Source organism: Saccostrea cucullata, unplaced genomic scaffold (genome assembly GCF_032062105.1).
Source record: "Saccostrea cucullata isolate Sc308-1 unplaced genomic scaffold, CSIRO_AGI_Scuc_v1 ctg1111, whole genome shotgun sequence".
Classification (NCBI taxonomy): domain Eukaryota; kingdom Metazoa; phylum Mollusca; class Bivalvia; order Ostreida; family Ostreidae; genus Saccostrea; species Saccostrea cuccullata.
The window spans coordinates 1849-73932 of NW_026922636.1; the positions used below are offsets into that span (position 1 = coordinate 1849).

At 33.9% G+C, this 72084-nt stretch overlaps 4 protein-coding genes across 10 annotated transcripts; 1 reads left to right on the plus strand and 3 right to left on the minus strand.

Annotated features, from left to right (window-relative positions):
* Nucleotides 1–4967: 4967 nt before the first annotated feature.
* LOC134262117 (CBP80/20-dependent translation initiation factor-like) lies at nt 4968–11888 on the minus strand. Its single transcript, XM_062744506.1, has 5 exons — nt 11763–11888; nt 10410–10701; nt 8924–9120; nt 8188–8279; nt 4968–5424 (listed from the first exon to the last, which is right to left on the minus strand). Exons 1-5 carry the CDS (start codon nt 11865–11867, stop codon nt 5289–5291), a joined length of 822 nt encoding a protein of 273 aa, XP_062600490.1. The 5' UTR covers nt 11868–11888; the 3' UTR covers nt 4968–5288.
* Nucleotides 11889–14612: 2724 nt separating this feature from the next.
* Nucleotides 14613–20716, minus strand: LOC134262111 (LHFPL tetraspan subfamily member 2 protein-like). Of its 2 annotated transcripts, none has more exons than XM_062744500.1 (4): nt 20526–20716; nt 16371–16864; nt 15772–15885; nt 14613–15197 (listed from the first exon to the last, which is right to left on the minus strand). In XM_062744500.1, exons 2-4 carry the CDS (start codon nt 16813–16815, stop codon nt 15055–15057), a joined length of 702 nt encoding a protein of 233 aa, XP_062600484.1. In that variant the 5' UTR covers nt 16816–16864; nt 20526–20716; the 3' UTR covers nt 14613–15054. The 2 variants fall into 2 exon arrangements, with proteins under 2 accessions (XP_062600484.1, XP_062600485.1); XM_062744501.1 differs by lacking the exon at nt 20526–20716 and adding an exon at nt 19719–19741.
* Nucleotides 20717–22260: 1544 nt separating this feature from the next.
* LOC134262118 (probable nuclear hormone receptor HR3) lies at nt 22261–42510 on the minus strand. Of its 5 annotated transcripts, XR_009990947.1 has the most exons (13): nt 42366–42510; nt 36575–36727; nt 35538–35636; nt 34806–34891; nt 34094–34235; nt 32835–32973; nt 30920–31101; nt 30166–30287; nt 29061–29193; nt 28503–28610; nt 27937–28053; nt 23357–27320; nt 22261–23300 (listed from the first exon to the last, which is right to left on the minus strand). XR_009990947.1 is itself a non-coding variant. In XM_062744508.1 (12 exons), the coding sequence occupies exons 1-12, from the start codon at nt 42382–42384 to the stop codon at nt 27064–27066; spliced, it is 1503 nt and encodes a 500-aa protein (XP_062600492.1). In that variant the 5' UTR covers nt 42385–42510; the 3' UTR covers nt 22261–27063. The 5 variants fall into 5 exon arrangements, 4 of the variants coding, with proteins under 4 accessions (XP_062600492.1, XP_062600491.1, XP_062600493.1 ...); XM_062744508.1 differs by having other exon boundaries at nt 22261–27320; nt 32889–32973; XM_062744507.1 differs by having other exon boundaries at nt 22261–27320.
* A 262-nt stretch (nt 42511–42772) lies between these two features.
* On the plus strand, nt 42773–49167 carry LOC134262119 (uncharacterized). Of its 2 annotated transcripts, none has more exons than XM_062744512.1 (4): nt 42773–42791; nt 47446–47700; nt 47893–48047; nt 48145–49167. In XM_062744512.1, exons 2-4 carry the CDS (start codon nt 47471–47473, stop codon nt 48204–48206), a joined length of 447 nt encoding a protein of 148 aa, XP_062600496.1. In that variant the 5' UTR covers nt 42773–42791; nt 47446–47470; the 3' UTR covers nt 48207–49167. The 2 variants fall into 2 exon arrangements, with proteins under 2 accessions (XP_062600496.1, XP_062600495.1); XM_062744511.1 differs by lacking the exon at nt 42773–42791 and adding an exon at nt 43218–43322.
* The last annotated feature ends 22917 nt before the right edge of the window (nt 49168–72084 follow it).

Genomic DNA, 72084 nt, shown 5'->3' on the forward strand with positions numbered 1-72084 from the left:
TATGGTTCAAAAGTTATGGCGAAGGTTAAAGTTTGCAGACAGAAAAGCTATTTTTAGCATATGTCACATTCAAGGTCACAAGGTCATTAATATTAGTGTCAATTGAAAGCACCTCATTAGTGAAGTATGAATACCAAATATGAAGTTTTTACCTTTCATGGTTCAAAAGTTATGGGGAAGGTTAAAGTTTGGGGACAAACAAACAAACAGACGGACAGACAGACAGACAGGACAAAAACAATATACGCCTCGGATCTATCGATCCGGGCGCATAAAAATTTGGTGAAGTAAAAGTACACAGTCTATTGAATTAGTAATAAAAACCTATAAGCAGTATATTGCCTATTGTTGCCCCCCCCCCCCCCCCCCCCAAAAAAGTCATGTTTTAAAATTTTGTTGAAATGTGCTAAATTGTTTATAATTTATGAGAAAATATAAATTAACAAACATTATCATATAGGTTATTGACAATTTTTGCTTTTATGAGGTCACAAGCTTTTCGGAATTTTTATTATTTTTAGGAAAGAAGAAAAAATAGACAAAATTTGCTCAATTTTTCCTGTAGAATTTTTGCAGCGTACGTCTGCTCCAGAACAATATCTACATATTTCATTGATACATGTATTATCAATCTACATATTAAAACAAAATATTGAGCTGGAGTAGACCTGCGCTCAGTGGCTTTTGCTCAAAATATCTACATACTAGTAATATAAACCTTTTCTGTAAAATTCCTGGAAAATTGAAATTTACGTCATTTTCCTGAAACATACGACATCTTGGCTTATGAAAATATTCAGTACTTTGAAGTCTGCAGATATCCCCCTTTTTAAAAGCATAATTATATATTTCAAAGTCAAAGTTTGATTTTGTTGGCAAATATTGGCCATTAACGCATATAGTGGATACATGAATAAAAATCATTAATATTGATAATTTTTTTTGCTTATTAGCTACTGTAGGTGTCACTGAAAGAGGATAATCTAAGTTATGAATGTAGTCTTGCAAAATACTGTTACCCTGAGATTACCAATTTGATTACTGGTAAGTAAAATCTTTGATCTTTGCAAAATTTAATTTGGTAATACATTATTAAAATGTGAAAAAAAAATAATTATCAAATATATATATATATTATCATTAAAAAATATCATTGTTACTTTTATAAATAATGTAGTAGATAAACTTATCTAATCTGCATTATCCAAAAATATCTTCGAAGTTATGATTGCTTTCTGTTTGTTTTACAGTGATATCATATCAGTGTTTTTTTCTTTCATGAATGTAATTAAAAAATGAAACTTCATAAAGCATTAATTTAGTAGATAGATTGACTAATAATTGCTTAATACCAAGTCTGGAATATCTCTGCCATATTTCAGAGGTATAGTGAAACCTGTCTTATCCTACATGCTGCAGGAGACAAAATTTTTGTTGGAATTGACAGTTTACCTGATTGAAAAGTGTAAAATAACATTAGGATTTGTAAAATGAGAAAGAAATTTTCAGTCGGAATCAACAGTGTGAAGGATTACACAGGTGTTAAGACTTTACTGTACCATTAGTAGACTAGAAATACTTGTATTATAGTCAAATATCATGCACTTGTGTCCAACAATAGATGAACAATCTTAATTCAGCAATAATGACAAAACAAAAAGGGGGATCTTTTGAATCCACTAATGAAAAAACTATAACTGTAGATCAACCCACATAATCAACAAAGTTTTCTTTACAATGTTGATGCATGTCTATAGATCAAATTATCATAATGCCCTTTAAAAATCATTAACAGAGAAAGGATTATCATAAAATAAATATTTCAAGTAGAAAACAAATTTTATCAAATAGTATTGACAAAAGTAAACTGAACACAAATAAATTAATATTGCAGAAAGTATTATTTGATAACAAAAAATATAATTTTATTATTAATTAATTAATGAATCTATTTTCCTTTCAGACAATTCTATACAGTAAATCATTTCATATTTAAGAAAAAAATAACAAGAATTTATTATATGTTCATCTATAACATGGAGGGTATTTTCTCTGGTTGTCAATTTAAAAAAAAAAATTAGGTTCTGTCAAATTTGCTTAAGAAAAACTTTTTAAAAATATATAAACTTTAACTTCTAAAAGTATTTAACTTTGCACATCAAACAAAACAATTAAATTACAGAATTAGAAATAAGAATTTCCAAAAAATAACTTTAAATAGTTAAAAAAAGAAGAAAAAGATTGAATAAATCTCATAACAAGCATATCTTTAATTTAACTTTTAACTTCATTTTAACCTAAAAGAGGATTTTGTGTTCTAAAATACTTCCAAATCTTTTTTTAATCACATTTTTAAAACAAGAGGCCCATGGGCCACATCGCTCACCTGAGTAACTTAGGTGAGGCAGATCTTTACCAGATTCCCCCTCTTGCTATACCTATCATGCCCAACAACGCCCTTCCCTTTTTTATTTTAAAACTTTAGAATCTACACTACCCAAGGATGCTTCCACATTAGTTTCAGCTTTCCTGGCTCAGTGGTTCTTGAGAAGAAGATTTTTAATGATTTTTCCTATCTATTTCTATGTAAAACTTTTCTATTGTGGCCCCGCCCTACCCCCAGGGGTCATGATTTTTGCAATTTAGATTCTTCACTATCCAAAGATACTTATTAATTTCAGCTTTTCTAGCCCACTTGTTCTTGGGAAGAAGATTTTTAAAGATTTTACCTTTATATTTCTATGTAAAACTTGGATTTCCTATTGTGGCCCCACCCTACCCCCGGGGGTCAATATTTTAACAATTTAATATCTACACTACCCAAGGATGCTCCCACATAAGTTTCAGCTTTCCTGGCTCAGTGGTTCTTGAGAAGAAGATTTTTAAAGATTTGTTCTATATATTTCTATGTAAAACTTGGATTCCCTATTGTGGCCCCGCCCCAACCCCAGGGGTCATGATTTTAACAATTTAATATCTACACTACCCAAAGATGCTTCCACATAAGTTTCAGCTTTCCTGGCCCAGTGGTTCTTGAGAAGAAGATTTTTAAAGATTTGTTCTATATATTTCTATGTAAAACTTGGATTCCCTATTGTGGCCCCACCCTACCCCCGGGGGTCACTATTTTAACAATTTAATATCTACACTACCCAAGGATGCTCCCACATAAGTTTCAGCTTTCCTGGCTCAGTGGTTCTTGAGAAGAAGATTTTTAAAGATTTGTTCTATATATTTCTATGTAAAACTTGGATTCCCTATTGTGGCCCCGCCCTACCCCCGGGGGTCATGATTTTAACAATTTAATATCTACACTACCCAAGAATGCTAACACATAAGTTTCAGCTTTTCTGGCCCAGTGGTTCTTGAGAAGAAGATTTTTTAAAGATTTGTTCTATATATTTCTATGTAAAACTTGGATTCCCTATTGTGGCCCCGCCCTACCCCCGGGGGTCATGATTTTAACAATTTAATATCTACACTACCCAAGGATGCTTCCACATAAGTTTCAGCTTTCCTGGCTCAGTGGTTTTTGAGAAGAAGATTTTTAAAGATTTGTTCTATATATTTCTATGTAAAACTTGGATTCCCTATTGTGGCCCCACCCTACCCCCGGGGGTCACTATTTTAACAATTTAATATCTACACTACCCAAGAATGCTAACACATAAGTTTTAGCTTTTCTGGCCCAGTGGTTCTTGAGAAGAAGATTTTTAAAGATTTGTTCTATATATTTCTATGTAAAACTTGGATTTCCTATTGTGGCCCCGCCCTACCCCCGAGGGTCATGATTTTAACAATTTAATATCTACACTACCCAAGGATGCTCCCACATAAGTTTCAGCTTTCCTGGCTCAGTGGTTCTTGAGAAGAAGATTTTTAAAGATTTGTTCTATATATTTCTATGTAAAACTTGGATTCCCTATTGTGGCCCCGCCCTACCCCCGGGGGTCATGATTTTAACAATTTAATATCTACACTACCCAAGAATGCTAACATATAAGTTTTAGCTTTTCTGGCCCAGTGGTTCTTGAGAAGAAGATTTTTTAAAGATTTGTTCTATATATTTCTATGTAAAACTTGGATTCCCTATTGTGGCCCCACCCTACCCCCGGGGGTCATGATTTTAACAATTTAATATCTACACTACCCAAGGATGCTTCCAAATAAGTTTCAGCTTTCCTGGCTCAGTGGTTCTTGAGAAGATTTTTAAAGATTTTACCAAAATATTTCAAAGTAAAACTTGGATTCCAAATTGTGGCCCGTCCTACCCCCGGGGGTCATGATTTTAACAATTTAGTATCTACACTACCCAAGGATGCTTCCACATAAGTTTCAGCTTTCCTGGCTCAGTGGTTCTTGAGAAGAAGATTTTTTAGTGACCCCACCCTATTTTTGTCTTTTCTTGATTATCTCCCCTTGTAAGGGGACTTGGCCCTTCATTTTAACAATTTAAACTCCCCTTCACCCAAGGATGCTTTGTACCAAGTTTGGTTAAAATTGGCCCATTGGTTCTTGAGAAGAAGTCGAAAATGTGAAAAGTTTACAGACGGACGGACGGACGGACAGACGGACAAAATGTGATCAGAAAAGCTCACTTGAGCCTTCGGCTCAGGTGAGCTAAAAATGTAGAAAAATACTGTTTATTAAACGGCTGGTAAACTCCAGATATCTAACAATATTTTATTAAATTTTTGCTACATTTATTCTATAACTTTGATTATAACAGAGCTCAAATTAAACAAATTTAACTGGAAGAAAATGCTAATGTTCAAAACTTGCCCCACATGTGCAAAATTAGCCCACATGTGCCAAAAAATGTTTAGACCTGGAAAAAAACATAAAGACCAAAGCTGATATAATACAAATTGGTGCCTTCCTGTTTCATCAAAACCAAACATATTGATATGTCATTTCTAAAAATAAAATGTCACGGTTCAGCAGGCAGGACAGTGACACTCCAGTGAACACATAACCGTAAATTGACGAGAAGAATGTTCTCATGAATTCATGGAAATATAACCCACCTCTCCAAAATTTGACATCTGTGCAAAATGTGAACACATGAACAAAAATTAGGCCCAACTCTGAAATCATACCAGTTGGTGCTTTCCCATTTACATCTAAACAGAACTCATTGATATGTCATCTATATGAATAATATATAATGCCACAATTCATCAGGCAGGACACGGTCATGCTCCATTGAATTCCAAACAGCCATGTGACTTAACGGCAGCTCTTCCTGTTGTACTTGTAACAAGGTGTTTACAGTTCTAAAATGGTGGTCACTCAATACTTGTGGCAAAAATCTCAACCATGGTGTCGCAGTAGAATCGCGTCAGGTCGTTAGATAATGGCTTCCACCCCCGCGATCCACACTCCAGCAGTTCTAGAAGAGTACAGCGCCCCCTAGCTGTCAGTCTGTAACAGTCAGAATTACTAATAAAATATCAAGTTAATATTTAACAAGAGATGTTTGTAAAAAACACTTATGCCCCCCTCCCCCATATAATTGGAATTTTTCAAAGCCCAAGGGGCATAACTCCATCCAAAATGGCTCAATCGTACTCAAAACAGAACATGACCTAAATATCCTTATGATAAATCTGTATACCAAATTTCATTTCAGTATGTGCAACATCTGCAGAGAAAAAGAATGGAAACTGATTGTGGACCAACAGACAGTAGCAAAGCAATATGCCCTCCCTTTTTCGAAGGGGGCCATAATTATTATTTTTTTAATAATCCACTGCTGTAAATTCACAATTCAATTTGTGTGAGTGTGAGTGTAAAATAAAGTGGATTCAAATAAAAAACAGTGGAAAACGTTGATAGTGAAATACAGTCCCTGAAACGTTCTACTTTCCCACCTGAACGGTGAACGAACGGTGAACGAACGCAGAGCGAATGGTGAGTGAACGATGTGCGAACGCTGAACGCAACTTGGTGAACGATATGTGAACGGTAAACAGTGAGTGAACGCAGAACGCAAACCGAGCGCGAACGCGAGCGCAAAGTGAACGGTGAACGAACGGTGAACGCAAGATGAAGGATTTATTCGGAATGCCTCCGATCTTTTCCTTGCATTGAAATTATTCTATTATTCTTTAATTCTAATTTTAGGTGCTTTAATATAAAAATTAACAATAGATTAATATAAAAAAAAAAAATAAATAAATACCGGTAATAAAAACATTTTTACTGTACATATATGTACCTATGTTTCATTTTATAACACGATTTTAATTGCCGTAAAACATGTGTATTTGTTACCGAACGCGTGTAGTTTGAATATAAAATTAATTTATTTATATAGTAAATATGCTTATTCTTTTAACTAATAAAATAATGTGGACTTCAGAAGATAAAACTACTACTTATAGAATGAATTAATTACATTGTACACGGTACATACATGAACGAACTAATTATCGCTTGTATACAAACAATATAGTAAGTCGTACAGTTTTATGTTCTCGTCAAATAGTGTGCCCTATTGTGATAAAACGTACAGTTTAGATGTTTAACGTTTTTTTTCTCTGATGTTCATTCTTGTTTACTGGTTATTGTGGTCAAGATACTTTGAAAATTTTTAAATACACCAAAAATAAATATTTTTTTTTTTTACAAATAAACATTTCTTAAAGCTTCACATAAATATTTCGTCGGCGAATATACATGCACACGACATAATTTTCGGGAATTTGTAGCTCTGAAGCTTAATTTTTAAAATTTCTGCAAATGAAAAATTGATAAATAATTGGTAAAATCATTTTTTAGAGATTTGTAAGCATTGAATCAATGGAAACATAGATATAACTTGTAATTTAAGTCATTTCATGCTGTGTTTTTTTTTCCAATCGTATTCCACTTTCTGCATATTATGAAATCCAATTCAATCAAATTTTACGGTCCAACTATATGTACACCTTCTGATAGAACAAACAAATCTGTTTTCTTAAGTCTGAGAATTACCTAAATAATTATTTATATTCTAAAATATTAAAATAAGTCTTACATGTATTTAGTTCCAGAAAAAGTCAATGAATAATATTTCTTTGAAATCTTAAATCAGTATTACATGTAAGCCGTATTTCGTTTTGAAAATACTACTGTTGGCAAAAATTTATTCTAAAATAATATTGTTTAATGACTGTTTGATGTTGGTTTTAAGACTGATTTTCTTGAGCTACAATACACATTTGATATTAAATAAAATGTACTGAAAATACGAAGAATTTTATTTCGGGAGAAAAGGCACCGGGGGTGGGGGAGGGGGGGGGGGCTTAATTATACTGAATGGCAAACATATATTTTGGTATGGTGAAGGAAGGAATTTTCCCTTTCTAATAAAAGATTATTTTAAAAAGTTGATGTTTTCTAAAATTTAAAACCACACTATCAATTAAATTAGCTCTAAAAATATTTGATTAACTGAATATTTGCAGTACTGTTCATAATTCTAAGACCTACGTGTAGTTTGAAACACATGCTACGGTAGCAATAATTTTTTGTGTATTCATGTCTTGTAAAAGACTTGCATTAATTATAATACATCCATTGGTGATTTGTCATCTTTAACATTACAACAAATTCTTGCCGTGCGTAAAGCATTTGTACATTGCCTTTTTTTAAATTTAATATTTTAGCATCATTCTACATATTACATGAACAGTAGGTACTTAATGTATTATTTTCCAGAGAAATTTCATGAATAAAGTAACAGCTGAGTTACGACAATAAAAATATAAATACCATAGATAATTTTTGCAATGAAATAATTATTCTTCAAACACGATATCTAAGTTATTTAATTAAAAAACGTGTAAATCCTTACCATCAAAAAGATAAGTCCTTTCACTTCAGTGTTCCGAATGACAATAAAGACTGAACGATAAGTGAACGGTGAACGCAAAGTAAACGGAACGAAGAGCAAACGGTGAACGTTTTGTGAATGGTGAACGCAATACTGTGAACAGAGAGCGAACGGTGAACGCACGCTGAACGAACGGTGAACGCACGCTGAACGAACGGTGAACGAACGGTGAGCGAAAGGAAAAATGGGAAAGTAGAACGTTTCAGGGACTGTATAAAACATTGATTAAAAAGAATATATGATGATTCGTGTTGAATATGATAACTCCTTAGATAAAAATCTGGGTTATTAAATTCTGTGTGACCTACCCATCTTTTATGATGCGTGTTCGCACTTGATCAAGCAAAGCAGACATGCGTGGCTGGTCCTGAAGTTCAAGGTCTTTACCAATGCACTGCAGCTACATACAAATAACATGAATAATGCTTCAGTAATTAATCATCAAGTACATGTACATCATTATTAATCAACCTCATCAATAAAGATGTGGTTCTTCTTTTCTTTCAAAATCAATTTTTCTGTAAAATGCACTGAACACAAAATTGCATTAGAAAAGAAAGCAGCTAAACTGAAACTTGACTTTTCAGACTTGTAATGACAGAAAATACTGATAAATGATGAGATTGATGTATTTTCCTGCAATAATATGAGATATTAACCTGTAATAGATAGTTTTCGATGGGCCTAAATTTAGCAAAAGTTACCTCCAGTTGGCCGCCATATTGGAGGTTGACTCGGCGAGTTTTCCTCTTTGTCTTACCAAGTTTAAGAAAATATAGCAGAAACATTTGGTGGAAAATTGTTATCAAATATTTTTTTTAAAATAAAGGAGGCTTCCAAAAATTTATATAAATAATGATTCCTGATTCAAAATCGCAAATATAAAAATTTAAAATTGGTTGAACAATGAAGGAATATGAGCATTTGGACCTCCAGTATGGCGGCCAATGGGAAGTAACTCTTGGTCAATCGAAAACTATCTATAATTAGAGAAAATTATCTGACATGAGATATTAACCTGTTAAAATGACCTGAAATACTGACCTGTAATGACAAACATTCGTACTCATCCTCGGTTGAGGCTTGGTCCTGTAAGATTTGTTCTAAACACTCAAACACGGGAGCCACTAAGGGCTTCATGGTGTCCCCCGTCGTAAGGCGAACATTTCCAAAGACCTGACAGAGAAACGTGACGAATCCTAGGTAACGCTTGTTGTCTGAAGATCTCATCTCCTCCTTTCCTGAAAAAGAAAGTCAACTTAAGTCTATTTTTTTCTGTACAAAATTACATGAATTAAGTGTTGTTATCGGAAATAAATATCACGCACTGTGTTGCTAGTGCAAGTATTTTATTGAATTAATTGGCACTTAGGAGTTTGTTTTTAATACCGTATAAGTAGAATTTTTAGCGAGGATTTAATTTTGGCATTATTAGCGAGGGTCCACATAAAAGAATATCGCTAAAAATACAAGTATGACCCTCTGATATGACAGATAACTCTCAGAGACAGTCAGAGTACAAAACAATTAATCAACTGCTTTTAACATGAAAAATAATTTATGAATTAAGTAGACAATTCGATGAAATCTGACATGCGATGGAAACATTACTTTCTATTTCTTTTGCCAATCTCAGACTAATTGTTTTATTATATCTAACAATAAAACATTTAAATCCTACTTCAAAAGCATTTTAAATTGAATAAGTTGTATTTTTAAAAAGACTATTTTTATAATGGTTTAATGTTTCTAGTACTTACATGTAATACAGAATTTTTAACATTTGACATTTTTTTCATAAAGAAATCTTTAGAAGAAATTAACTCCTCCTCACAGATGTATTTTTTTCATACAACCACATACAACATTGTAATTTTCACGTAGAAAGCATCGCTTCATGATGTTTTCTTACATGATTTTAATAGGTATTATACTAAGTATTATTTTCATATACAACTCATATTTCAAATTAAATGTTATGATAATAAATCGTTACTGTTTCTGTCCTCTATGTTGAAATTTCTTCATATCATGATATGACATAAAAATCATTTCTGAAAAAATAAGCTGCGCTTCTTACATCAAACTATTTTCTATGTGGCTTTAATGTTATTGTTGTTCATGAAAATCAAAATAAGAAATATTAAATTTTCTGAGTGAAATTTGATAGCAGAGGGTCGGGACCCCTTCATTGCATTTTATTTGTAAGAGCTTCTTTAAAATTCATTATAAAATCGCTAAAATAATATTTCGCTAAAAATAGATTACCAGTTTTTAAGGACAAATCGCTAAATTTGCGTCTCGCTAAAATTTCCACTTATACGGTAAGAGATTCTACAATTTTGATCAATTCATGATTTCATAAAAATAGTTGATAAATAGGAGTTTTCATTATCATATTATTCTTTTATAAAGAAATAATGGCTCTTATGAATATCTTATCTGCCAATTACAATTGCCAAAGAACAAAAAATATATGCAAGAACAAAAAAACATAAAATACGATCTATAAATACCCCGTACAATGTACCTTTAAAATCCTCCTGCACGTATCGGAGAATAACATTTCTAAATTTAGCTGTTTGAACCTCAACATTAGACAGTCTATCACAAATACATGCTCCGCATTTGGCAAACTCAAGGTCTTTCAAACTCTTGTCATAAATGCGCTTGGCCACATTCATCACGTGGTCCTCTGTTGACATTGATTTGGACAAGGTGAGGATGTCTTCAAGATTGTCCTCGGTCAGATTAAGGGTCAGCCCCTCCAGGTAGTCCTCGAGTTCCTGTACAGTGCCCCCTGGTGGTGGGGATTCCCCATCCTGTAAAATATAAAACATGGCATTTACTTCGTCTCAATAACCAGTGAAATCTTTAAGGTCAAGATCTAGTAAATGTCCTTAGACTAACTTTTTGGTGCCAGATCCATTATGACGTCATAATCACTTTCAACTTTCTTTTTCCCGTACTTTACGGCTCTAATAGAACTATGTAGAAAATAAAGCATGTTCATGGAATTTAATTTGAAATCACCTGAAAAGTAGTCCGGATACCTATATTAAATTTAGCATTATTTTAAAGAAGAGACCAAGAACATACAAATTACCGTTTTCTGAAAGACTGTAGGCAATCTGGATACATTTTGTTTGTGTGATATGGAAAAAACTCCCATATTCATAACTGGTTTTCTTCATATTTCATTGAAAATGACAGTTTAAAATATGGTTTTTCATCTTATTTTCCAACAAATTATGCCCCGAAACACTTTTTTTGACCAAGCAAAAGTTATAAAGCATCATTAGAGGAATTCATTTCTTGAATTTGATAAATCTGTAGGTACCCTTCATTCACTAGATCTTGACCTTAAGGACATAACGTAACTGTTCACAAAACATAGAAAAAAAAAACAAAACAAAACATGGAATATGAACATGTTCCATGATGATTATTTAATGAAATGTGGAAGATACATGCAGATCAAACCATATTCAATCTTGCCAAAAACATATTAAATCTGACCAAATTCATGTGGATACAGGTGTTATGGTTTGGACAATCAATATAGGCTTGGGTAGCTCAGTCAGTAGAGCACCTGACTAGTGATGCAGGGGTCCCAGGTTGAATTCATGGTCCAGCCTGAGCCATACACATGATACAGACCTATTCACCACGCTTCTTGTTGATGACTGTTCTTTTATTCAACCATTATTTCGCAAATGTGTCTGATTGTCACCTCAACAAGTCACAAGACTCACAATATAAAAGCAGGGATTATAGTCAGAGGAATCTTGGATAATCCAGGCAGTTCCATGCATAAATCGTAACTGAGGAAATTCGGATATTGTCACATGCCATTTACAAGAATGACTAAATGATGGCTTACCTTGGTCGATCCCACATCACCTTCAGGTCCAGGCTTTGACACAGATCCAACTTTAGTGACCAGTAGGCCCCTCCCTCTCCCCCTCCCTCGCCCGACGCTGGCCATGGTGAAAAGTCAACTCGTACGATGGACGGATTGCTTTATGATATTAGCTCGTACGAATACTATTTCCTTTAAATCATAATGAATGTTTTATTTCCACTTCGTGCAAAATCTTTAATAGTCCTGACCAAGGACATACTTTAGTTTGTTCTATTTTATGGTGTGTTTTCATAGTTTGTTCTGTAAATTTCTAGAGTGATTTCATTGATTTTGAGCTAAAAGGGGCATAATTAATGTCCATATGAAGTTTTATCTAAATCTGTTCTGCAAGAAGCATATTAGCAGTTTTACATGGTATTCCTAAATTCTGGGACACAACTGTCTGTTTTAAATACGTTTATCACAAATTATTTTATCATTGATAAAAAATGTTAAAAAGAGATGTGCTTAAGATATGGTCTTGATAAAGACCACATTCAGATGTAAAAAAAAAATTGTTGAAACTATTAATTAGCAAACTTTGAGTTTTTATGGTTTTCGTATTCTCATACATGTATAGAAAATATTTATGTGCATGTTAGTCAAAATTCTGTCAGTAATTTTGACAAAGTCATCGTAGCGGTGACTGCTGTCCCTGTCGACCCTTTGCCGGTGGCTTTGTGTCTGCATTTTAGAAAAGTATTCATAACAGATATATAAGATATAAATGACTATAGAGGAACATTACCATGAAATACATGTATATGGGCTCTAAATTAGAAATAAAATGTTCTGTTCTGTTCTGTTCTGTTCTGTATATGGAAATAATGGATCAAACGTCCATTCAAACAGTGAAAATCAAGTGTAAAGCCAAAACTGAAATCTAAAACATTAGAGGTGGGATCAGGTGCTATGGAGGAGTGAGCTTCCCCTGTCGATCAGTCATACCCTTGTGTACGCCTTGTCATGGCAGAGAAATAATGGAAAAATCCATCGACAATTTAGTGTTTAAAAGTGACCCATAACAATGCATAATGCCAGTCATCAGTTGACTTAACTACAGGTTGTATTTGCTGACAAGGTCATGTGTATCGACCATAGAATTTATGAAATGACTTTAAACGAGATTGTTCATATTCTTATTTCAACTGGTTTGCTAATAACTTACCTCCTCTGAGAAATGGTTGCGTTCACTGCCTCAGGCACCTGACGTTACGTATATTTTTTATATTAAAAAAAAAAAGAAATACCCGTACATATTTGGGTTATTTTTAATATATATAAGACAAATATGTAAAGTCAGGTGCCTGCCTGTGCTTATTAAATCAACTTCATGAGAGATATAAACATCCTAAGCAGGTTTACTTAACAATTTGGTGTCTATTTCTTCTAAAATATCCAGATATGAAACAGATGTGTACGAATTTAATTTCAAGATCATTGCGATATAACTTGATGAAATATGAATGGAAATAACTTAAACCCATTGTTTATTGATAAGTTATTTCGTCGGTATATATCTAAATGTCGAGTTGAAGGCTATAACAAATGAGGCCAAATGGATTATAGTGCTTGTCTATTTATATTTTTCACATAGTGTCAATCTGAATGAAAAGGAAAAACACTTTTTATAATTATTTTATTTTTTAATCAATTGTAAACATGCTCACATTTTATTCTGAATAACAGTTGATAAATGAACAGTGAACAAAAACTGTGTAAATGAAGGTAGAATGACAAAAAATGATGTAAGTGAACCACAGGTCTTTAAATCGCTTAGAAAAAAAATTGAGGTGTTGAAAAATACTTTTTTTTTTTACACACATTTTTTTCCATGCGATCCAAAAGCCTGTGAAGTGAACCATAAATAAAAAGAGGGAATAAATTAACAATTATAATGATTTATAATTAAACAAATGCAAAGGACAATCAAACTCACGAAACACTCATGTCATCAAATATGTACAAAAGGAAACAACTATAAGTAAATATAAAATCAGCAGTTGCCAGGACAAAAAACTCATAACTTAATTATTATACAATACAGTACATGTAGAGTCAAACTTTTCATTTCCAAAATGACCTCGTTATAGTTAAAATATACATTTTATGACTAAACTTCACATCACTGTCATTGTTGAGTTTTACTGTACAGTCCATGTAGAGTCAAACCTTTTATTTAATTCCAAATTGACATCGTTATAGTAAAAATATACACATTTTCTGACTGAACTTATCATCACTGTCATTGTATACTGAGTATTTTTATAATAAGTAATATCAACGTGCACTTCATACATAATTTTTTTTATTCGCTGAATTCTGTTAACTTACATATTATATAATACATGTATACTTTATTCTTTAATCATGTTAATATAAAGTAACATTATATACCTATAAAATTTTTTTGGTACTAACATAATTTTTTTTAAGGACATACAAGGTACATATAATTTTTCAAAATTCTAAATTTAAACTTATAATACCTGTTTGGTTAGGTTAGAGAGGTACATATGTACATGTGTAACTAGGAAAAAAACTTTTTAAAAAAAATTACCAAAAATTACAAAACATAGAGAGATTTTTTTCCAAAATTTGTTTGAGTAATATGTACAAATCTATATATAGACATTAAAATTATTTCAATTCTTTATTACGGGATATTCAAGTTACATGTATATAAATCTATCAACGTTTCTCACTACTTGTTTGGTTAGGTTACAAAGGTATATAATACACATGTATTGATATGTGTAAAAAAACACACATATCAATAAGGTACATAATCATTATACATATTTATAAACTGATATTCAGGGCATCTTTGGTTTCTCATTTACTTTGTATCATATAATCTTTGGAGACTAGAGTACACTTCACGACTGACAAGGTACAGACCAACAATGGACTAATATGTTCTATTAAAATTTACATCTTTGAGTTATTTCATTTGGCATAATATTCCATTGCAAAAGCTTCACAATGAAACTTCAAATATACCAAAGAAATATTTGAAAATCTGAAATTAATTTGTATTTTTAAAAAAATAATAATGCCACAATTAATCCCATTTGCCATCATTTTTCATCAGCACAAAATTAATCACTAGTCTCGTTCAAGTCTCGTTTAACAAGACGCTCGGCTGCCCGTCGGAAATTTACGGAGACTGCCTAATGACTTAGGGACGTACACGTTGATTAATGCAACAAGGAAAGGTTTCTTCGGAAACAAGCTGAGGTGTTCCGAGTAATGGGACCAGGAAGTGATGTCACAATACACAAATGAGATTTTTTCCCTCCAGCATTTCCTCTTCCACTTTTCTGCTGGTTGTGGATCTGTCCGCGGGAACAGACAAAACTGCCGCTACAAACACGAGTACCGTGGCAGCTATCCCGAGGTAGTAAGACCAACCTTCATTATAAATATAAAATACCAGATATAAATTAATTAAGTAAAAATAATAATGAAACTTGGTATATATGCATGAAGGAACAGATTTAACAGAGGTTTACCGTCCTTTTGTTGACACATAAAAAAGATTTTGCATTGATGATATTCAAAATATATTGCAAACAAAATTTACTACAAACAAGTTTAACAATACAAACAATCAAATTGTTATTAATCAGAGTACGAGTTGTCTCTCTTACCAAAGGGTCTAAGAAACCTTAATTCTTCTGATATTATAAGCCTTTACTTTGACTCAATCTTATTTCTGCAAATGTACATTAAATTTTAATCAATATAATTTATAAGTGAAATAACTTTTGACAAAAAAGTATTATTTTAGTTTGTCGGATTTCTTCTTTAACTTTGTTGGATTGTTTGTGCATTTTTTTTTTTTGATTATCAATGTAATTTTTTCAGTTGTATATGTGCATTGTTCTTAAAATAGAACACACTATTACCCAGTTGCAAAAACTGCTTTCACCGTTTACTTAACAATGGTGCAAATGAACTATAGTTTTTTTGTACATGCACTCACCTATGGTACAATTATCTATAACGTAAGGTTCGGCATATTCTCCACAAAGATCCCGCACCCTTTTGGTGCCCCAGCCAGTAGGGTATATAACCAGAGCAATCACGGAAAATAGACCTGGAAAAATTAAAAGTAAGGATTAAAGTAAATCTGACCATATACAGTTGAACCTCGTTTTCTCGAACATCAATGTCTCGAATACAAGAGATATGTCGAAGTAATAGTAGACAGTCCCAGCCATGCAAGCTTTTATTCAATTTTTTACTCTCGTTATCTCGAAGCTTCAGATATCTCAAAATTTTATTTTATGTAGTCCCGTCGAGATTATTTGATCGAGATAACAAGATTCAACTGTACAAAGAAAACAGTAAGAATTAGCACTGATTTTCTACCTTTTTTTCAAAATTATTCAAATTAATCTTTCACGCTCATAACCAAGGTCATTTTATTATCAATCTAAAATCCCTTGTATATTAATGTCTTAATCGGGTTGACAGACTGTGAGAATACAAAGAAAAATAGAAAGAAGGTTGATTTTATATAATAAAACGTTTATATATAGGTTTTATTCACATTGAAAGAGTGTTGCTATAAATATTTACCTCCAATACTTTGTATAAATCCTGCAACTGTAAATATACTTTTTCCACAAATTGATCGGACAAACAAACTCAGTACAGAACACAACATGGAAAAGAGCAGAAGAGTTCCGGCAATACCGAACAATATCACACAGGCCTTCCACGCATGCGGGAAAAAATCGTCCGCTGCAGAAAACGACACAACGAATGTAGCACAATTATCCCTGACTTTGGCGATTTGGAAGTCTAACTGAAGTTTTGTACATCTATTAAATATTCCTAATGTTGGTCTGAAAGTTTCCGAGTCCATAAAATCTTCCGAAGCATTCATCAATTTAATGGCAGTTTCTCGAGGAGTTCCGATCATCCAGTGCGGGGAGATAACTGCGGCGACAGTTGCCAAGGTTACAGTGACACTTAAAAGCGTCCATCCCAAAGAACGGCACGTGACTATGACGTAACACATGATATCCTCCAGATGAAAATCAAAGTTCGTGTTCGATAAAGTTTACTTCCTGAAAATAAAAAAGAAACAAATATATATTAAATACGGTATATATTTATACTACCTAATAATACTAAAAGTCAAGTTTTGTTAGATTACAAAAATTGAAAATTTTGTTTCCAAGCTTATCTGATTTACAAGTTAAATATTTACTTTTAACTGATGGATATCGTCTTAAGGTACCCTTTTCATTAAGTGTATGTGTGTGTGCGGGGGGGGGGGGGGGGGGGAGTCATATAATATCCTAGAAAAAAAACCAGACATGGGAGTTTAACAAAATACCATATGAAATTAATTTTAGAATTACACCCAGGATCTTCAAGGATCAGTAATACAGGCGCCCTGCAGAATTTTCACGCCATATTTTAATCCGCTTTTATTTTGATCGCCTCTCAATTCTGATTCTTTAAGAAATGTACCTGTGTATCATAAAATGATTACAAGATCATTAAGCGCCCAATGTCAAACAAACCCGGGTCTGGCATCAAGTGGTCTAAATCGGCTTATCTAATGATACGCAGCTTATGCAAACCGTTCACTAAATCAGTTTTCATTGTTATTGGCCAATCTTTGACCAAAATAATCGACGGGCTCTCTGATCGGTTTCGAGAACCCAGTGTCCTTAAGATCTGTCTGTTTGTATGTGAAAGACGGGGGGGGGGGGGGAGGTTCACATGAAAAAAAAAATTACTCTGAGGTTTTTTTTTTGTCTTTGCAATTTGGGACACGTTGCATTTTCCATTTGTATACCCTAAATACTCTTCGCAAATAAATATTTCAAAGAATCTGAGATAAGGCGTCGACTATAACCTCAGCCAATATTATAAACATGACAAACAAGACACACATTCCACACGTAGATGTTTAATTAGAGAAGCCTTTGTTGTGATTAAAAAATCTATCATCATCACCGCTGCTATCACCCCGTGAACAGATCCTGGCAGAGGTTAAGGAACCCTGCTCTCGCCCTCAGATTTCCTCTAACCAATTTGATAACATGGATACCCACGGATAACGTGTCTTCAGCTTTCTTACAATCTGCAACTGTGCTTGAATAATTTTGATGGAGTTTTTTGTTATGGAGCGAATCTAAGGAAAGTCCCTAAGCTTTCCCTGATGAACACCAACCGTATTATCATGAATATCGATCTGAAATTTGTTTGCATATCTCCATCCAGCCTGTATATATGTTTTCCTGTTTTAGAGAGAGAGACGAGAGGGAGAGAGAGAGAGAGAGAGAGAGAGAGAGAGAGAGAGAGAGAGAATGAGAGAGAGAATGGATAGAGAGAGGAGAGAAAGAGAGAATAGGAAGGGAATGGAGAGAGAGAATGGAGTGAGAGAGAATGAATAGAGAGGAGAATGGGGGATCGAGAGAATGAGAGAGAGGGGAGAGAGAGACGGAGAGAGAGAGAGAATGGATGGATGGAGAGAAGGAGAGAGAATGGATAGAGAGAAGGGAGAGAGAATGGATGGAGAGAAGGGAGAGAGAATGGATAGAGAGACTCGCTGAGATCAGAATCTGATTGAGGCTGTAACATCACAGACAGCTGTGAGATAACTTGGATTACCGTTACAGCTATGATAACACGATGAACACGGTCGACAGCCACCACCATTACTCATTATCACAACACTCGCGGCAGATGGTGCGCGCCCCTCCCCGCTGTTTTCCGATCATACTTGGGGTATCATAATTCGGCGTCCCCCTGTCTCGTACATATTCTCTTTGCCAAAAATTTGTATTTTCCCATTTCGCCATCAAGATTTTTTCCTCGGTGTTTTTCTGGGTTTCATTGGAACGCCATTTGCAGTGTTTTTTGCAGAATTATATATACTCCTAGTGCATCTTCCAGGTTAATTTCTGGTAATAGCTCTGAATTATAGACACTTGATGTTACATATTCTTCATATTAAAAAAAAAATAAATCCATAACTAATTATAAGGTTGGGAGTAATTTTTTATATACATGCATGTAAAGCCTGTGCTTTGAATAATGTCGCGGAATACTAGTAAATGGTGAAAGATATATTTACATAGATTTTTATAATGACACCAAGGATATGTGAGTGTTCGTTAAAAATGTTTTGTATTCTAATTTGTAAATAATACTGACTTCTTAAGTTTTCATTTAAAATTATAATCTCTAAAACTTATAAACAAAAATCCAACAATGCTATGGGATAAAAATATTAAGACATTTATTCAGCTATAAAAAAGGGGGAGGTTGCTAACAGTGTTCCTCTACAACTTATTTGATACATGTAGTTTGTCAGCCTGTGTAGAGTTTATATTTTCACATTAAAAAAAAAATCTTTAAAAAGCACTAAGGGCCTAATCTTAATTGCAGTCTTGGCTTTTATCGAGATGTTTTCAACTCATTAATCAGTAATTAGATTCAAAGTAACGCTACTGTTTTTGCTTAAGACCCACCCTCACCCCTTGACCTATGCAAAAGGCAATATAATGCCATCGAGTGAAGGTAACCTAAATTAGTTATAACCACCCCCTCTCCCTCTATCCCCAACCCAAATATATCACCACACCCCAACTCCCAAAGTCATAATCCCAGATAGGGATTATTTAATTAAATAAAATATATATATCAGACGATGCTACTGATTTTCTAAAAGAATTTTTCTGCAAGGCATGCAATTACACCGTGGATAAAAGATAATAAAACCTGTACTTATGATATCATTTTTGTAAACGATAAAAGAGCTGCATGATTGACTACGCGTCACAAATCAAATACCAGGGTATATATATACAGTGCACTGTCGATCGCATGAAAGTACATTAAGAGGGAAGTTAATATATGAAAAAAAAAATCTTCAAAAGGTTTTCATTTCGTCCTTGAATTTACCTTAAACCGCCAGAGTTATTCTTTTACTTTAAATCCGCCACAAAAAACGTATACCTCATCCTTAACGAACCCTTAATGAGCCAGAAAGTAAATGGAGATATAATTAATTTTTCTCTCTCATCCTTCACAAAGCCCAATGGCTACTGATCAAAGCTTAAATTACAAAAAACTTCCTGAGTTTGTTAATAGAACACACTTTACTTACATGTACATGATGTACTGCGGAGGAACATGTCGCTACAGAAGTTATAACTTATAAGACGTCCTCTTTAACGAATACATACGTGAAGTAACCCCTTAACAGATCAAATTCTCTATTGGATTCATGATTAAACACATTTACATGTTAATGAATGTAAACCGCCGGTAGGCTTTCAGTGTATAAGTATCTTAATTTACGACACTCCCTGACTTTAGGTTAAAGCAGTGCGCGCGTCTTTTTGGTATAGAAATTGATTAAGTATGAATAATGTATGTAAACATTTCATGTCATCGTTTTATTATGCTGAGAAAATATTCCGAGGCGTGAAGAGTCGTAACATTTACTGTGAAGTATTAAGTACCTCTCGCTTGCCCCCGAGAGAGAGAAAAAAAAATATGCCTCGACCTTTCAGCTTCAGACAAAATGATAAATAGCCACAGTGACCAGAAACACATACACACAGCACTGACATGTGTAAAAGAGAGATACCAGTACAGCAAAAACTGGATGATGCATAAACATACTTGTATCATGTTTCTATATAAAAAAAAAATAAATGTTACATTTAAACACCGCGTTTATACATAACTTAAGGACGCACTTACCTGGGCTAGACGTAATTTTAAAATTCCACGGGAGTCAAATTATTTACAACCTCTAGCGGATACACGCACGTGTGAAAACAGGTGGTCCCAGCGCATCATCCTGCACGCGCATCTGTTCTCGAACATGCATTATTAATTGCTGAATATGAAAACTCTCTGCTACAAACGATTCACGCACATATAATTGTGAGATTTTTGAGAATGGGCGATTCCAATACTCAAAGAGATGGGGGTGTTTGCATGAAGAAGAGGCAGCTCAATAGTTACTTTGATCGAGATTCACTAAACATATATTATTCCTACTTAAAGAGACCGTCAAAGACACACTTAAAACGCTTAAATTTGTCACAGAAAATTACATAAGAAATAAAAGTGGAATCAAATTTTATTAAATGTTCCTTTAAAGCCGATATGCGTCAATATCTAGCCTTAGTAATTTAAGATCTCTGATACATTAACAGTTTTTAACACATACAAGATTAAAACTTTATGATAATGTTACGGCCATAAACGTGTCCATAAATTTAATCTTCGATCCACTCATATAATTCGCTAAACAAATATATGCATTACATGTACAAAACAAACACAGACCTCACAAACATCAGAGTGGGATCAGGTGCCATGGAGGAGTGAGCATACCCTGTTTGTCCGCCAATCTACATGTACATTATTCTGCCAATACTGTGAATCACTTTTTTTGCATGAGAAATTTATTTTACCGGAATTACACAAGACAGCGTGCTCGCAAAAATTTGATTCTCGCCTATGAAAATTTTGTCTCGCTTATCAAGAGCCAATGCGCGATAATAAGGAGTCTCGAAAATGTTAGCGATCATCACCTACGATTCGTCATTCTGTCTGTCTATAACACTTTCGTTTCCTTGAAAAAAGTCCTTTATTTTTGCAATACAAGATTTTATATCATAATTCCCGATCGATGACTTGAAGAAGATGCCATGCAGTTGACTTTGGGGATCAAAAGCTAAAAGAAAAAGGTTACAAATCCATATAAGTCATGAAACGGTGCTCTTTAATTTCCGGATTATATAGCTTTTGGAAAATACTTGACTTTTTTATCATTAGTCCTAGTCGCCCGCGTGGCTTAGCGGTTAGAGCGTCTGCTTTATAGTCGCGAAGTAGAGTTGATCTTTGAGAGAATTTGCAATGTAGTGGAATTTTGAGAGCGCTGGCTTTTACAGTTGACGGCTAACTTTCACATGAAATCCGAAAAACCGCCCTATACCATCAAATACCGCCCTCAACATGTTATTACCCCAAACACCATGCCTATGACCACTAGCAAGGTTTTCTGATCTATTATCAATTCTGTACCTCCGTATATTACAAAGGTTTAAATGTCAAAGTAAACCGTATAAACTGGAGAAGTCAGTGCTTCTCGCAAAAATCCAGTACTGAAGACATGAATTCAAAGAAAAAATATCTTTCTTGCTTTTACATTGATATCTTTCCTCTTGTAAAACTTAAACATGTATTTAATTTTGTAACTAAAGCATGGCAACTTTGAATTTCTTCTAAATAATCATTTTCAAATTAAATACATTATTTTCCGAGGCAAGAAAACTGACATTCAAATCAAAGCATCCAATCGCAAGCTTAATTTCACATGATTGACAGGGGTTCCGAGACCAGGTAAATTTGAGGGAGGTGCTTTTTTCCTCACCCTTTAAACAACAAAAGTACAGCCGTCTTGGAAATAAAACACAACTAAGGGTTTATTCGTACACTGACGTTTTATTTTTTTAATCAACGAAATACATCAATGTACATATACATATATAATAATGTCATCATGTAAATCAAGAAAAAAATAGTTCATTGGATAGATGCGTTATGAAAATATGATTTCATTTTGAAACTGACCAATCAGAATACGTAATACATGGCCCTGTTTGGTACAGACAATACAACGGTGTGTAAAATTACTATAATGAACAAATGCAAGTCACAGGGGAGGTAATCCACTAAGAAAAAATAGCAGCACGTTATAATAAAACCGATTGGCAAAGACATGTAATGCTTGTAAATAATTCCAATATAACTTGACCTTCATTTCTTCTATGCTTTTAATGCAAGCAAAAGTTACATGTTATTGTACTGCAATACAACATAAAATATCTTGTAACAAAATTACATTTTGCTGTTGTAACCTTGAGGCAACTTATTAATTGAAAATTTTGACCTTCTAAATTAACAGGTCATTTGATGTCATGACCTTTTAAACTGACATTTTAACGACCCTAACAAGAGTGGGAAGAATAATTTCTTAAATTGGTGAAATAAATGAAAAAAAAAAATTGGGATGTTTTACATTAGTCCGTAAAATCTGACGTTTTCCTGGCTTTTTTTTTTATGATTTTGATTTTTTACATGCCAGGTTTTCCTGGCATGTAAAATATCAAAATCGTAAAAAAGCCAGGAAAACGTCACATTTTTCAGACTAGTTTTACATGTTCATTAGTCATTTCAAATGATTAAAACAATTATTTATTTTTCCTTCTCCCCAATGTTAGTACATCAACAAACAAACAGGACATAATATTACATGCATCACAAATAATTTTTTATGTAAAAGTAAATGCAGGTAGGCTACAACATTCTTAAAGAAATTCATATGAAAATATTCATACTTTCAGTTTCAAAAACAAAACTGTTTATTGATATTCACTTTTGTAGAAGTCTCTACAAAAATGATTTAGTTTAGGACACATCAGAATGGAAACAAATGATATCAATTTTGGAACAAGCCTGTACCTGAAGGTAAGAAATGCTAGGATTACAATGATATCAATTTTAGAACAAGCCTGTACCTGAAGGTTAGAGATGCTAGGATTCACTACTATATATGAAGACAGAGGTTATGTCAGTATAGAATTAAACATGAAATATGGCAGCTACGAATGGCAGGGGATACTTCTCACACCCCTTCTTATACTACGACGAAAAAATCTCCAACGTATTACAAATATTGATGATGGTGGAAACAACGAAATGTTATTACTGTATACAGGGGAATTTTTTCCCCCTATTTTATTTCGCCCCTTTCCCCCTACTCTTGATTTGGCGAATTTCAAACAGGGCAAATTTAAAGAATACAGTACAATTTCTTTAACAGAACTGTGACTGGACGAATTTAAGATGGGGCAAAATTGTGTAAAATTGCAAGCATAAAAGGGCAAAAATAACCATGTATACAGTATTCTTATTTTTACATTAGAATTGAATGATGCAAAGCGATAACACATTTTTTTTTTTATATCTCTCTGCGATGGCTTGATGCCCCCACAAACACTCTTATGATTGTAATACAGAGGGGTGGATCTTATTTCTATAAGGCTGAGAAGCTGTGATTATGATGTGGAATCCCCCATTTAATAAAACAAACTCTTCTGGAGTAACAATTCCTGGCAAAGCTTATAAAAAGAAAAATAAATTGGACATCTTCACTGAACTCAGATGTGTATAATTTTTTTAACATGGACTACTGATTAAGAACTTCAAAGGGATTTTTGTCCTTTTATCTGGATACTTCAATAAGGATTCTCTTTTTTTAAGAAGAAGATTATTTACATGTACCTTTTCTTTTAGAATGGAGATTGAAATCACTGGATAAAGTTTGCCAGGTTTTATTATACATTTAGCTTGTTATTTATTAAATGGGACTAATTATTACATCATTTTGAATATGAATGAAAAATATGTGGATAAAACACTGACTAATGATTGACACATGATTTTGGTAAAGTCTGTACACAAATTTTTTTGGTATGCTCTGTACATATTTACACATTTATGTGCACAACTGAATTGACCAAAATAAAAGTAAAAAATGTATTCCTTAACAAACACATTATACATAACAAAGTAACAATCAAAATAAATCTTAACAAAAATATCGGATGAAATACAAATGACACGTGTGACTTTGCACTATTGTATACAGTGTATAACAAAAATCGTCTTCAACACAATTTAAAATTTTCAGTCATCTCTTATAATAACAATATTGTACTGTCCTTTCTTTCACAAATTTTTCATATCTTTTTTTCTTTACAGCTGCCAATTTAGTCAAACAACCCTATACAATTTACTGTCCTGATAAAAAAAAACTTAATTTGATGAATTTTGTTACCCCCCAAAAAGAGTCACCTTGGGTTTTTCAGCCAAATTTATATTTCTATCAAATACAGAAAATAATCCTCTATGCAATAAATGGTGGTCAACATACAGGTTTTTTTTTGCTTAATATATTATTTTAAATATACAATTTCTATTTAAAGAATAAATCTCTTGGAAACCTCTCTTATTCCTCCCCAAATATCTTTAATATTTTGTACTAGAATTTAAAAAAATTCCATTTCACTATAAAAATGAACAAGATTTCAATTATGTTAATTTCTTTTAAAATTATGTTTCAATGATTCCAACATGAACAAATATGGATTTAAAGCTGATTTTTTTTTTCTCACTATTTACACATAACATAAAAGCTTGCTACAAATATGGAATCCCCTGATTAGGTAAATGCTGCTCAAATTTCAAACTGCACTGGCAGGATACTTGCAAGGAAAAGAGGTGTTACTGCTATTTTAGTTCTTTAACTTTAAGGTTGCATGACCCTCTGATAAGAGAGATAACTCTTTCAGGAATTTATGATAATAATTTCATCTTTAAAAAAATGTCAAAAGTAGTCTGTAAAATTATAATGTAACAGTTTTTCTTGGAATTTCTTTTTATAACTTCTTCATGAGTCAATAGAATGAAAACAAATTTTACAAAATTCCACGAATAACAACAGACACCCCCCCCCCCCTTTCTAAAAAGAATTTTTTTTATTACTGGATTATAGTTACTTCAAAGAGTTCATTTCCATTTTTTTTTTCAGTTTTAAAATGAACTGTAGAACAAACTTGATAAATGAGGTAATACTTTTTCACCACAAAAAAATTATTAAAATATAAGCACTGTTTAACCTAAGATGAGTTTGAAAATATTAACTATATCCTGTTAAATAAAAAAAAAATATTTCAAGAAATTAAGCTATTCAAACAACCATACCATCTGCCCTAAAACTGAGGAAGAATGCTAAATAAATTTCCCCCCAAAACATAATCACTTTCAGGTATTGAGATAACATGGATTGAGTTTCCCAAATACACAACAGAGCATGCTAATGGCAGTATAATTTCTTTTCTCTTTCCTTTTCTTTCACAGCTTCAAACAATATTGCTCAAAAATACTGGCAACAGAAGTTTAATTGACTATTTGCAAAGAACATGTGTGAATACATTTAAAAATAAAAAAAAAAACAACAGATAGAAATATGGGCACATCGACTCCCCTTGCTTTATACCTATAATGTGAGCGAAATAAAAATGACAATAGAATAAAAACAACAATAAACATCTTTTGATTCCAACATTTTATAATACAGCATTCCTAAAACATAACAACCCAAATCATCATTCAATTATTTCCTGAGGGATGAAAAAATAAGGGGAGGGGATAACAAAACTGACTTTTTTGTATTACAGATGCAATTATGAACTAATTCAAAAATCATACATATTTCATCTAAAACTAAAATTTAAAATTCTGAAATTAGCCATCTCCAATGTAATTTTCTGCTTATTTTCTTTCTTTTAAAAAAGATGGGGAATAATAATAAAAATACTGAAATGCATAAAAAAAAAATCAATGTTGTGGGATTAGAATCAGCCAAGCCATACTATACCCACAGGATTGCCTTCACCGAGTTTGTCAGGCCAACTCATGCCACGTTATTTTTCTATACATACATCTCTTTTATTTTAAATCTACAGGTTCTGCAAATCAACTTTTTACACATAACAACTTTCTTTCTTTTTTTTTTTTTACCAGTAAAACTAGCACTGTTGTTTTCACAAAGATTAAGGTTCAGCATTCTTCTATTTACTTCCAAAAAAAAAACAAACATTTTAAACAAGAACAAAGTTCCAACAGACATCTTATATGTATTTTAATTGAACTAACTTTCAGATTTTTTGCCGAATTAGCTTTTTTACTCAATAATTTTATACAGGAATAAACATGACTTATACAAGGGAAAATTATCCCCCTTTTTTTGAAGGTTAATGAACCTTAAATGTTTTTTTTTTAATTTTAAACTGGCAAAGCACACTATATGAAGTAGCATGATTAAAAGTTGATTTGCAGAATACCATATATAATAAGTAATTAACACTTCTGTTATATATCTATATATAGTTTTCTACTATATTGAACATGCTATGCACAAAATCAGAAGTAAAAACAATCATATCAATAAATGTTCAAAAATATGACATATGTAATTCAGTCAAAAACAAGCTTTTCTTAAAATCAAGTAAATTTCTTCAAGACAATTCCAGTGAAGCCCATTTCTATACTCTTCTCTAGGAATTGCCGATCAACATAAGCACAATGTTGTTACTTTTTCAATATAAATGAACAAATGTTGTTTTCTCAAAAAACATATTCTAACATTTGACTGAGGACTCTATGAACCTTCTAAACCTTCCACACTGAAGAGTTCCTTGTGAAGGGCAGGGAACTCCACCTCTGGATTGGCCTGTTTATATTTATTGAGAAGCACTATGTGTTGTGAGCTAAGCTGTCGTAATGTCCATGTTAGCTGCATTAGGCGTGTGAGGAGGTTCTCGTCCGTGTGCGTTTTTATCAGCTCCTGTTTTAACGCTGTCAGAACTTTTTCGTTAAGTTTTTGAACATCGGCTATGTCCTTTAAACCTGGACGATCTGTGTAAAACATGAAGAAATTTTTAGTTGTAAATCTCACATTTCCTTCTTGCAAAGACACAAACATTTTAAATGGTAACATGTGCTTTTCCTGTTGATTTGCAATGATATTTTACTTGGTAACTGCATTTTTTTTTCAACATTTAATGCACAGAAAAAAATATCCAAACAATAAAACATTACAACTGATCATTTCATCATTTGAAATGGTACTTAATATATGCACAAATTTAAGCACCCTGTGTCATAAGTTGCAAAGTACATGCATGCTTAAATTTCTGTTCCTTAATCTTGGGCTATAAAACTGAGATGAATCCAGTCTAACTTTAAACAATAAATTCCTTTATTGCATTAAGGTTCGTTGATACTCTAATAATATAGATAACTCTTAATGACATAAATGTCTATTATGCCTTTATATATTTTTCAAGTTGAAGTGTCCAATTTTGCCCCACAAGCTATGTTACAATTGTTTGTATTTTCCATATAAAAAATATTTCTTTTGAAAAATCACTAAGGTTCAAGCAACATTTTATATGAATGACAAAGTATTCAGGAAACCTTAAAAATCAAGCACAATGAGGTTTTATGTCGGGAAAACAAGGTACAGACTTACCTGCCCTGATGAGAACCACCGCGCTGAACAAGGCAATCTCACTCTCTGTCAACTTCATCTGTTTTATGGTCCGCACAAACTCAAACACACGGTCACGTAAATGGCACTCTTCTTCATCTGGTAAAATAGAGAATCCTTATCTTATACATGTACAGAGCTGTCAACATGTAACATGAAAAGTTGTAAAGAGGGCCAGAGGGGCAAAAAGTCTCTGACATAAAAGGATTTTTTTGTAAATGGATTTTCCACTTTGTTAACTTTGAAAGCATTTATAACTAATATGGATGCTGTACATTATTTTTTTATGAACATATTTATTTACCCAGTAATAGAAAATAATGAGTAATTAACATGTTGTAACAAAAAAGGCAAACCTAAGCCAAGAAAACCACTTCAAGATATTCAAAGATACAAGATATTGAGGGCAAAGAAGTTTAAGAATAGAAGTTGAGAATTCCAAATCACCTGTGCATACCCATGAGGCATACCCATGATTTGCAAGATATGCTTTTTTGAGATACAGAATATGAAGTGTACATATAATGGTGCTTAACTGGAATACTTACTAAAACTGCTAAAAACAGAGAGAGGTACAGTGGCATTGCCGAAGATGATACTGTTTGTCTGTTCATCATAAACACGACAGGCACGGATTAGGGCCAACTCAAAACTTCCTATATTGTAGAACAGAAAAATAGTTGTGATGTTATGTACAGTACCAGATTATTTTTTCATGTATTTAACAATCATACATTCATTAGTAATGTTGTGACTAATTATCAAAACCATTAATTAGCACTGTTTGTGCTTACATTCATCACTTGTTAGTGAACAACAAATTTTACTGATGATTATTAATCTGAAAATGATAAATGTAGATATGAATATTGCTGAGTCAATGTACAAATAAACATTAATAAACAGAAACTTTATTTTTTTTTTATACACACTGTTTTTATACTTGTTTCTATGAATTTTCCACAAACTTTATACTGAACAGAGCCTCTCTTTACATTTGATCCTCTGAGTACCTTGAAGCATTGAAATATTTTGATCCACCCCCAGAATTTGAAGAAACCTTGATCCATCCCTAGCATTTCAAGAATGACAGATCCACCCCTCACCTGCTTTCAGCAGCATGATCTGATCGTCCTGAGAAAGATCCATGAACCCGGGCAGCATTTTGGCGAACTCAATGATCTGTTGTACAGCGATGGTAATCTTCTCTGCCACTTCTGACAACAGCTGACTTCTGCTCTGTTTAACATAGATCGATAGAATTAACAAATAAAATATGGAAAACATCAAGCATTGTCTACAATGTTATGGTTAGACAAACTTTTGATTGGCAAGGTTCTATAATATAGAGGTAGGACTACGTACAGAATAATGTTTTCCCTCCTGTATAAAAATTTCGATTGAATTAACTGATTTACTACAAAGGAATCTCTATTTTGAAGCTTTTAGTTTCATCTGTGAGCTATTATAATAGACAAGTGCAAAATCATCTAATTCAAAGGTTACTTCACCCAATCAACTTCTTTTATTCTGAGGTGATCCAAATAATCTGATAATCTATTTATGCGATCAACTTCTCATGTAATTTCAAAGGCATCTAATCATATCATGGAAAGATATGCCATACAAGAGATATCTACATACCATAGATTTGAAGGCGTTTATGAGGTCCTGAGGTGTTAGTCTGGATTTGAGATATCTACTTACCATAGATTTGAAGGCATCTATGATGTCCTGAGGTGTTAGGCTGGATTTGAAATATCAACTTACCATAGATTTGAAGGCGTTTATGAGGTCCTGACGTGTTAGGCTGGATTTGAGATATCTACTTACCATGGATTTGAAGGCGTCTATGATGTCCTCAGGTGTTAGGCTGGATTTGAGATATCTACTTACCATAGATTTGAAGGCGTTTATGAGGTCCTGAGGTGTTAGGCTGGATTTGAGATATCTACATACCTTAGATCTGAAGGCGTCTATGATGTCCTGAGGTGTTAGGCTGGATTTGTGATATCTACTTACCATAGATTTGAAGGCGTCTAAGATATCCTGAGATGTTAGGCTGGATTAGTGATATCTACTTACCATAGATTTGAAGGTGTCTAAGATATCCTGAGATGTTAGGCTGGATTAGTGATATCTACTTACCATAGATTTGAAGGTGTCTATGATGTCCTGAGGTGTTAGGCTGGACTTGAGATATGTACTTACCATAGATTTGAAGGCGTCTATGATGTCCTGAGGTGTTAGGCTGGATTTAATGTGCTCTATCTGGTCTTTACTGTATAAACATGTCCTCATATGGGCTTCTGTTACTGCCTTCCCAAGCATCACTGTTAAGCGAAATAAATTCATTATACATTAAAAATCACATGGTAAGAGGGAGTGAAGGAAGGGGTACAATTTGTCATTTAAAGGTTAAGGTTTATGGATATTTCATCACCTTTTTTTTTTTATTAAGATTTAAAATACACTGAAAACTGATGTTTTTTTTATATAAGTATCATTTAATCAAATTTTTTTTCACTTAAGATTTGATTTAAATACTCTGAAAACTGATATGTTATTTTTATATAAGTATCATTTAATCAATTTTTTTCTGTTTAAGATTGATTTAAAATACACTGAAAACTGATTATGCTATTTCTATACAAGTATCACTTACATGTAATATGTCATTAAATATCAGTGTTCAGCTAAAAAAATATCTAAAGTATCTTCTATCACTCAACTTTAACCTTTATAACCTATTGAGACTGAAATTTGACCTTTGAAACCTTTTGTCACTAACTAACCTTTGACCTTTCCATCCATTTGTTCCTGAACTTTGACTTTTGTAACCTATTGTGGCTGAACTTTGACCATTGTCACTTATTTTGTCTGAACTTTAACTTTTGTAAGCTAATGTCACTAAACTTTGACCTTTGTAACCTATTGTAGCTGACCTTTGGCCTTTGTAACTTACCTGGATCCATGAGGTCAACGGCCCTCAGTAGAGCTATGGGGTGGGGCTGTGAGGTGACCTGAGTGGAGTTGTAACTCGGGGGTTCCGGGGACACGGGCGTCTCTGGCTGACTCTCAGAGGCCGGCGAGGGGAGGGTGTAGGCGTAGCCATTTGAGGTATACATCAGGTGACAATCATTGTATCTAAAAATAGATATGACATCATAATAAAGTCTCAGTCTCTTAGATTTCATAAATCTATTTGATAGAATAGTCAGGTTCATCATTCTTTTCAAAACAAGAAAAAAACTTCAGTGACAAATTTTGAAAATAAAATTTTTTTTTTTTTTTAAAAAACCATTTCTCCTCTGAATGCTTGTAAGAGAGACAAAAATCTTAAACATTGAAATTCCAAGACGGAACATGTAGGCCCATACAACCCACAGCTCTATTATTCTAAGTGAATTTACAGACTACAGACAGGTCTTTAAACGGTACAAGTACAAACTGCTACTTCTATGTTGACATGTTAATTAAAAGAAGTCATTAACAGCCTGAATTGCGTAAAATATATACAGTGTATGAAAATTCTGTCAATGTAAACTGTAACCTGTTGAATACATCAAACCAACATAAGACCTGACAATAATTTCAAAGAAATCTCAGGGGAGTTAAATCTTAATTTTACCCAGTTATTTATGTCCTGCTTTGCCATCACTTATAAGCGCATTAAATTTTAGATGTACAAGTATCTGTGACATTTACCCAAAACTTCAGACAGACGTAACCTTTCAGACACACTTAAGATGACATAAATGCTGATCTTTTGGTATATTTAAAGATTTTCTGATATACACATGATACAGGAGGGCAGATGGCGAGCAGAGAAAAGAAATGTCAGTAACTCTTAGTGGTGATGTCTTTCATCAGGTAGTTCAATGAATAACAACCACATTTTGTATTTCATAAATGGTATGATATTTTTAAAATAAAGGTACTACACCAAAGGAATTTTAATAAAACATTTTGACTTTTATTTAATTTTCACCTTGAGCTTTAAATTTTACATTGGAGTTAATAGACAGCAAGTTTTAATACTTTTATCAATATGAAAAATAATTTTAAAACTTCAAACAAATCTTTTGGTGAAAATATAAAAAAAATCTTTACTTATTCAATATGAAATAAAATGAATTATTTACCATGGAAATTTTAACAAAATTAGTATATTCTTCTTTACATTAACTCTTAAAAATTATATATAAGGTGCAAAATGGTTGACCTCTTCTACGTTATCAATCATGTTTATTTGGTTCATTTTCCTTTCAATATTATCTAGCAATACATACTAAACTTGTTTAAATTATTCAAAATTGTTTAATATTTCCTTCATTAACCACTTATTGAATGAATCAAGGTACTGAAAGTACTGTGTTCTATTGAACACCCAACTCGGGAGTTACTTCGATATAAGTTGACAACTTAAGGGCTACTTAGATACAGGTTACTAATTCATGGGTTATTTGGATACAGGTTGACAACTTGTGTGTTACTTAAATACAGGTTGACGATTTGAGGGTTGCTTGGATACAAATTGATAATTCATGGGTTATTTGGATACAGGTCAATAACTTGTTGGTTACTTGGATACAGATTTGACAATGTACAGGTAGCTGGATACATAAAACTTGTGGGTAACTTTGACACAGGTTTGATATTTCACAAGTTATTTGGATACAGGTTGACAAGTTGACAGCAACTTGTGGGTTACTTGGATACAGGTTGACAAGTTGTTGGTTACTGGGATACAGGTTGACAAGTTGTTGGTTACTATGATACAGGTTGACAACAACTTGTGGGATGTTTAACAACAACTTGTGGGTTACTTGGATACAGGTTGACAACACCTTGTGGGTTGCTTGACTACCGAGTCTTACATAGAGAACTGATTGTTGTTGTTGCTAGGAGGCATTCCACAGGAGGAATCATACCCGTTCATGCGTGACTGTTTGACGTAATTGGCCTCGTCTTCCACTCTTTCTCTCTGTTTCTTTGACATTCTGCCAAACTTCACAGCTATAAAAGAGAAAAAAATAATCATGCACATATCTTTCTCGAGAAAAAACATAAACTTAAGTGGGGGAAATAAAAAAGGAAATCCTGAAATCACTCTTGAATTTTCTTGAAAAAGTCATCAATCTGAACTTGGACTCCTAATATGGATCAGTTGACTCCAGTGATTTTTCTACAATTTTTAAAAGGGGCCTGGGCCTTTCCAATTGGGAAAAACTGTCGACATTTGTGTCAAATTGGGAAAAACAATAAGATTGTAATTAACCTTCATATTGACAAGTAAAATAAAATATATTAGTAAATGTAATATCATTTATTAAATTTATTTGCTACAAAATTTTTCAACAAAATGGACACAGTTCCTCATTTTTAATTTTCTTTCATTTTCGTTCTTTGATTGTCCTATATTCTATTTTTCCCCATAATGGTAGACATAATTGAAAAAAAATCATTCCCGATTTCTCGTTATTGCTCGCATTGGAGATGGAATAATCTTGACACAATTTACCAGCATGTATTGCTGTATTCTCTGCAATGCTAGTATCTGCAGGATGAAGAAACAGTATAATTTTCGTGAAATCAAGGAAGCTTGTTGTAGAACTACTAGTACTTGCAATTTACAAATAAAGCTATGTTTAACCGATTCACATGCATATTAAATTTCTTACGATGTATTGACACACAAGTTTGACATCCACAAGCTCCTTCCATATGATCGATGTTTTTTTTCGAAGTCTTGCAAACACATAAATAAACTGCTGTTTTTCGCCATTATTTTAAGCGTCCAAATGACAAAAAACAGTAGCGTTCCATTTTAGATACGTCGTACATAAAAAATTCAAAATAACCAAAACATACCTTTTGATTTTGGGAAAAAAGCAGTTGAAAATTGGGAAATAATCAGTAATTTTTGAGAGGGGAAAGGGCCGATATTCGGACCTAAATTGAGTGTAGAAAAATCACAGGACTCATAAGAATAAGCCCCTTTCTTCTACAATTCAGTCATGTAAATTTAATCTACAATATGTTATAAGCCTGTTTGCTGTATTAAATCATGTTCTATTACAAATAGGTATCAGGCAATGGTTGTCTGCCCTTGTGAGACTGGTTACGGTTGACTTACCGTCCCGAGACATGCCCAGAGCCAGACACTTCTGGAGGCGACAGAACTGGCACCTGTTCCGGTTGACTCGATCTATGACACAATTTTTGTTTCTAGGACACTGGTAATTAACAGGACCTGCCTGGCTCCGCCGGAAAAATCCCTGGTAACATAAAACATAGAATTTTATTGAGTTAGCCTAAATCTTCTGCAAACGTCGAAAAAATCTTGCTTGAATATTGTTCAAGTGGAAATTTATGTGTGGGATAATCTTTGCTAAATATGGGTAACCCTTCCCCCGTAATGTACCAAATTCTTTGTAAAATTTATAAAACAATAAAACATTATCATGATTATACTGGAATCATGCCCCCTCTTTACATTTTCACTAGCAATTCATGTAATAAACAGTGCACATAAACATGATAAAAATCCATGTACTGGGTTTTGAGTACATGCATACATTCACAAAATTTGCTGATTATGCTTTTTCGCAAACATTTACATTTATATTTCTTTAAATATTCAAATTTTGTCTTTATTTTGCATCCCACAAGCCCCTTTTTTGATAATAAATTTAACAAAATCATGTCCCCCTAAACCAATTTAAAACCTGGTAATATTATAATATATATTGCAGTCTTCTCAAATCCCACATCCCACACACCTCTGACACAGGTGATAATTATATGACACACACCTGTAGCTTTTTAATTACACATGCCCCACTCACCTTACATCCCTCACAGGTAATTATTCCATAATGAACACCTGACGATTTGTCTCCACACACCTTACAGGGGATGACCTCTATCTGAGCTGAAATACACGACAATCAAATGTTTAACATGTCAAACATCATATATAGTTACAGTAATTTGGTGTTCCATGTTTTTACCTTTACTTTTTGAAAATGAAGCAGGTTTCCAACTGCCATCTTGTTGGTATTTTTATGTACAAGAATGCATGCGAGTATATTTCCTTTTGGTAGACTCGAAAAGCTCAAGAACGCTGTCTCATTTAGCTTTTAATATTCAAGAGTAAGTATATTTACTTTTGGTCGACTCGGTGGGCTTATGACTGACTGCCACGTTTGGCATTCTATTTTGATGTGTTTATGAGTACAATCGTACATACGGTATGTAAAGAATAACTGTTACAGTATAGGAAGTAGAGTATCCAGGGCATCAACGATAGTTGGAAGCAAGGAATAATTTGCATAGTGGATAATTTGCATATTAGGCCTCCTTTGAGTCCTTAGCTCCCTTACCTATCGCTTTGCCTTATTTACATTCCAGTAGAATTATCAAGAAATCAACTCCCCTCTTTTTATAAATCTGAGTTATCACAGAGAAAACAAAAAGAAATGGAAATATTTACTTTTGGTTGACTCGGCAAGCTTACGACTACTTTCCGGTTTGACTTTCTGTTGTTATGAGTCTACGAGAACAGTAAGTATACTTACTTTTGGTTGACTCCGCAGGCTTCCGGCTGCTGTCGGGTTTGGCTTTCTGAGGAGGAGAGGCATGGATCATGTTTTCTGTGTGATCTGAACCCGGCATCACTGAAAAATAACAAAGTATCAGTAAAGTTTTAAAAGCTCCTGTACAATTTCAATCTTTTTTTCAAGCCAAGTGTTCTGTTTATCTGTCTGGCTTTGCTAAAGTTAATAAAGTGATTAAAAAATTCATAAAATAAAACAAATTTTGAACCTTTTTTCAACATATGTATCAATTTATTTTCCAAACATCAAACTTCCGAGATCCAGCAATAAACTTTGAGCATATTTTTAAGAATGTCCTCATACCCTTATTGTGTGATAAGTAACTTATTTTTTAGGTTGTCCACCGTCCACCCCATGCCCCAGACTTTTTTAATACTGTTTATACTAGGGAATACTTACTTTTGAGATTGTCGAGCAGTCCCCCATGTAAGGACTTGTTTACGCTGACTGGCGGTGGTGGTGGGTACTTACTTTTTGACGGTCCAGCACCCCCCGTGTGGGCACTTGTTCATGCTGACTGTGGTGGTGGTGGTGGGGGTGGGGTGGGGTGGGGGGGGTTGTTACTTAGATACTTACTTTTTAGACTGTCTAGCAATCCCCCATGTGAACTTATTTACACTGACTGTGGGTGGTGGTGGTTACTTACTTTTGAGATTGTCCAGCGGTCCCATGTGAGGGGACTTGTTGTTTATGCTGACTGTGGGTGAAGATGCTGGTGGTGGTGGTGGGTAGTTACATTTGAGATTGTCTAGTGACCTCCCATGAGGGGACTTATTTACGCTGACTGTGGGTGGAGGTGGTGGTGGTGGTGGGGGTTGGGGGGGGGGTTACTTACTTTTGACCAGCGGTCCCCCATGTTGGGACTTGTTCACAATGACTGTGGGTGGTGGTGGTGGTGGTGGGGGGGGTGTTACTTACTTTTAAGACTGTCCAGCGGTCCCTCGTGTGGCTACTTGTTCACACTGACTGTGGGTGGTGGTGGTGGTGGGGGTACTTACTTTTGAGATTGTCCAGCGGTCCCCCGTGCGGCGACTTGTTCACACTGACGGTGGGTGGGGGAATGATCTGCATCATGCCTTCTGAGGACATAGACACGACTCCATGATCAAGGGAGGGAACTGCGGACTGGTCAAGAGCTGTAGCAGTGAAATCTGGTAAAATAAAAGGAAAGAAATCAATCATTGTTGAACATGTTGGATTTTAAATGACTAATAATAGGTATTTCAAAGTGAGTTAAAACCACATCATCATGATCATATTGATATCTCAAACAAATATTCTAAATTATCAAATATCTCAACTTTAAGGGTTTTTTTCCTTTGTCCCACTGAATTTGAGATAATAAATGTGGATGTGGTTATACTGTCTATATTATTGGAAATTGGCAACAAATTTTGTTAATTTCTCGAAACCCCCTCCCTTCCTCTCTGATGTCAACCCTGAGACTGCCTGTCATGATAAATGTTCTAATACTTCTATTAGATCCGCTGTGACAGAACTAAGATCCACCCCTGCTTTTTAACTGTCCTTTTGACCTCTCCTTGAACACACTATGTGGATTAAGCCACAAAGTGAGATAAGAACTAGCATGTTTTTGATGACATGACGATGTGGCCTTATCTCTTATAAAAATCCCACACACCCACACAAAGAGACATATTTCTGTTTCTACATTAAGGGTACTCGGGTGGTCTTTTGTCATTATTCAATGTTTCATCTGACAAACATAATACAAGGATAGGACAAAATATAACTTAGCCATTTTTTAACACATAATGAATTTAATATTTCTAAAATACTTGAAATCTAATGATGATCAATTATTCATTGTATGTGCCCCCCCCCCCCCCCACACACAATGCTGTGATCTTACTTCCAATTTTATGAGAAAGTAATTTCAAATCCATCGATATTCAAAGATGGCTTATTTTTACCAACTGTAAAATAAAGAAAAAGATTGGCAAATTCAACGTTGAATTTATAATAAAATAAAATACTTGTTTATTAAAATGTTCTTTTTTGTATCATACCTTCACATATTCCCTCGTATTACAAACAGAAGTAAGTTTTAATTATCACTTCTGGTTTTCTCGATTCAATTTTAAGGCTTCAGCTATTAATTTTGTATTAGAAAGGAAGGGAAACATTGTTCTCCGGAGAAGAAAAAAAATCTTGTTACTTTTATATTAATGACTTCTGCATTCATACTTGGTAAAAACACAATTATTCGTACTCTAATTATCTATGTCACTAATTATTATTAATGAATCACGAGTCACAAGTTCTGGATAGGCACAATGTTTACAACAGTTACTGTACATATAAAATTCACAAGAAAGTCAGCTCAAACTAACACAAATACCTTTCCTGCAATCAAACGAGGTCACAGGGTTTACATAAGGTCATATAAGGTCAACATGCCTTTCCCGAAGTCAATATTTGGAGGCTGAGCCACTACACCTGTATGTTTTTTTTTTCAATGCTAAAGAAACGTATGAAATTTATCATGGATAAAAATGGAAAGGGAACTTACTGTTGTTTGGTGGAAATAAATAATTCCACACTTCTGTTGGAATTTCTGGCCAATTAAAATCCTCAAATATCATTTTTGTTAAAATTAAAATAATCCTCCCCTAGTTAAAAGTTTGTGAACAAACACTCAATAAAGTTTTCCCGAAAGGTTCATCAACATGATCAAGAAAACAACTGCACATATACATTTTTATTTCACACACATATCTTGTTTGTCAAAAATAAATAATTAAGTTAAAAAAAATTAATCCACAGCACAAACATAGTAAATCCAATAAGGGTACAAAATTTTTAATAATTTTTTTTTTAAATCTGAACAAATTCCTTGACTGTAAAATGACACTAGAATTATTTTTGTTTGTTGCGAACAAAAACCTGCTGTTCAGCCAATACACATCGGAGACTTTCCGACAGTGGAAAATAAAAAAAATTTCAAGGTTTGGTCAACGACCTAGGAGTCATTATCGCGGGAGTTCAATCAACCGCGGCGACGTTCATGCCAATGCTCCGCCATGGATCAATAACTTTTCCTCTTGCATGTTGTCTTCACAAAGCTATCGGGGAGAGTCGGGGTTCAACAACCTTTGGTACGCAGGCAATACCAACCCTCGACAGTAGATAATAAATAATTCATTTGTTTTTTTCTTGTGCTACAGTTCTTTTTTTTTTCCCTGTACATATTGAAAATCATGAAATGTACTTTTTTTGCCACAATCTGGAAATATCAGCATGTATAGATGTATATCTACATTTTAGTAGTGTTTTATCTCGTAAGATGTATGTATGGATTTCCCCTCATTAAATTCCAGAACCACTTTTCTATATAAGTGGACTTGCCAAAGTACTTATGCACTGAGTAGAGTGTATACTATCCACACTGTTGCAAAAGAAGGCCGACATCTTTCTACCATCTGTACATCACAAATAATTAATACATAACTGACATCTTTGATATTCACATTGCAGTCTTATTCCAACTGAGATGCAAGGAAGTTCAAATTCTGTTCCTATAACTTGTAGGTACTTCACCATGTTCACCTAGATCTACTTTACAGATACGAGATAGCTTATGATTTTTTTTATTTCTTCTGAGCATAGAGAAAATTATTTATTTATAAATACACTGAACTCAATGAGAGATTCAGAAGATCTTTAATTTTGGCTCTGACACTCCCCCTTTTTGTACTCAGGTTAATGATTTTAAAAATTGGAAAATTCATTTGAAGGACATTTCAGAATCAATTGACATCATAATTATTTTGAATTTCTGGTGTCTGGCATCAATAAATAAAACCTGATAAGTATTGAAAGTTTAGCATATATTGCATATATTGTCAAATATAGGGTTGGGTGGGGGTGATAATTAGTATTCATTAGGGAAAAATACTAGAACAAGATACAGAAAGCTTATCGATTAATGATTGAATTATACAAATATCGCAGTGGATGAAGAGGCAAAAATTGGTGGAGGGGGGTGGGGGTAAACGGCGTTATAGACTAAGTCTCAAAAGTAGTAAATCATGCATATATATATTCACATTCTTAAAAAAATTGTAATTTGCTTTTTCTTAAATTACAGACCCTAAACCATGCTACTACACCTCAGAAATGAACCGATCCGTTCCGTGCACAAAGCGTACCGTTCCGTTCACAAAGCGTACCGTTCTGTTCACAAAGCGTACCGTACCATGCACAAAGCGTACCGTACCGTTCCCAAAACAAAAATGTTCCATTCACGAAGCGTACCGTTCCGTGCACAAAGCGTACCGAACCGTACCATTCAAGTGGTGTAGTAGCACAGTTTAGGGTCTGTAGTATTACAGTGTTTTCCCTACGAGCCGGCTACCAGCCAAATTGACCGCTTCAATTAACAAAAATACTGCTTTAAAATAAAAATTTGTTGTAAGGTCCACAGAGATTTTGTTCATACACATCAGCCCCTAGCCTCTTCAAGCCCCATCTCCATCCCAACACCCAATATTTTTAAAAATTAAATTCATTTTAAATTCAAGTTAATTATAAGTTTGTACTTTAAATATTTCCTAGGAGAGAACTCTGTCAGATTAATAATTAAATAACAATTAATCTTCTAACCAATCCTTAGAAGAAATAAAATAAGAGACATTTACTTCAAATCAATTTAACAGAACAGTTTCAATAAAATATGTCTGACACTTTCTCAAAGGCAAAGCCAGATTGGTCAAACTACATTGGCGGATCCAGAGGGGGGGTTCCGGGGGTTGGAACCCCCCTTTATTTTTTGCCAAGTGGAGAGAGAGAGAGAGAGATGAAACGATTTCTAAGAATACATATTTGTACGTCTAACTCATCTATCTACTGAACTAGAGAGATTTTCACACATTTAGTAAGTTTCTTCCATTCACCTTCACTATTCCTTTTTTATGGGAGAATGGTAGAAAATATTCTACTTATTTTTATATATCTTATACATGTATATAATATGTATCATGCGAGGTTTAATTTGATATTAGATTCCCGCGATCTTTGGCTGTGTTGGGTATATATGTACCATTTTTGATCATATCTTTTGTGGGAACTAACATAAAACTCTTTGTTTTTAAACCAAACCCGCACCCACCCCAAAAAGTTTGCTTTTTTTTTTTTCAATTTCTACAAATCCATTCAATTTTAAGGCTTCAGTAGTTTTTGAAATGTGTTTCTTTGCTTTCAAAGAAAAAAGGGACGTAAAACAAAGATATTATTTACCACAACCTTATATGGATCTGTCCATACGTGTGTGTTAATCTTTGCTTGAGAGTGTGTAAGGGGGGTGTTAGAGGGACACAACCCTGGAACCCCCCCTTTCAAAAATTGCTGGATCCGCCCCTGAACTAAAATGAATATAAGGCATTTGTGAAGAATGGAACAAAAAACACTAGTATATCATTAACTCTTCTGATAATCTAATCAACGTTAAAGCTTAATTTAAAGGACATTCACATATTTAAAAGTCATATCAGAACCAATAGAAACTTTATTTTATAAAAATTTTGAGGATGTCAATTTCAAATTTTAAAGAGTCAAGTGTAGGACATGCAGTGGGCAATTTAGAAAGTGGTGCCTCCCATTACAGGGGGTGAGAGGGGGATAATCGGAATAACGCAGGGAATACATCATTTAAGGCAGACAAATTCCCCGAGTGGCCCCTGGGGTTGAAGGGAAAACCCAGATATCCTATCATTACAATAATTAGACATTCCACTTCTCAAGAATGGAGAATTCATCAGGAACTTTTACAAATTTGCATTTATGGTAATACAAGTTTACCTTTTAATGTTTTTTTTTTCTTAATAGAATTTATTATCTTATTTAAGTCAAAAGGAGAAATCTTCGATCTACAAACCAAGCAATTTTTTTTATCCAAATTCCATCATTCAAACATTGCAATTTCCAAACATCAAAATTTGTTGCAGACAAGATAATAAATAATATCAAGCAAATTTCTGACATATAAAGTACGTATTTTTAAAAATGCTTGCTCTCTAGACTTGTAAAAAAATACATTAAATAATTAATTAACGTCAAGATTTTCCACATATCCATAGACTAGATAATAAAACATTTCTATTGAATTTTTCAGAAACAGTCCCATTTTAAAAATAGAGCTCTATTCATTCAAATTTTAAACCTTTTCAAAGAGATAGGGCTTCACATTGGAAGACATGTAACCTGTCACCCCTTGTTCATGGATATAGACTCGTCCGGGATCAAAGGTCATTTCTATTTAGACCATATCTGTGTAAATAATGGACTGTTTACAATTTAACCATTCATAACTTCGGCGTCCATTAGACACATGCGTAACGATTTTTCTAAAGAATACAAAAATGCATAACTGACAATGATTACAATTTGGTGGAATCAACATCGTTAACAAGCTAAGCTCGTGAAGAAGGGGGGTGTGTCACATCGTGGCGTTTTTTTGCAACCGAGATAGGCCCATGCGAAGTGATACATGAATTATGGGTTCCTTCGCACCTGTTGTATTTCGTATACGAAGCACTGTCCAGGTACGCCATATCATTATGCATACGGAAAAATTATCCAGTTTTTGCATTGAAATGTTCACAAAAATTGTGCATTTCTCCTTTTTGTACAAAGTGTGCATTTTAACCCCCTCACAACACATGGCTTGAGAAAATTTAGCGCCATTTTCTCAAACACGTATGCAAAAAGACAATCAAAGCCCCCATTTCTGAAATTCCATGCCCGTTTCATAATTTGAGTGACTCTTACCTTTCATGTCGTTTGACATAATTTTGCCACAGCATTCATGAAAACTTCCCTATTTTAACCTACTTCGACCTAAATTCACAGAGCACACACTCTTACATCCGTCCAACGTCCAAAAATAGACACAAATTGTGCCAGCAGGTCACGAGCGTAGGGATATCTCAGAAATTAGCATAAACAGTCCCGAATAATTATCTCATGTTCTCCGGCTTCTGATATGTTTTCTTTCGGAATAAGGAATAAATGTTAATGAGTTAAAGAGAAAATATATCAGTATAATATTTTTTGGTCTTATCAATACTTAAAAATACGATTTTTTTTATGGGCTATATACCGCGTAGAAAATGCTGTAATCTGATTGAGTTGTCCGTCAGCAGTTTATTGTAGGTGGCGCTGCGACGTTATAATGAAGCTTGCCTCAGGTTTGAGGTCATTGTGTATTAGGGTATTCAACTCGTGACGTATTGATTGCAGGGATTAAGCAATGCTTTACATTGTTAATCTAGTTAATGGCGTTACATATTTCATTGTAAAGAAATAACTAAACCAGTTAAGCGTTTTTGAGACGCAGCATTGCTCTGAGGACAGAGAATAAGGTTGAAGAAAATAGGGAGCGGATCTACGTACTTGCTTACTAAATTGAGTCCTTTGAGCGCAAAGGTCTGAAGGGAGCGAATCTAATATCTGAGATAGAATTTCGCATTTATAATTACTTTGTTTTATTTAACAATGTTGCAGAGTATTACAAATCAGACTGATTTGTCCCTTTACTTGAAAATTACAGAATACAGATGAAGAATCTATTACCCTGGGCTGCACACTTTAAAATACAAACCTTTAGTTACAAGTTTCGACCGAGCCTGTACATATGACGTCATCGAAATATGTGTTCTTTGCAGACATGACGCGTCTTTTTTACGTGTATTTACCCGTATTTACCTTGTATGGGGTGACCCACACGTAAGTGGATAACTTGTGTGTTTATTTTAAGATATTTCAATTAATATTGGGTCGTTTGAATCAAAACAAACATATTTCAAATGTAGACTATGTAGTGTAATAGAACTATATATGTTTCATTCGGTGAAATGGTTATAAAAAATTATCGAGACGCTGAAAATATCGATCTAATACGATGAATCCCTAGATCCCTTTTGATTACATTTTACATATACAATAGTACATCTTTACCACACATGATACTTATCATTTGAATTTAGGATTTAGGTTAAAATACAATTTATGAGATAAGTTGAATCTTAGTATACAAAATCAAATGACCGACTGTCATGTCAACCCATCCCCACCCCTACCCCTGGGCCGCCATACCCCTTAGGGGACTTCTGGGAGGAGTGGCCAGCTAATTTTTTTAAGTTAGATAATTCATTTCTTCTTCTTCCAGTAATGTAAATGACTAGATGGTATGTCAATGTAGCCATTTTAGGTGGCAATGTCCTCTTGTGTTACCTGTACAGGATGTAAATGACTAGATGGTATGTCAATGTAGCCATTTACAATCCTGTACATCATGGTGGCTCGTGATGTTATCCGCCTGGACTGCAGGGTATCAAGCTGGAGTTGATTGAGCATGGATGTTACGCTGCTGTCCCTGCTGTAGTCGCCCTTGATGTATTGTGCTGCTCGCGGTTGTACCGCCTCTATCTTATTAATGTGGGTCTTGTTGGTATGATCCTTTACTGTAGTGTAGAGGCATATTCCACCTGAGGTCTCACTAGGGTCTTATAGCTGGTTGCCTTGATGGACCGTGGGCATCCAGAAAGGTTACAACTCAGGAAAGCAGTGGTGTTGTTGGCTTTTCTGGTAATGTTGTTAATATGTGGTCCCCAATTGAGCTTGTTGTCGATGGTAACGCCCAAGTACTTTGCTTTGGTGGTGAACTGCAAAGTTTGGCCATGGATGGAGTATTTGGCCTCAATTATATGCCTTTTGTTGGTGATGCGTATAACTTCACATTTCTCTGGGTTGAAGCTCATCAGCCACTCAGATTCCCATACTTGTAGATGGTTCAAGTCTTCCTGGAGAGTGATTGTGTCCTCCTCATTAGCTATGCTAAATCAGCAAAGAGCCTTGTTGTTGATTTGACTCAGGATGGTAGGTCATTGATGTAAACCAGGAACAGTAGTGGGCCAAGCACTGTGCCCTGGGGATGTTACAGGAGCAGCTGATGACATCTTTCCATCAACAACTACTTGTTGGCTTCTGTCGGCTAGGAAGCTTCTGATCCATTCCAGGGTCTGTCCTCTCACACCATAGTGCTCCAGTTTGAGGGCTGATAGATGGTGGGGGACTTTATCAAAGGCTTTGCTGAAGTCAAGTAGGACTGCATCTACCTATTGTCGTTGGTCGAGGCTACTTGCTAGATCATGGATAGTTGTTATCAGCTGACTTTCGCATGATCGTCTCTTCCTAAAACCATGTTGCTGGTCTGAGAGGATGTTATTTCTCTCAAGGTGATTAATAACATGGCTATAGACTATATGCTCCAAGGTCTTACAGCATACAGATGTGAGAGACACTGGTCGGTAGTTAGATGCTGTGGATTTGTCTCCTTTCTTGAATAATGGTGTGACATATGCTGTCTTCCAATGCCATTGCTTTCAAACATCTGGCTGATATGTTCTCTGGTCCACTAGCCTTGTTAGGGTTCAGGTTTTGCAATAGTTTGAGGACACCTTTTTCTGTGTTTGATGTTATTTACCGCTTGGTAGGTTGATTTGCCAAGGTCCGGAAGGTTACTAAGTGTCTCTGTATGGAAGACAGATGAAAACTGTTGATTCAAGATCTCTGTCTTTTCCTTTGGACTGGAGTGAAGCAAACCCTTGTTCAGTAAGGGGGAGACACCTGAACTGTCACAGCACTTACTCTTGATGTAAGTGTATAGCTTCTTGTTGGAATGGCCCTCCTCTCCAAACATGTTGTTAATATATATTTGTGGTATGACTTTCTACAATCTTTCCTGTTGGTACTCTGGGCATCATGGTATTTTCTCCATTCATTCTGGGTGTTTGGCCCACCTATTTGCATGTCGTTTCCTTCTACTGAGTCTCTGGATGTTTCTGTCACACCATGGTTGATTGAAACGACTTGAAGTGAACTTGAATGGTACATGTGTATTAATGGAACGAGTGCAGATGTTCTTCAAGTCATTCCACATCACATCTACTGGTACATTGTTGATGGCATGTTGCTGAAATTTGACCAGATTCTCCGTCAAATCAGATCTAATAGCCTTGGTGTCTGCCTTGGACCAAAGATATACGAGTCTCTTCACTGGACGGCGTCGATGTGGCGTAGTGTTGATGTCAATCAAACCAATACTATGTGATCACTAAGTCCTGGAATTGGTCTTGCTTTATTAAGAAGAGGTGGTCTATTTGTTGCAAAGATGTCAAGGATGTTATTACCACGTGTTGGGAAGTTGATGACTTGTTGACATCCAAGATCACTAAATGTGTCTATAAACTGCTGACTGATGGTAGTTGGATAGTTATATCCCTCACCTGAATCACATGCCCAGTTGATATCAGGAAGATTAGCATCCCAGCCAACCCATAGTGTGTGATCCAGGTGTTTACGATGAAACTCCTTTAGGGTGGATCACATTTTGTTTGTGTAGTCCACGTCATTGTTTGTGGGTCTATAAATGCTGCACACAATGATGGGTTTGCCGTTATCCTTAGAAGGGATTGATGCAGCAACCATTTCTGTATGTGTGTCAAGCACGATCTCTGAGGCATCTATATTAGCCTTAGTAATGATGGCTACTCCACCATGAGAGCTGTTTGGACGGTCTTTCCTAGCAGCAAAAACATAGTTATCAGGCAGAACGTCTCTCTCGTAGATGGTTGAGTTGAGCCATGTCTCACTGGCCAAGATGATGTCAGGGTCAGTGTTCTCCAGCATGCTCCAGAATGCCTCACGTTTGGGTCTAATACTCTGGAAGTTTATAGATAATATTCTTGCCTTGTTATTGTCTAGTGGCTTTTTGGATTGCTCTTGTTTTGGAGAAGATGCAAGAATAGGATCACCAAAAAATGAAGTGTTTGATAGAGTATGTATGCTTGATGGTGTCGATGATATACAGTGGAGCCTCATTTATCCTGACGCTTTGGTTCCCAGTCAATTTGTCCGGATATGTAAAGTGTCCGGAAAGCTGAATCACCAGTTAACCAGGACAAAATAACCTTTAAAAATTTCGTTCCGATGAAAAATCATCCGGATACTGAAGCATCCGGATATCTGGGGTCCGAATACTGTATAGGGGCCTATAGAAAGCTAATTCACTGTTTCTGGAATTCACGGATCCATTAACACCGTGAATATAGCGAATATTAACACCGCAAGTTATTTTCTCCCTATACAGTATCTGAGGGTCCACTGTATAGTAACACCACTTAAAGATAAATTGAAATCTTCAAAAAGGCTGGTGTGGAAATTAGGAAGGCCACATTGACAGTTGTATCAGCTTAGATCTCGTCAAGAAAATGACCCAGAATAGATTATTTTCTTCCTTTATGAAAAATTCAAACAAACCAAAAAAGGGGAAGAAAAAAGACTGTTTTTTGTTCGTGTGAGTGAGTTGGGGGGGGGGGGGATGGCACTAGTGAAGGATAGAATATTTATTTTTCTTGCCTGTCAAAGATAAATTATTTATTTTCAACATTTGCGAGGATAAATTCTCTCTAAATTCTGCCAGCGCCCCCCCCCCCCCCCCCCCCCCATCAGCTGCATTATCTTTTGCATTGTACAAACAGGCACAAATGATCCACAGGTGCCTGTGGACAGGACTGCCCCCCCCCCCCCGAATATACACCCGGGTTCAAGGAAACTTGTATTTGTCTAAATTTGTCTACTATTACACATTTATATTGTATTCCATATCAAATTTAAAAAAAATAACGTAGAATTAACCTTTTATAAAAAAAAATCACATGCGCGGTATCAGAAAAAAGAGCTTCTCAAGGGAAAGAGGGGAGGGGATACTGTCGACAAGAAACTGTAGTATATACATGGATAAACACAGCCAATAATTTTATTGGTATTTGTTGTAACATTTTTATAGCGATCTGTGAGAGGAAACTGAAAGCATGTCAAGGAAAACAAGGTTCCGTTTTTTCATGAAGGACGACATAGATTTGTTAAAAGAAGTGTTGAGTGTTAATCCCTTTTCTGGGGATTCGGTAAATAAGTGGGCCGAAATTGCAGAAAATTTTATGATGGTACATCAAGAAAAAGCCCTGGATGGAAGGCGCTGCCAAGAAAGGACAAGTCTCCTTCTTGCATTTTCTAAAGAAAAGAACAGAGATAAGCTATTAAGGTACACAGACTAAGTTAACGTTGTTAAATAAATAAATACCTATCAAGCATCAGCTATAAACAAGCAGTAATATAACAGCTATCATGATTGTTATTTCCTTTACTTTCTAACATTGTTTGTGTACCCCCCCCCTCCCTGGGCCCCCTGCCTTTATTTACTATTCTAAAACTCTACGTTACTTTCTATTCAAAGACATGGAACTGACGAAGAGAATGTCGAGAAGGAGCAGTTGTTACAGGAAGTGCTAGCATTGTCTGAGCAGGCCAAATTTAAAACTGAAAAAGGCAAAGATGAAAGCCAAAAAACGCAATTAATACGGAAAAGGGCGATCAAAAACATGAAAACAGGTATTTGTATATATGACTGGAATTTTTATACGTAGGCACTTTTATATTCATATTTACAAACATTTATTTAAATTTCATATTGTTTTTCATTTTTCAGATACCTCTGATGAGAACGATGACAGTCAGTGTTCAGTGAAGAGAAGAAAATCTAATACATGACCGACTTCCTCACTCACTTCAGATATATCGATGACGTATTGCCAATTAACAATGGTAATTTCCATTCCTTCGTTGAAACGATATATCCTGGTGAGCTTGAGATAAAAGATACCACAGAGTCTGACACCTCTGTTTCATACTTGGATATTTTACTTGAAAAAGACGCTAATGGTAGTCTAACAACGAAATTTATGATAAACTTGATGACTTTAACTTTTCTATTGTCAACTTCCCTTCCTTATGCAGCGATATACCTTCATCACCTGCATACGGAGTGTATATATCTCAGTTGATTCGATACGCAAGAACATGCTCTACGTATGGACAATTTCTAAAAAGAGGTAAATTATTGACAAACAAGTTGATGACACAAGAATATCAGCAGTCTCGTTTAAAGTTATCATTTCGTTAGTTCCATGGTCGATACAATGACCTTGTCAGCAAATACAATTTATCATTGAGTCAAATGCTGACTGACGTTTTTCATACCAATTGTTAGTCCATTATTTATATACTGAATTGATGACGGATATGTTTCCGTTATTTCTAGATCATAACAAGGAGCACACGGTGTGAACGGTCGGCAGGGGATGCTCACTCCTCCATGGCACCTGATCCCACCTCTGATGTTTCGGGGTCCATGTTTGCTCTGCTCTTATTTTGTGTTGTTTTATGGACTTTGAGATTGAATACTGTTTGTTATCTCCATATCCTTCATAAGACTGAGAGCGAAAACAAATTGAATAGAGAATAAAGAAAAAATTGAGCTAGAAAAAAAAGAAGCTGAAGTTAGATAACAAAAAAAAAACAGCAGCTGGACCAAGAAAGATTCCGGTTAGAGAAAGAGGAAAGAACTGAAATGATTGATTTATTCAGACAGTTAATTGAGAAAAAAACAAAACAGAGTATTTAATTGTAGTCAGTATTTATTAATAGTATTTAACTTTTTTCATCATGTTAGAAATGATAGCTAATAAACTTTTACTTTATCTGTTGTTAATATATTGTTCTAAAGAAGGAGGGCGAATTTCGAAGAAATCCGTCGAAGGACTCCCGTACAAACAAGTGTGGAAGTTGGTAAGAAAGTAGTACTTTCCGACAGGCTGGAGGTATAGTTTTCAGTTTTTCTTGTAATCAAAAAATGAAAATGTCTGGGCGTATTTGACCAAAAATCAAAAACTTAATATATGGTCTCGGGGAGAGGCGGAGAAAGACTAGTCCTTTCCATAGGCGGTCCTGCGGATAAGACCGTATGAACTGTATGAACCGAGGCCCCGTGTCACAGCAGGTGTGGCAAAAACTGCTCAAAGGTCGTAAGAGCCGAGCATTTGCAGCGCTTCGCCAGCAATGGTGACGTCTCCATATCGGTGAAATATTCTGGAGAGGGACGTTAAACAGTACCCAATTAATCAATCATACTTTTACATGACTGCCGCTCTCTTTAGCATTGTAAGAGACATCTGTTTCGGGGGGAGGGGGATCCAAGATATTTTTACACAGTGCTCGCTCGGGGATTCATATCTGAGTACGAATCTCGACCGTGACTTACCGAAGTCGATAGAAAATTGGTAGCAACCAGAAGGTGGATCCAGGTATTTTTTTTTTCCAGCGGGGAGGTCCACCTCAGTCAAAAATAAATCCAAATCAAAAATTTGAGAGAGAGAAAGAGAAACTCTTAACTCGTCCAAAACGTGAAAAACCATTGGGGGCTAGGGGTGTAAGTGCATGGTTGACTTTTCACTTCTAATGCTTCGTATCTATTACTTTTCATACCTCCTTTGCCATGCCCTCAACACGTAAAAGTAAACTTGAAGTGCAGGTGCATGCCGTCGGACATCGTCGGAAACTCACGGTTGATTACGCTTCGACCGAACGAAGGGTAATCAGCCGTGGGTTTCTTACGATGGCCGTCGAATTAAGCCTTAAAAACCGAGGGGCCCTATTACAGTAGACGTTGATATACGATAAATATCCCTCACTGCTTAATGCTTGGCTCTGAGTGACAATTAAAGGCCTAATTCAACAATTAAAGTCCTTCAGATTTCTTTAAACGAATGAAACATTTGAAGAAGACGTACGTAAAACAACAACAACAAAAATCAATCAATACCCCGGTATAGATTTTAAAGTTAAATTTCATCGAAAACCCACGAAACGAAGGTCTTTGGGCCTTGACCCACTTCTCATCTGCCCATGAATAATGCATTCTAACATATAATAAATTTTAATTAAGTCGAGATTGATTCGCAACCTTTCAAATGACATCCATCTAGAGAAGTGGATTGACAAGCAGTTAAAACTGTGTAATGAATCAGAATCAGTTAAGTGGATTGAAATAGGATTTTAAATCACCCAATCAAATCATATTATGTGTAGCCAATCAGAGTTGATATTTTAGCCAACCAAATCATTAGAATTTATTAACCAATGAGTAGCTATTAGCCATAGGAGATATAGTATAAATACAGGGATCAATCTTGTTTCGTTTACTTTTGGTGTAACTCTTTGTTAGAGTTAGGTGACGTGGGAAGGGTGCCTGGGCTGTGTCGGGAAACAACAGAATTGTTGGTTATACCTCTCAGTCTGCAGCTACAGAGATAGATTTTATACTTGATCATTGGTTTGATAAATTATTGGTGATTCTTTTGTTGCAGTTCGTTTTCATATTTGTTTGCTAATCATTTATCCAGATAGGACCGAGGAAAAAGTATATATACATAGTGAATTTCAGTCAGTTTCTTGTTTAAGTGCCATTGCTATTGAAGTTTGTTCATTTTGTATTATAAACGTGATTCTTAGGAAGGAAACCTAAGCGAACCCAATTATGAATCATTTGTACTTTGTAAAAACGTTACAAATTTGGTGGCAGCGGTGGGATAAACATCACGTTTTAATAAAGTTATTGTAATTTGTTGATCTAGTACTTGCTTATTTTTTTTATGGATAAGATTTCTACTTGCGACGTTTAGATAGAAATAATGTTCATGGAGCAAAGATTACTTTAAAAAAGTGAGAGTTCTAACATGTGTTATATACTAGTAAAACATCTAGCAAGGATCTAAATACTTTTAAAAGTAAAAACTCTATTTGTTCAATTTCTACGGAGTCATGGATTTGTGATTACCTATGCGAGGACGCATATTTTTTCGAAGGCGTGGGTAATGTAATGAATCAGAATCAGTTAAGTGGATTGAAATAGGATTTTAAATCACCCAATCAAATCATGTTATGTGTAGCCAATCAGAGTTGATATTTTAGCCAATCAAATCATTAGAATTTATTAACCAATGAGTAGCAATTAGGCAGAGGAGAACTAGTATAAATACAGGGATCAATCTTGTTTCATTTACTTTTGGTGTAACTCTTTGTCAGAGTTAGGTGACTTGGGAAGGGTACCTGGGCTGTGTCGGGAAACAACAGAATTGTTAGTTAGACCACTCAGCCCAGGGACCCAGTTCCCTAGTGTCTTTGTGACTAGCTATGGTGTCTCTGTGACTTTAGCTTGTGTCTAACCAAAAGTAATAGTGTCCTGTTCATAGCTATGGTGTCTTGGTGACTTTAGCTTGTGTTTGTGTGTCTTAATATGTTTATGTTACTTTGTGATTATAAGGGTGTGTTTTAGGTAGTTGCAGACTGTGTCGGGAAACAACAGAATTGTTGGTTATACCACTCAGTCTGCAGCTACAGAGATAGATTTTATACTTGATCATTGGTTTGATAAATTATTGGTGATTCTTTTGTTGCAGTTCGTTTTCATATTTGTTTGCTAATCATTTATCCAGATAGGACCGAGGAAAAAGTATATATACATAGTGAATTTCAGCCAGTTTCTTGTTTAAGTGCCATTGCTATTGAAGTTTGTTCATTTTGTATTATAAACGTGATTCTTAGGAAGGAAACCTAAGCGGACCCAATAAATACTTATTTGTACATGGTAAGAACGTTACAACTGCATGTAGATTTACTCGAAGTATCATTCACATAACGCCAGGCCAGGCTGGAATTCTGAGTCCACTCGTAGTCAGTGGCGGATTTAAGGGGGGGGGGGGGGGCGCACCCGGCGCGCTCCACTAAAATTGTCAAAGTTTAGCGTAAATCATAGTTTAGTCTAGAAAATATAAAAATGTCTACTCAGTAGACTTCATTTTAACCCTACGAAATCTCTAGAGTCCAGGAGCTTCCCCCTGACCCCCGGCCTACCTTATGCACCCCCTTCCTCCTAACTTCGATTCCTGGATCCGCCCCTGGTAGTCCTTTGGCCCAAGAGTGGACTCTGACAGGACACATTCATGTAACGTTGTGAGGACGATTTAGGCAAATTACATTCGATATTTTAAGGTTTGATTCTTTCATCGAGAAAAACCGAACCCTGGCAAACTGATTAAATCTTTTATAATTCAAAGGGTTATATTTTAATAAATTGTAAACTGAAAGGATTAAATGCACGTGTTACAAGTAATTTATCATAGAAACACAGGTGCTTGACGTTTTTAACCTTCCTCTTCATAAATAAAAACATCCAATTCTTATAATGCTATTCTATTACAGGGAATATTTTTATTTATGAAGAGAAAGATTAAAACGTTCAAACACCTGTGCATAGAATGGCCTAATGTGATTGGTAGAGAGATATTAAGAAAAACAATCAAGATTTGTAATTTTTTCCGCAAGACGTCTCTACAGCTGAGTCAGCCTATATATACGAACCATTGAATGAAATTAGTCAGGGGGTCCAACAGCGACATGTTAACTTAGGAGTTAGGACCCCTACAATGCAGGGATGGTCCATTATTCCAAAGAGAATATATACGGAATGCTTTCTATATGGATAATGTTCACATTTCTTCACCAGTGTAGTACTTTGAAGACTAGTGTGAACTCTGACTGAAAAACTTTCTGCGTGTTGTCAATTCTTGAGAGAGATGAAAATTATAATTTAATTGTTCATACAAAGATTGCAAAACTAAGAATAAGTCATCAATCATCCAGGGAAAGCCCCACCTCGCAGGTGAGTTTGGAACATAGACGCAAGCGCGGTTTCAGGACGTGTCTTTTGTGTACGCATTATGTGTTTTTCTTGGTGGCCTGAATACAATCGTTAAAATAAATGTTTTTTTTTTGTAAAAATCGTTGAATTAGTATACAGTCAAAGTGCATAACTGAGCGCGTTAGCAAGATTCCAGCTCCTCAATGCCACGATTTTACCCGAGGCAAAGTCGAGTTGAACTAGCTTAAGGTAGATTCTGTTTTGGTTTTTGAGTAGATAATATTTAATGAATATTTGCTTTTATGTCTCATATATATAGATGAAAGAGATTTAAAAGAATTTTTCTTCCCTCATCACAATTGTACATCTCTAGAGATGGTAAATTGTGTTCGAAAACTAGCAGGGACTATATTTTTGGCGGAATGATGGCGTATGAAAATATCTTCTTTTCCGCCGCTCAAAATTATTATTGAACAACAAATATAGTTACAAGTAGAGCTTTTTTAAAAAAAGCTTACCGTCTTTAGCAACAACCTTAAACAATAAACTAAGCTACATCTTTCAAGTCGTATAATTCTTTTGAATTTCTTGATTTCGTATTTCTACATTAGATTATTACTGGTATTAGCCCTACCGCGGTTGTCGCTCGGTCATCTCCGTAAACTGACCGATACCTTCGACAAGCCCCGGCTGATTCCGTTAAATGTTACCTTCTTCAAACAAATACGGGGAAAAGAATAAATGCAAATTGTAAAGCCAGCAAGCATTAAAAATCAAATCTTATTTGCAACTTGATGAAAATAAAGAGACATGTTTAGTTATAATTGCTATCAAAAATATTGTTATTTAAGGAATGAAGCTAATTTCAATTTATGTTATACGATATAACATAACATGGGGCAGTTTACGCTTTATAAACCGCGAAGCGGTTTATAAAAAAGCGTAAACTGTCCCAAGTTTTGTTATATCCTATAATATAAGTTGAAATTAGCTTTATTCTTTATAATTTAATTTCAGTATAGACAATGAGACAATTTTTCCTCCAGAATAAGGCTTCAAATTGAGCATTATTTTAAAAGTAACGTCAAGCGGTATTATTAGTCTATTTAAAACCTGTAAATAATATTCTGTTTAATAGTAAAACGCATTATTCATTGTTAAAAAAATTCCAAATCTGCCTCTCACAGCACATGAAATACATCATTTTTACCAAAATGACGTCATTATTGACAAGTTCATCGAAATTAATCAGTGATTTGTTTATAACCAGCTGTATGGGATTTAACTAGTGACTTTTGTTAATGCACTGATAAGTTTTATTGTTGTTGATTATGCTCATGCAGTTTGAAGTTGCAAATTATTTCATTCTCGGGTAATAGGAGGAATGTATAAAAGTCATATTTTTGTGTGACGTTACAGTAAACTTTTCCCGTATAAATTAGGCCCCGCCTCCTTTTTCTAGCCTTATCAGTGCTGCGAAGTCAAATTAAATTTATTAGAATTAATAACTGCTGATTTTGTTGTTCGTTTTGTCATTTTTTTAAGATAAGAAATATTGAAAAATTGTTAAGTCGTACGAAAATTAGACCATCAGAAAGTTATCTCCCTTGCCTTGAACCGCATTTCAACCAATGAAATAATTGAAAATTTTCTCATCATGTAATTTCTACTAATCACAGAAGAGAGGAAGTGCATAGTCCGAAGACTGTAAAAAACTTCAACTATATAATACCGTCTTCCAAGGAAGACGGTAATAATTTTTACACAACCAAAGACTTGAAATTTTTTTAAACGTTAGCTAAATTAATAATAAGGTACTAAATTTTTTTTAAATACAAGAACTATAGTTTTGTTTGATAAGAATCTTACCTTCTAATACTCCAATGATATGCTTTTTAACTGTTTTATCATACCGATTCAAAAGTTAAAAAAAAAAAAATTAGGATAACGTATAACTGAGATAACTGTCCTCTCCCGACTCGGGAGAATTATTGGGTAAGTAGGTAGGTAGGACATATTTTCCCCATAAAAATTCAACATATTTGTTGACGGTTCAGATCAGTCAATGAATGTATAAAATATTGAAAAAAAAGATTTGTTGTGTGAATGTTGATTTAATATAATTTTATAGGTCCAGCTTCCAGTTCAGTGAAATGCTTGCAAATCATAGAGAGACAAAACTTTTTTTTTATTTCATAGCTAATAAATAGTCTTTAATTAAAAAAATACTTTAGATCAAGGGAAATTCATAGCATTCAATATCTTATTAAAATTAATTGGCGTTTTATTGAACGTTAAGTTGGTATTATGGAGTATGTCCGAAACATTCCGAATACGAACGTTCAATATCGAACGCCCTGTTATACATTGTTATAAACAACAACAACAAAAAAAAAAATGTCGTGTGCATGGACAATCGCACAATGGGAAATAAAAGAAAGGAAGCCACAATTAGGTAAGATTAGATGTTTTTATTTTCACACAAATTAAAAATGAAAATATTTATTACAAATTTAGTACATTCTATAGTGTCCCACTGAAAAAAGCAAGTTATAACGCTTGGTATATTGCATGGAATGATGCGATGCTGAATGTTGATGTGCGTTAATTTTGAATACCAATACTAAAAAAAAAACATTAATTCATTGTTTTAGTTGAAATGATTATTATAAATTATGAGCAAATATTTTAAAGTGTTTTATAAATTATGAGCAAATATTTTAAAGTGTTTTATGATAACTTATATAGATAGTTTTCAGCAGACCCGAAATAAACAAGTGATTTTCCATAGGCCACCGACTTGGTGCCCCCCAGGTAATTTTCCCTCTTTGTCCTACCAAATGTAAGAGAGTGTTGCAGAAATATTTTTTCAAAGTCTTTATGGAATATATGAAATAAAAGAGGCTCTAGCAAATGTATATTTTTAAGAAAAACAATGTTTCCCACCCCACTATTGCCAGTATAAAAAGTAAGAGTTGTTTTAATAAAGAAAGAATATGATCATGTTGACCCCCAATATGGAGGCCGACGGGAATTAACTCTTGTTAATTTGGGTCTATTGAAAACTATTAGTAAATAGTGGCCCTCTTTGGCTGTACAAATGTACTTGCAAGCTCGTGCATTTAAGGTTATTCGATCCTCAGGTTCATAAAGTTAGCAGTTAAGGGACTCTGACCCTCAGCCGGGAAGGACAACTCTTTAATTTATAATATAATTCAAAAAGTCTTTAAATGAAGCTTGAAAATTAAATATTTTAATGCAACAATTCTCATTATTTGCCTCTCAATGTGCTTCAAGGTTCTTTGCAAAGCTTCATAAATCACTTCTAATTTCATATCATGTTAATAAATATTAGTATCTAAAAATGCTTTTTCAGGATAAAAAATTCTACTTTTAATTAGACATTTATGAGGAGTTCAAAGAACCTTGAAGCACATTGAGAAGCATATAATGAAAATTGTTGCATGTTATCCTTAAGAAATAAAGCCCGCGTTTTCGTGAATGTTGCAGGATAACCTTCGAGGTCGAGAAATTTTGTTTGAAAGATATAAACGCCGATATAAAGAGTATAAATTGAGGTTCGGGTAAAGTCTAATTAATTGAAAATCCTCCACGAACAATAAATCAATGCGAGAACTTTATTAAAATGAAAAATATGGAGATAAAGAACAGTATTCAAGCTTAAAAGTCCAACAAACAATACAAATCAGGAGCAGAGCAAATACGTACCTCCAAAACATCAGAGGTGGGATCAGAAGCCATGGAAGAATGTGCGTCTCTTCTTGTTATTGTGAATGTACAGAAAGAGAACTCATTTAAACTTTAGGAAGTCTTTTCTCACAAATTTTGATCAGGTTTTGCCGTTCTGGTTAACGCTGGGCTCAAACTACTGCATGTAAAATAATCCTATATATAAACCTCTTAAGCTTAGTCGGTGGAGATATTTTCCGGACTTCCCAATCTACTACTGAAATGTTGAAATCATGTGTTTCCCAACAATTTTCCCTGCCATGGGAAATAGTATCCTTCTTTGGGGAACCATAGATTTAATTTTGTACTTCCCCCCATATCAGTTCCAAAACATTTTTAGGTACTCTAGTTCGGGCAAAGAACCCAATCTCTTTCGAAATACTTAATAAAAATCTATTTCGAAAACGAAATTTAAAAAAAAAACACATTTAACGGCATCTTATTAACAACGCCGTTTGTTTAAAATATAGGGGACAAATGGAAATGCAACTTGCATATGACGTCTAGATCTGTGATGTCGTGCGTTTTGAATTAAAGAGGAGAATCAAAGTGAAAAGTGTTGGCTATGTAAACGTTTTTTATTGAATACTAGACTTAGTACTTCTGCATTTGCGCCATAAAACAAATGGACAACAATATCAGATCAGTATAATTCGAACTAAAATCCAATTTGTACATGTACATGTACTATATAGTTTGCAGCTCTCTTAATATTTAATTAAATTCTTTGCATTTTTAAGGGAGTATAAAATAAAATATCCTTTTTAGAGTTTCATTGGTATATGACATGGAGTTGGTCACGTGATGAAATCCTATTTAATCTCATTCGTATAACAATGAAAAATATGCACAATTATTTGTCTGCACGTATCCTGAATTCTAATTGGATAATATTCCGGTTGTTTTATTTTTTCACAGGAATCGGTGAAAATCCCTGAAATCTCAAATGAATTTTTTATGTCAGGCTGCTAGATGATGTGATAGTGTAAATTGAAATTAATATATATTAAAACAAGACGTACGTACGCAGTTCAACTTGGATGGCCTATGCTTTTTTTTTTTTTTGCTTTATCCCCCTTGCGATGAGAACTGAGGTGTAAAATTATTTTAACACAAAGAATTTGACTAATTATCATGAAACTTATAGGGAATGAGGCACCAATTTGGAGTTGGGGAACATCGGGTGGATTAGAAATAGTTCTGTCTCTTTTCTCCGAATGAACAAGAAAACAGTAATACGTTTCTCTTTTATTTATTACAAAAAACATCCATCTTACCCCAGAAATCTGGAAATCCGTTATAAGTACATGGTTCTTGGCTAAATATAGCATCAATGGCGTCACATATTCGTCTGTATCCATTTTGACCACAGGGTTCTACACCTCCAAAAGCCATTCGGAACGTCTTAGTTGGAAAGCAACGCGGTGGATGCTACTCAGAAACTACAGGAAGTTAAAAAGGAAATGATGTCACGAAAAAGATTTCTACTTAGGTACAGATGATACAAACAAAATCCAAATGGATGCTGATAGGTATATATTAATTTGCCTTATTTCATTGGAAATGATGCAAATAATAAATTTCTAGAATATAATGAAATGTAAACCTTCTATAATGTTTAAAATTCTGCATATTTGAAACCATCTTTATTAATGTATACAAAGATTTTTCACTTCAAATCCCATTTTTTGTGAAAATTTGAATAAAATTATAAACTACGCTGTGAAACGTATTCATTTTACTCATTAAAACATGATTTAAGTTTGTTATTTTTAAGTTTTTTTTGATAAAAGTTTGTATCATCAGATCTGGCCTTAAATGGCTATTAACTACAAGTTTGTTCCCACAAATATTTTTTGAAATGTGTAATAAAAAATATGCCGAATTCAAATGTTTGATTCAAGTGTCATTGTTGTTTGGGTGGTTAAACTTCATTTTTATAGTTCAGTGTATGACAGTATCTATACATAATTTTTCCCATTTATTTAGTCCAGATTTATGTAAGAATCAATAGAACTCTTTTAATAGTGTAGAAAGCTAGATTTAAAAAAGGAAACACCAATTCCTATAGTTCATAGAAAAGGTTAAAAGTTTTTCTTCAATGAAAAAAAAAATGTATTCGTTCGCCCACACCAGTTCCTTTTGTGGAGGTGTTTCCATTCAGTCTTTCTCTATATGTAGTATAACTGTGAAGATTTATCTGGTTGTTCACACATGGAATTTTGATCCACTGTCAGATTTATTCAGGTGTTTTACAATTACTCATTAATGTTACTGCATGTGGAGGCTCGTTAGAAATTAATTTTACCTTCTTTTTTAAAATAAAGTACACACGTTTTTCAGTCACTCATAGTCATATAAAGTTTTGCTGTAATGTTAATAATTTTCAAAAATAAATAAGAAACTTTTTTTGAAAGGTAGACAATTACAGCACATTTTGATGGACAAAATTGGACAGAAATGACTTTTAACCGGACAATTTTGTGAAGAAATGTTATTTATCTTAGTCAGAGTAACCTCTCTTATGAGATGATTAATGAACCTTCAGGAAATTTTAATTTCAATAAATTTTGCATAGATATACGTATACCTTCAAATTATGTGCCAATTTTAAAAAATTTAATATAGTGAATTACCGACACCTCTTTTCTGGTGCATTATTGTTGAGGTGAGCACAATTTGTTCGAAAATATCATTGCATTTTAGTTTTTAAAGTGTAGCTATAATTATGGGATTTAATTCAAAAGGTTTTTACGTACTAAGTGTATATATATTTTTCAAATGAAGATTTTTTTTAAAGATAATTTAAATATCTGATAAACCGCAGGATCATGAAAGTTTTTTTTACATGCCCACTTGTGCCCACTTCCTCATTAAGGCCCGAACTAAATTTAGTTCAACTTTATGTTAATTCTAACTTAATTTGCTTAATCATCTCCTCAATTAAAAGGTCCTAGACAGGTGCTCCAATTACCTGAAATACTCCGGTTACTCGAATGTCCTCATTTCAATCTGTAAAAGTGGCACATCGCTGATCTTTCTCAAAGTGTCAAAACGAGTTGGCTTCTTTTTGGATGTTGTTATCTAATGCTTCCCCGTCTTGGGTCTCTGTCCTATCTAGTTCTCTGGCCTGGTCTGGTACCCTAACCTCTGCTGAACTCTTTGAAGGTATCCGATTAAACTCTTCAAGATTTGGTCAATGTGTTTATAGGTGCTCTAGTCTTCTCTAACACAGCACGGCATTCAAATGCTAGGTTTTTACATCTATTAGAATGTGATAATTATCATTGATGTAATGTTACCATGGTAACACGTGCACGATGGCGAACAAATTGAAGCATTTTATAAGGTGAGACAGGTATATTGCATTGAGATTCAAAGGGTTAATTAGGTATCACAAAAACATATTGACATTTAACGAAAGAAGCGAAAACAGGTTTAAGTGTTAATAAAGATTCAAACGACACGACTTTCTTCTTTTTAAAAAGATATTATATATAGGCCTATTGCTAATGTTTTTTTTTACCTTTGTAAACATAATTTTTATTTTGAAAACAGTTAAAGATAATTTTAAATCAATTGCAGGTTTACCTTATATACTTTATTCGTTACAATACAATTAGCGGAGGGTATCTGTTTGGACGAGAAACTTGGATTTTCCACTTGAATGTTGGGAATAATGACGTGACTGGTCCTTAATTTGATATGTTTATCAATTATTTTGCAGAAATTAAGGGCAAGGCATAAATGGGGTCCTAAAAGGTCCTAAAAGGAAAATTATTATAAATGAAATTAATTGACATAGCCATCTTTAATCAAGTGTGTTGTAGTGTATAAAGGAATAAAGAAATAGTTTAAAAGATAACATTCCCTTAACAAGGAACGATAACTCCATCTTTAAAATTTAACTGGGTATAAATTATAAGTAAGTAAGTAATTATAAGATAATAGAATATTTTCTCAGCAAAAGTGTGAATTTTATTGTTTAGTATGATTGTACCATTTTTCCATCACTAGACCTACTTACCTTCATACAGAGTCATTATTGTTCCTGTTGGCATATATAGAACAAGTACTTGGAAATTCCGTTCATTTCTGTTCTTGGCTATCCTTTCCACATCTTCCAAGGTAATAATCATTTGAAGGGAATTGGAAAAAATAATTATTGCCGAGAAATAGGCAGATTTCCAGTACTTGACAATTTTGCAAAAATTGGAACAAGCTTCAGGCTAGATACCTTTCATATAATTATATTCTTAATGCATGACTTATTTTGTAAGTGATAATCGATGTCTGGCAAATATACTCTCTTTATATTGCATAAGATATACTATAGTTTTTGTTTTAAGGAACTAGTACTAAAATGTAAATACATATATGTTTTTTTATCTATATTGAATATTTGCATTAATTATACTCTTAATGCCTGGTATTATTTTGTGTTAGTGATAATGAAAGTCTGGCAAAAATACTGAATTATCTCTCTTTATGTTGCATAAGATAGACTACAGTTACTGCAATATTTGTATTGTTTAAGGAGCTAGAACTAAAATAATTATGTATCCAAATATTATATCATAAATCTACTTTTTGCATTCAATGATTTCATTGAAGGAACTAAATACAAAATCGGGGAATGTTTAGTTTCTTTGATAAAAGAGACATTCTTTAATAATATAAATGTCTTGTTTTTTCCTCAAATTCTCAAGTTAAAAAATCGTTTTGTTTTATTTTCCCTGCAAGCTAAGATTTAATTTTTGTATAAAATATATTCTATCAATGGAAAATCGTAAAAGTCAATGCGCCATATAATACAAGGGCACAGAGGGTTAATGTACCTAAGAACTATGCATGCTACCCTTACATCCCCGACTACAATTTTGCACCCATTTAATTTAATAATAATGCAAATTAGCCATAAAATCTTTATTTCATACAAAGAACAGTCAATGGTAATTGATGAATTATTTTCACACCAGCTCTAAATAGTAAATTATTCCTAATTCCAGTTTTTGAAATAAGGGGGTATACGATATTTTCCAATGAAATAGGACTTTCAAGCATAGCCAAATTTAAAATAGTCTTGAATATGACTAAATGTTCCTTATATCTTTTTCTCTTTTATGCAAATAAATTCAACGTAAATAAAATGATAAAATGCAATATATTAGTTGTAAATCACATCGAAAAAATAAAAATTTTTGTCGTTTTTTGTCTATTAACATACCCCCTCCCCCCCTCACCCGTGAATATAGAACAAATTGAAGTTTTATAAGGTGAGACAGGTATATTGAATTGAGATTCGAAGGGTTAATTAGGTATCACACAAACATACTGACATTTAACAAAAGTAGCGAAAACAGGTTTAAGTGTTAATAAAGATTCAAATAACACGATTTTCTTCTTTTAAAAAAATATTATATAAATTGCTAATGGTTTTTTTTTTACCTTTGTAAGCACAATTTTTACTTTGAAAACAATTAAAGATAATTTTAAATCAATTGCAGGTATACCTTATGTACTTTCTTCGTTACAATACAGTTAGCGAAGGGCATCTGTTTGGACGAGAAACTTGGATTTTCCACTTAAATGTTAGGAATAATGACGTGACTTGTCCTTAATTTGATATGTTTATCAATTATTTTGCAGAAATTAAGTGCAAGGCATCAAAGGAATTCATTTGTATTGAATAAATGGGGTTCTAAAAGGAAAATTATTATAAATGAAATTAATTGACATAGCCATCTTTAATCAAGTTTGTTGTAATGTATAAAGGAATAAAGAAATAGTTTAAAAGATAACATTCCCTCAACAAGGAACGATAACTCCATCTTTAAAATTTAACTGGGCATAAATTATAAGATGATAGAATATTTTTTTTGCAAAAGTGTGAATTTTATTGTTTAGTATGATTGTACCATTTTTCCATCACTAGACCTACTTACCTTCATACAGAGTCATTATTGTTCCTGTTGGCATATATAGAACAAGTACTTGGAAATTCCGTTCATTTCTGTTCTTGGCTATCCTTTCCACATCTTCCAAGGTAATAATCATTTGAAGGGAATTGGAAAAAAATAATTATTGCCGAGAAATAGGCAGATTTCCAGTTCTTGACATTTTTGCAAAAATTGGAACAAGCTTCAGGCTAGATACCTTTTATTATAATTATATTCTTAATGCATGACGTTATTTTGGAAGTGATAATCGATGTCTGGCAAATATACTCTCTTTATATTGCATGAGATATTCTATAGGTGTTTTATTAAGGAACAAGAACTAAAATGTTAATTCATATATTTTTTTTCTATATTGAATAGTTGCATTAGTTATATTCTTAATGCATGGTATTATTTTGTATTAGTGATGCTTGAAGTTTGGCTAAGATACTGAATTACTCTCTTTGAGTTGCATAAGATAGACTGCAGAGACTGCAAAAAATGTATCGTTTAAGGAGCTAGAACTAAAATAATTATGTATCCAAATATTATATCATAAATCTACTTTTTGCATTCATTGATTTCATTGAAGGAAATAAATACAAAATCGGGAAATGTTTACTTCATTTGATAAAAGAGACAACCTTTAATAATATAAATGTCTTGTCTTTTTTTTCTCAAATTCTCAAGTTAAAAAATCGTTTTGTTTTATTTTCCCTGCAAGCTATGATATGATTTTTGTATAAAATATATTCTATCAATGAATTTGAAAAATCATAAAAGTCATTGCACCATATTATACAAGGGCACAGAGGGTTAATGTACCTAAGAACTATGCATGCTACCTATAGATCCCCGCCTACAATTTTGCACCCATTCAATTCAATAATAATGCAAATTAGCCATAAAATCTTTATTTCATACAAAGAACAGTCAATGGTAATTAATTATTTTAACACCATCTCTAAATAGTAAATTATGCATAATTCCAGTCCTTGAAAAAAGGGGTTAGACGATATTTTCCAATGAAATAGGACTTTCAAGCATCACCATATTTGAAATAGTCCTGGATATGATTAAATGTTTCTTATATCTTTTCTCTTTTACGCAAATAAATTCAACTTAACTATAGTGATAAAATACAATGTATAAGTTGTAAATGACTTTGAAAAAATAAGCAATTTTGTTTTTTTTGTCTATAAACATCCCCCATGAATATAGAACAAATTGAAGTGTTTTATAGGTGAGACAGGTATATTGAATTGAGATTTGAGGGGTTAATTAAGTATTACACAAACATACTGACATTTAACAAAAGTAGCGAAAACAGGTTTACATGTATGTTTCATATGCGTCGGAACCGGGTGGGGGTGGGGGGGCTAGGGGGGGGGGGGCTTAGCCACCCACTTTTTTTTCCAATATATACTTAGTATAGGCATTGTAACATATCTTCGTCGGTTTAGCCCCCCCCCCCCCCCCACTTTCCATAGATACGTCTTAGTATAGGTTTTGGTAAAATTGTTGGTGTTTGGAAGAGAATTTTTTGGTACTGGACTTCGAACCTGCCCCCCCCCCCCCCCCCCCCCCCCCCGAAATAGGATTTTTGGTGTTTGGGAAATAGACATTTCCTTTTTTATTTTTTTTTTGCTTGTCAGGTTTTTTTTTGCCAATGTGTTTTAACCAAAATTCAAACGACCAGGCTTTCTTTTTTTTTTTTAAAAAAATATTATTTATATTGCTAATGAATTTTTGACCTTTGTAAACAAAATTTTTATTTCGGAAATAGTTAATGATAATTTTATAATAATTACAAGTATTATTTATGTATTTTAATCTTCACAATACAGTTAGCGAAGGTCATCTTTTTGGACAATAAACTTGGATTTTCGCGCGAACCTCGCGCCGAGATTTGACTACAAATATTGTGTCTGACTTGGCTTCAAGTATGACCCCAGGACCCTACGAAACTGACTCTACCTTTATTCCCGCATTGCGGCGCACGTATACCAAATCCCCGACCTTGAACTCGCTGGTACGGATCTTAATGTCATGCTACCTTTTCATTGCCTTCTGCGCTTAAGTTTCTTGTGGGCAATGTCGTGCGCTCCTTGAAATTCTCTTTGAGGTCCCGTACATGTACGAAGAGAACGTGGATGTTTAATTTTTGAAAAGGAAAATTATTTCAACTGAAATCGATATACATGTATAAAGCAATCTTTTAGTTAAGTGTGTTGTGGTGTATAAAAAAAGTAATGCATGATTTAAAAGATAACATTCCCTCAATAAGGAACGATAGCTGCATGTTTAAATTTTTACTGGGCCTAAATTAAAGCATGATTGAATATTCTTTTTTCGCAGAAGTGTGAATTGTATTGTTTCTAGGTATGATTTGTACAATTTTCTCATCATAGGACCTACTTATCTACCTAGTCATTATTGCACCTGGGGTATATAATACAAGGGCTAGGAATTCCCATTTCTCTCTATTTTCTGAATCCTTTCCATGTGTCCCCAGGTAATAATCATTTTAGGTGTATTAGTAAAGGAATTTTTAATAGACAGAAACCCAGTACTTGTTATTTTTGCAAAAATTGGAACAAGCTTCAGGTTAGGTACCTTTCATCAATATAATTATATTCTTTATACACAACATTAATTATGTAAGTAAGTGATAATTGAAGTATGGGAAATATACTCTCATTATATTGTACATGCTATACTATAGGCATTGTATTAAGCAATTTGAACTAAAATGATAACCAAGGTATGTTTTTTTTTCTTCAAAATTGAATATTTGCCTTTAAGAAATTAAATTAAACAATCAGACCTGTTACGGAAATAAAAACAACAACAACAAAAACCCTTAAGGTATAATCTATGTCAAAGAGTCTTTATCACAGCATTTTCAAACTTTTTAAAGTAGAAATAGCACTTGCTTATCAATTCAGTAACATGTTAAACCACATGACATGTTTCCTTGTTATTTAATGTAGTACATCTTTTGAAACCCGGAATGGTAATTTCATTCTGCAACTACAAATTTTCTGTCATTTTTAGCTCACTGAGCCTTCTTTTCTGATCACATTTTGTCCGGTGTCCGTCTGTCTGTCTGTCCGTCTGTCCGTCTGTCTGTCTGTAAACTTTTCACATTTTCGACTTCTTCTCAAGAACCACTGGGCCAATTTCAACTAAACTTGCCACAAAGTATCCTTGGGTAAAGGGGATTCAAGTTTGTTCAAATGAAGGGCCACGCCCTTATTCAAGGGTAGATAATTGGGAATTAATGAAAATTTAGTGGTATATTTTAAAAATCTTCTTCTCAAGAACCACTGTGCCAGGAAAGATTAAACTTATGGGGAAACATCCTCAGGTAGTGTAGATTCATGATTGTTCAAATCATGGCCCCCGGGGGTAGGGCAGGGCCAAAATGGCCGACCAAAGTTTTACATAGAAAAATATAGGAAAATTCTTTTAAAATCTTCTTCTCAAGAATGACAAAGCCATAATTCATCATATTTATATGGAATCATCCTCAGATAGTGTAGATTCAAGTTTGTTCAAATCATGACCCCCGGGGGTAGGGCGGGGCCACAATGGCCAACAAAAGTTTAACATAGAAATATATAATAAATTCTTTAAAAAAATCTTCTTCTCAAGAATGACAAAGCCATAATTCATCATATTAATATGGAAACATCCTCAGATAGTGTTGATTCAAGTTTGTTCAAATCATGACCCCTGGGGGTAGGGCGGTGCCAAAATGGCCGACCAAAATTTTACAAAGAAATATATTGGAAAACTCTTTAAAAATCTTCTTCTCAAGAATGACAAAGCCATAATTCATCATATTTATATGGAATCATCCTCAGGTAGTGTAAATTTATGTTTATTTAAATCATGACCCCCGGGGGTAGGGCGGGGCCACAATGGCCGACCAAAGTTTTACATAGAAATATATAGGATAATTCTTTAAAAATCTTTTTCTCAATAATAGCCGAGCCATAATTGATCATATTTATATGTAAGCATCCTGAAGTTATGTGTATTCAAGTTTGTTCAAATCATGACCCCTGTGGGTAGGGGGGGGGGGCCACAATGGCCGACCAAAGTTTTACATAGAAATATATAGGAAAATTCTTTAAAAATCTTCTCAAGAATAGCCTAGCCATGATTGATCATATTTATATGGAAGCATCCTCAGGTAGTGTAGATTCAAGTTTGTTCAAATCATGACCCCTGGGGGTAGGGCGGGGCCACAATGGCCGACCAAAGTCTTACATAGAAATATATAGGAAAATTCTTTAAAAATCTTTTTTTCAAGAATAGCCAAGCAATGATTGATCATATTTATAGGGAAGCATCCTCAGGTAGTGTAAATTCAAGTTTGTTCATATCATGACCCCGGAGATAGGGTGGGGCCACAATGGCCGAGCAAAGGTGCTCAGGTAAGCGATGTGGCACATGGGCCTCTTGTTAGGGATACCTGTTATGAAGACAGTGAACAGTATATAGCAATATTATTCCAGAGTAAAATCTTGTTCATTCAATTGACATAAATAATGTCCACAATTAAGGTACTTGGACACAGATTTGAAGTCAATATTTTCTCTTTAATATTAAGACTAACATATTTTAATAGCATTGCACACAAAAAGTAATGAAAAGGTTTTCAATGATTTTTTAAGTATCTATATACAACAAAAAGCTTCATCCATGCAGTATTTCCATGATGAAAGAACAACATAGGTCCAAACATTTAATCTGGATGGCTAAGATGTGAAAAAAAAGCCTGACATTACTAGACAATTCAGTCTGCGAGAGGAATAATGAATTGAAGCTTTTGTCTTGAACAAAAAGAAATTGGGAGCTGAAAAGTTATGCAAAATACATAATGACTTACACATCTTCAAGTGCTAATTATGTGAAAAATGATAATACCTGGTTTTTTTTTTATAAAAATGACTACAAGTATTACATCGCATTCATGTATATTGAAGGGATAATTATTATGTTGAAAGTTGTCTTCCGGTATTTTTTTCCCCATTTGAAATGTGACAATTTCACAGAGAACTTTGACCTCAACAGTATATTGATTTATTTAATATTTAAGGTAAATCCACCCTCCTATGATGTCATAGGTTTTTGCAAAAACATCTCTTGGAATATCTCTTGGAAGAATGCTTTACAATAGGTGTAATGATAAATATTCTTCAGTTAAAGAATTCAAAAAATGCATATTTTCTATATTTAATCAATTATTCAATCTTTGAATAATGTTTACAAGGGCAATAACTCCTTCTAAGGTCTCTCATTCAGGCATTTGCTTTTCTGTAAAATAGTTTACCTGATATTCACAATTCAAAAGTATCTTTTAGGTAGGAATTATTTAGGAACACTCAGCATCAGAATTATGCATATTAACCAGTTTTTACATATTTTTCTCAATACTTTAAACAAAAAATGTACAATTTTTTGATGTTGACATACACTTCTGTTTATTTATGTTTTGAATCTTAAATAATATGGTGACCTATACATTTTTTGCAATAAATGGAAAGTTTGAAGTATATTGAATGAAAATATATGCAGTTTTTGTACTTTGAACCTATAAAATTGTGAGGGTGGAAATTCCTTAAATTATTTGAATATTTAAATTCATGAAAATTAATGATTTACATTTTTATTATTTAAAACTTGCTTTAAATCTATGACTCTGATTCTTTCCAAGTGATATTTTTTGTTTAAAATTGGATTGAATCAATGATGCATTATAGGATTTGAAAATATTATGGACTTTATCAATAACTTCTATTTCCACTATTGAAGAGTAGTAGTTTTTAGTGCGCTCTTTTTTCAAAAAAGTCGGAGAATGTACAAATCTCGCGGGATTTTTGGGAAAAAGCAACATTTACGTACATGTAAACAACACGTTGAATGTCGATGAACAAATCCTAACAAAATGCATATGAAACATTTTATTGCTGTGGACTTTATCTAAATCAAGAGAAGAGATGACAAGGATATTAATTTACATCTATTGGAGATTGCATGTATCTATTTATCGTAATTGTACATCTAAAGTCAATACACCTACCTCGGAAATGTATTTTTATTAATGGACGACAAAGTAAGGGTTTTCGCTCTTTTACATATGTATTTTATTTCTGTTATTCTTTAGTTAGAATGACAAATGCACTTATCATTTAAAATTGGATTGATACTGATATGTTTTGTATTATACGCAATGCCATGCTGTCCCAGTCAGACGACCAAACGCGCCTCTAATTCTGAAGAGTTCACTATTGGAAATACAACGTATTCATGTTCTTTAATGTATTGTACATGTAATTGTAGAACCATAAAACCTTTTATAATATGATTCTACAATACATCAATGGACATGATAAAGTCCATAATTTTTTCATATTCCCTGTAGTGAGTCTATTACAACCACTTTATTAAACACCTTTTGTATTAAATTTTAAAATAAGTTTGGGGGAGATTTTTGATAAGCTTAAGGATCGAGATCCTTTGCCAGAAAGAACATGGTGACCATTACAACTCGAGTCCTCTGTCTTGCGGAACGTTGATTATCAAATATGGATATATAGCATGGGAGCGTTCTTTTTTCATACTTAATATATTTTAAGTCTTAAGTTAACAATATTTTTGGGATTTACTTATAATAACAAGCCCAATTGACTAACGTGTAAGAAAAGAGGAAAATTGGAATTAATTCTGTACATACGTCAAACAAATTTTTGTGTGAAAGCTTCCCAGAATTCCTTTAATTGCTACCCAATACCCTTTGCGTGAATAAATAAATGAATAATAACGTAAACCATAAAAGGCTTTCAGTTTGTAGAAATCGCTTATTAAAAGAAACAAACAATAATTCTGAAATGTCTCTCGACATCTCTAGTTTCAACTAGACGCTCGGCTGTTTCCGTAATTCCTGACGAGCTCTTGTATGACGTCACAGTCTAGATGTCTTGTGCGACTTTACGTTTGAAGTGTCGGATCAACGTTTCAGGTGTATTTTTGAAGGAGTCATTTTCACATTGTGACGTCACTATGATGGAGAAAATAAATACTTTTCATGTGCTTATTTTTATTACAGAAAATGTGCATAGCTATAGATGTGCCAAATTCCATTCTGATCTATATTGTGGTTTTGTAAATATTGAGATAGTTTGCGAAATTTTTGATCAACCCTCGTTCATTCTGCAGGTACACATTTTCAGTCATTTTAAGGGATACTTGTCATGAAGAGAATATGATAAATCACAAAAATGCTTCTTTAAACATAGTTGTTTGTAATTTTTAGCTCTACTGGTCAGAGACCAGAAGAACTTATGCGATAGTAATGCGTCCGGCGTCCGTCCGTCTGTCTATCCGTCTGTCTAGCTGTCTGTCTGTAAACAATTTTTCAAAATGCTATTTTTACTGATTTCAATATAACTTGGCACACAATTAGACTACACTTAAATACATAATTCTATTTATCGGTTTTTAGTTTCGATAAACAGTGTTGCGGTGGTTACTTAAAATAGAAATTTCTGTGAAATTCTTTCAAAATGCTACTCCTCCTACAGTTTTGGTCTGATTTCAATATAACGGCACACAAGTAGACTACACTTAGATACACAATTCTGTATATCGGTTTTTCATTTCGACGAACGGTTTTGGCGTTGTTAATTATAAATAAAAATAGAAATTTCTGTGAAATTCTTTCAAAATGCTACTCCTCCTACAGTTTTGTTCTGATTTCAATATAATGGCACACAAGTAGACTACATAAGATACACAATTCTTTTTATCGGTTTTTGATTTCGACGAACGGTTTTGGCGTTGTTACTAAAAATAGAAATTTCTGTGAAATTCTTTCAAAATGCTACGTCTCCTACAGTTTGGTCCAATTTCAATATAACTTTGCACACAAGAAGACTACACTCAAATACATAATTCTATATATCGTCTTTTTTATTTTGATGAAAGGTGTTGGCGTTGTTACTAAAAACAGAATTTTCTGTGAAATTCTTTCAAAATGCTACTCCTATAGTTTTGGTCAGACCGGTTTTTTGACTTTGATAAACATTATTGCCTTGGCTACTAGAAATAGAAATTTCTGTTAAATACTCTCAAAATGCTACTCCAAATACAGTTTTAGTCTGATTATAATATAATGTGGCATGCACGTAGACTTCACTAAGAACATAAAGAGGCTTAATCAAGGATCATTATTCTATTTATCCTGCAACTACTCCTTGCATTGACCTAATAAAGGTAACCTAATAAACCAAAGCTTATATAGTCACTGCACTCGTGCATGTATTCGAAAATATAAGAGGGCTCGGCAAACCTCGCCCTCTATCACGTTTTCTTACCCTCGCCCAATATCGGTTATAATTCAAGATAGTAACCATGTATTTTATATTTATTGCTGTTGTAAAAGTTTCAATTCCCAACTGCTTAAGTACTGTACCCTTCCTCTGCTATAAGACCTAAATGACATAAAAAATAAGTCCATATTTTAAAAAAATATATAAGAAAATTAACTTTATTTTTTTGTCAATCTTCTATACCACAATATAAATGAGTACATGTGGGATTTCAGTTAAGTATCATATGCCGAAACCCAACATGTGTCCCTTTACATGGCGTATACTAAATTTATAAATATTTTTCAGAAGTCAATTGCATAATGTTTTCAGTCTATACGAGGGTTGACCCAAAAGTTCGTGAAATTTTTTCATATTTTATTCATTTTTAAGTTGAATTGGTTGAAAATTACAAATGAAAATATAGACACTTGATGTATATTTTAAATTGAAAAATAATTAAAATATCTTTGATAGTAACTCTATGGCAGTTGCCATAGAAACGGTTGTTTGGTAATGCGGGGGAGACATTAACACGTTCATTTTCATTTTAATTCTTAATACGTGAAATGAGATTTAAACCTGCCTGTGTGGTGTATATAAACGAAAATTATGTCATTATTACGATTGCTTGGTCTTTTATAAACCTTTGTGTGAAAGTTTTACTGATTTTACTGGATATTGTTTATTAATTGATTATTTATTATTCATCTTTAAGTTGTTAGACAACGTCAAATTTCGGTAAAGTCATACGTTTTGTGAAAAATCCGAGATCACTCTATCTTAAACGCGTATATAATAGACAAAGGCTTGGGAAAAAA

What these genes read in the sequence shown, in the direction of transcription:
- LOC134262117 (XM_062744506.1), bottom strand. Translation starts at nt 11,867, where the DNA reads ATGGCCAGCGTCGGGCGAGGGAGGGGGAGAGGGAGGGGCCTACTGGTC. An exon ending in GTGATGTGGGATCGACCAAG is followed by an intron (nt 10,702 to 11,762) that starts GTAAGCCATCAT and finishes TATATTTTACAG; the next exon opens with GATGGGGAATCCCCACCACC. An exon ending in ACGAATGTTTGTCATTACAG is followed by an intron (nt 8,280 to 8,923) that starts GTCAGTATTTCA and finishes ATTTGTATGTAG; the next exon opens with CTGCAGTGCATTGGTAAAGA.
- LOC134262111 (XM_062744500.1), bottom strand. Translation starts at nt 16,815, where the DNA reads ATGTGTTACGTCATAGTCACGTGCCGTTCTTTGGGATGGACGCTTTTA. An exon ending in ATTTATACAAAGTATTGGAG is followed by an intron (nt 15,886 to 16,370) that starts GTAAATATTTAT and finishes TAATTTTTCCAG; the next exon opens with GTCTATTTTCCGTGATTGCT. An exon ending in TATAGATAATTGTACCATAG is followed by an intron (nt 15,198 to 15,771) that starts GTGAGTGCATGT and finishes TTTATAATGAAG; the next exon opens with GTTGGTCTTACTACCTCGGG.
- LOC134262118 (XM_062744507.1), bottom strand. An exon ending in TCTGGGCATGTCTCGGGACG is followed by an intron (nt 32,974 to 34,093) that starts GTAAGTCAACCG and finishes TCTCTTTTATAG; the next exon opens with CTGTGAAGTTTGGCAGAATG. An exon ending in AACAACAATCAGTTCTCTAT is followed by an intron (nt 31,102 to 32,834) that starts GTAAGACTCGGT and finishes ATCTATTTTTAG; the next exon opens with ATACAATGATTGTCACCTGA.
- LOC134262119 (XM_062744512.1), top strand. Translation starts at nt 47,471, where the DNA reads ATGTCAAGGAAAACAAGGTTCCGTTTTTTCATGAAGGACGACATAGAT. An exon ending in AACAGAGATAAGCTATTAAG is followed by an intron (nt 47,701 to 47,892) that starts GTACACAGACTA and finishes TTCTATTCAAAG; the next exon opens with ACATGGAACTGACGAAGAGA. An exon ending in GATCAAAAACATGAAAACAG is followed by an intron (nt 48,048 to 48,144) that starts GTATTTGTATAT and finishes TTCATTTTTCAG; the next exon opens with ATACCTCTGATGAGAACGAT.